Raw genomic sequence first — 60,948 nt, forward strand, 5'->3', positions numbered from 1 at the left:
ATTACTTGTTGATTGGCGTTATCTTTCAAGCAGATCAAATTAAAAGCTTAAAATACGATCACAAATTATGCTTCCTGTGCATGTATTGTCCAGTGGATGGCACACTAGAGCAAATGAAAGGCCACCAAACTTTGGCTTCGGAGTGAACCAGTTGTATGGAAAGTTTTGGTGTTTTATGAATCTTCATCTAGTTTATGCCTTCCCCCAGCCATTACTGATGCCACTTCAGAAGACGTCTTTTTATACCTCCAAAATTTGAATTTGAAACAACCAAAACCACAAAAGTAGTCATACAGGGTGAAATGACCAGCATCAAAACCACCCTGGTTCATAACCCCAGTTTGAACCCATGCACTCCTCTTTTTACATCCTTGTAAATACAGTTTATAATTTTAAAGTATGAAAAAAAGTCCTCTTGTAGGGGAACTAGTTGATGCTCATTTACTGAATGGTGCATCGTTTATCTTTGTTTTTTTGTTTTGTTTTTTTAGGAAACCAAACCACAAAAGAAACTCAGATTTCAGGAAAATCCTCACACGTTAGAACAAAGCCAGTTGTCAGACCAAGGCCGTTATTTCTGAGAGTTTTTAGACCATTTTGTATGAGATCGTTTTTTCTGACGCTTTTATTTCTCAGATCTTTTCGTCTAAAGACGTTTTTATCGTGAGCTTTTATTCTAACACCGTGTTTTCTGGGACATTTTCCGCTGAGGCCGCACCAACAAGGGACAAAAAGCTGCGCAAGACGCATCTGAACTGACCTACCCGAAATTAAATCAGCGAAGAAGTATGCAAGCAGTAGAGGGTTATGGGTAATGCTGTTCTTCTACCCGAACGCTCCATTCTTGATTCTTGCAAAGAACTACACATCCCATGTTGCCTTTCAGGATAGAAGACTGTTTTAATTTTCTGTCTTTAAAAGCCGATTGTGAGATGTTGTAGGTGAAATTAAGCATCAACGTAAGTTTGAAACAATTGATATTTTGTGTCCGTTGCAGAAGACTTTGGATCTCAGATACGTTTAGTTTAGCGGTAATAAAATCTGTTAAGTGAAGCGACAATGTTTTTGCTTGGAGTTTTTTCAGCTTTGTTTACTCCACAACGAGTATGAACTGCGGCTAATGTTAGCCTAACCAGCTTTTATTTCAGCATGGCAGAGCGCGTTTGTTGTTGTTTCCTTGCACTTTACATTGTTTCTATTGATCATAAGAGAGACCTGAACTCATTTCTGATATGAATTATAACGCACGAGTCTCTGTAACCAGTAATGTTTAAAAAAACAACAAAAAAAGCACACAATCATTGAGCTAAGAGAGTGAAACCGGCAAAAGTGTCACTTTAGTAAAAAAAATAATAATAATAAAGTGCTAACTATCTATGTCGTACTGGGTGTTTTCAACACTTCTCAAAATGCTAGCTTTTTAATAATAGTTGTTCTGCTGTAAACTATGGAGCTCATTTTAATTTGCCATGCGATTAATTGATGTATTCCTTATTGTGACAGGCATACCATTACCTCCAGTTAATGCACTTGTTGACCGTAGAGGTTTGACAAATTTACAAACCAGGAAGATCATATAGTAATCTTTAAACTCTGAAACTTAAAAAAAAAAAAAAACAGTTGATATGCAACAACCGTATGTTATACACAATTATGGGAACAAAAATACGTAAATAATGTGTTGCCTTTAAATTCCAGGACATACTGAGCCGTCCATCAATCCATTTTCTAACTCCATAGTGGGGTCGGGAGGGTTGCTGGTGCCCATCTCCAGCTAACGTTTCGGGTGAGAGGCAGGGGAAAACCCTGGACAGGCCGCCAGTCTGTGGCAGACACTGAGTAATCAGGTCCTTAAAAGGTATTAAAGTTGTGTATGCTTGCTTAGAGGAGTTAGACTGGAGGCTTCACACTGTTTAGATATTCATTCTAAAGAAATACGCTAAAATGGTAAATAAAAGGTCCATAGACTTAACTTTACTTTTTATGTTGCTTTTGGAGCAATGGCTTCTTCTCTGCTGTTTGACTTTTCTCCCTTCACTGCTACAGAAGTTGTTTCACTGTGGGTTATGACTTTCTCTAAAGCTTCAGGCAGCAAGGTCTTTTGTTCTGGGTTTGATAAATACATCTTTAACCTAAACATTCCTCTCTACGGCACAGAACACATCTCCCTCCTGGACAGTAAAGTTTCAGGCAGACTGACTTCTTCAGAGGAAGATTTATCATTAGTTCAGTACCATTGTTTATGTAATATTTGCACAGTTGTTTGACTCAAGATTTTCCTTCAGTTTCTCAAGTTATTCTGACTTCATTTCTTTTAGCGTCTCAGGCTCTTTAACAAACTCGGTGTGGAATGGAGTTTCCAGATGATTTCAACCAGCTTGAGCTGCTCGACACCCACGGACACCTGATCCCCAGAGGGCCCACGAGTTCCTGGACCGCGAGCAAGGACGAAGAGGAGGAGGTGGACGAGGAGACGCACAGCGAGGAGTGGTATCAGGAAAAGGAGGACGCACTCAAAGAAAACCCAAAGGAGCTCATTCTCTGGGCAGCAGAGAACAACCGCGTAAGTACCATCAAGCAAGGCTTACATTTGACAACGGCTTGAAATAATTGCTTGAAGGTCAGTCCATGCAGGTCATTATTTTTGTTTGTATAGTGTCGCATTTCTGGTCTTGTTATCCACATCATCATGAACTCTCCTGAACAGTTCTGTGGATGACTTTTAACAGGCTTCTCTGTTTATTTTATATTTAAAAAAAAAAAAAGATTGGGGGAAAAAAAATGGACACTCCACAGTCTGTGTTGAGGCAAAAATAATAAATACCCACACATGCATATCCCCATTTAATTTCCATCAAATATGTTTTATTTGGTATTTTGGGTCATAAACCAGCCGGAAGGGAAACCGCATAATACTTACTTATTTTTCCAAATATTATTTGCCATAGTATAACTAAGAAGTTTTCAGCTACAGCTGAAAGTTTTCGGGAGAATGTTCCTACCACCTCCACACATCTAAAGACTGAGATGTTTTCTTTCAAAAATGGAAAAACAAAAACTCTTTGGAGGAAAAAAAAAAAAGAGTGATCATTTGTTCCTACGAGGTTGTTTCTGGGAAACTCCTTTAGTTTGTTCAAGTTGTTGCTGCTTTTCATTTGAGCAAACTGTTGTCAGTTAGTGAGTTTTCTTTAATGAGATGTTTTCCTCAAGTCTGCAGCTCGAGTTTGAAAATCATGTTGGTGACTGAAATATGTGAGAAAAATGCCCTCAATTTGTTTTGCTGAGAAAACCGTTATCTAATCTGCAAACAAATTTCACTCAAACTTTTACATCAGCCGAAACATTATTTGCAAGAAACGTAGAATTCAGTTCTCTAAGCTTGCTGCTTTATCCATTTGCTATTTAATTTTGCTGAATATTTTGTGCGTCTTAAGTTAGTTAGTGATGACTGCTATCTTTCTTTAAAACAAAACTGTTAAAATGTTTTGCATTTGCATCCAACTGCTTCCTAATTAGGACCAGATGCATTATGATGTAATAAAATAATTTTAACAAGATGTGAACTATTTAAATTTAATCTCTAATTTACAAAAGGTCTTATAGGATCCCATGGTAACATTGCTTAATGAAGAAAAACAAAGCGGAGATGGGAAAAGATAAGTGCAAAATTGCTGCTTCTTATTGAAGGAAGGAAAAGTAGCAGAGGATTTGTACTGGAATGGCGGTCGAACCGCCACCTGCAGGAAAGGCGGAGAAGGTGACTCCCTCTTCCCAAAAATCAAACCCAAACATTGTATACATCTCCCCCATCAGACTGACTGATAATTCAGCTCTCATGCCTTCACTCTGGTTCTTTTTTGCAACCATCCGTTTGTATTTTGGTCAGTTTCATTTTGTCTGCGCCGTGAAAAAGGAACTTGTTAAGATTCAAATAACTTTTTGAGATGATACAAGACGTCGCTTTACTACAGTCATTGCCAAACCCTAGAAATCCGTTTGTTCTAGAAACTTGTGATCTGAAAATAGTTCTAAAAGCTGTTCTTTGACAGACGATATCACATTTTGAGGTAAAGTGATTTTATTTCGCTCAAGAAAAAAAACAAAACAGATTTGACCAGTTTTTCAGCTTCTTCTCTAAATCCATCAAAGTGCTGAGATACATTTGATTTAGTCTTGCTGCTTCATTGGCTTAATGTTTCATGCAGTTTAAATGCTGCTGCAATTTTCTCAGTGGTGTCTTCGTGGTGAGACGAACAATTTTCTGTTCTCCTCGGCTCTCTCTTTTTCTCTCTCTTTAATAGCGGCATTCAGAGCTCTTCTCTTTTAGCCACCCAGCTTATTCGTCACAAACAACTCGTTCCTCTTTTCCTCCTCCCCTTCCTGCTTTTAGAGTAATCAGACAAGTACAGCGACTGTCACAAGACAGGTATTTTTATGGGACTTTCTAGTCTTCCATCAGTCTAAGCATTCTGTTTTGAAGGTGCTGAAAACTGTGAAAAAAAAAAAAAATGGAAAAGATTCTGCACCACATACAGTTGAGAGGGTAATCACAGCCATGCAGAGTCAGTGTCCGGGACATGCACAGACTTAAGATTCACATAGATGAAGCACAAATTGGCCTGATGGGGCCAAATTGTGCACTGTTAGGTTCACAAATTGCACCTGACGGCATTGTGAACGCTACAATGCATTCACGGCATTGTATGGGGAAGAAATATGTACAAGAAATATGGGGAGAGGGAAGTAATGGTTTGGCCTGTCAATATAACAAATTTTGCTGAACTATTAATTGTCTCGAAACTTATTTTATAATATTGTTTGAAGACCTTTTTACACTGATTTAATGGAAATGATGTAATAATGCATGCGATTTCCTGCCAAAGACAGATACACTTTATTTTCAAATGAATGCTTAACACTGGAACTGATGAACAAAATAAACAAAACAACCAAAAACAAAAATAAAATGGATTCTCAGTCTCCATTAACAAAAAATGTTAATGGATAAAAATTTAATAAAAACTAAACAACATAAAGCAAAAGTGGAAATAATTACTGCAGATTATGAAGTAGTCATTAGATTTAAATGAGAAAATGGGCACAGCTGACTACCTGATGAAATAGTTCACACTACACAATTTTTTGCCCCGATTTTCCCCTGAAGATAATCTTAGAACATTGGTTGTTCTAAGATTGTCGCTTGCGATTTTGCAACCGACCATCCTGTAGTCGTGTTTGGTGTGTTACGGTAGATCGTTGTGGCCGCTCTGATGTAAATCAGGGGTTTATAGAAATCTGGGAGCGTTAACGCAGCCTGTTGAATGTTACAGGTAGCCAATCAGCGGATTCTCCTCCGGTCTTTATGAGAGGAAATTACAGAGGGGAATCCCAAACAGCTGACACGGTGCAAACCGAAGTCCAGCGGACATTGGAGATGACATGAGGAAACAACATTAATGTTTATAAAACATTTCGTGCAAAGAATATAGAAATGACGAGGGGAGGAGTTGGAGAGAAATTGCTACCACAGTTGATAAACATGGTAACTTTTCAGCTGTTCTTTGTTAACGTGACATAAATAGGTTATAATGATTTTCATTCAGTCAGGACTGACACTAGAGCCACATGCATTGCAGGTAGACTGTAGTAAAGCATTGATTAATGCCTGGTTTTAAAATTAGTTAACTAGACTTGTAGCCATTATTTTGTGCCCATTGTTGGACACCACATGGCAGGATCGAACCCGATTGAACCGTTATACGTAGGATTTCTGTCGGCTCATCTGTGGTCTCAGGTTTTGAAAATGGGCCGACAATCGGCCGACAACTCTAAGATGGTGTAGTGTGCGCTGGACATTACACTAAGGAAATGAGGAAGGAAGGGTCAGTGGAGAGCACCGGCTTTAATTTATCATGCGATTAAGTGATTTATTGTTTATTGCGCGGGCCTAGTAATGGTTATTAATTTAAATCTTGTCCTTTTATCTTGATAACATCCAGTTCTGCCTGATGAATGTAGGCAGAGAAATGTTGTTTAATAAGGAAAAATTGTTTTCAGTTTTGTAAGTTAAACCTTCATCCTGTAAAATTTTATGTGATGTTCAGAATTTGTAAACTTTGATCCACGTTTCCTCTCTGAATTGTTCCACATTTTGACCTTTATTTTTTTTCATGATAATAGTAATTGTGGACAGCAATGGCTTTAAAGTGGCATACATACTTTGTTTCGCTATCACATGATGTTTATTATCAGATCATTGCCATCGAATTGTCTGTCATTGACTTTCCATAAATTGTCTTTTAAGCCAAATAACTACAAAATTGAGCCATTGATCAGCAGAAGATTGTACCTAATTAAAAGTAATGTAATATGTATTGATAATGTCATATTTATTTATTTATTGTTTTACAATTGATGACTGATATTTTATGATGAAAAGCACTTTAACTGCCCTGGTGCTGAAATGTGCTATGCAGAAAATTTGACTTGATAAATTCACACAATGACCTGTCCAGCCCACTAAAAATGAGTCTGTACTGAGTGTCTTCAAAGCACATTAAGCGTAATTCAACTGTTATGTAACAATTTCTGCTGAGCACAGCTGTTGGTGGCCACAGTGCATGGATTAGGACAGTAATTATTATCCTTGAATATTTAAAAATGGCCATGTATCAATATGAATGACCCATTTTCTTTTGGGTCAGTTCTATTAGCGGAGTCTCTCTTTTTGTGTGAGTAGTGGACAGTCTGCTCTGCACTATAATTATGTTAGTCTGTGCTTTGACTATTTTTATTTTTTTCCCACACTGTGTCTTGGTACAGCGGAGGTTTAGTATCCAGTGGTGTCTAGATAGAAATCTATTACAGATTCTATCACACTGTGTCACCAGAACAGAAATGCTTGCAACACAGTTTGATATTTGTTCGCAATTCTTGAGAAGGTGGAAAAACCTTCATCCTTAAACCCCATTTTAACTGAACAAACATTAATCTATGATGATTTCTACTTGGATTCTCTGTCAAAGTTTAACATAGTGTGTAAAATATCACAGGTTTTGCTGCTATTGGGAGAGTGATTAGTCTAACCCAGCATTTACATGTGCAATAAAGCTGCAGTATGTAACTTATTTTTTAAAAAGTTTTTACATATTTGTAAAAACTGCCACCATGTTGTGACAATATAATACGAGAGGTAATCTGTGTACAAATTTAGTTTTTCTGCTGTTTTCCTACCGACTTGCTGACATGCACAAATACATTGTTCAGTCAAACAACCAAAGACGGCCTTCCATCACCTGAAGAACATTTCCAGGATTAAAGGACTAATGTCTCAGCCAGATCTAGAGAAACTCATCCATGCATTTATCTTCAGTCGTATTGATTATTGTTTTTATTGTTGATTCTATGTTGCATTGTGTTTTTGTGTTTGATTTGATGTAAAGCACTTTGAAATGCCTTGCTGCTGAAATGTGCTATACATATAAAATTTGATTGATTGATTTGAACCAATGAGAGCCAGGAGAAAGGTCTTTGTGCTGTCAATCACCCTCATGTATGTGCTGCTCTCATCATTTGTTCTCCTTCCTCTTTGCTGCACTGTAGCTGGATCACCACAACAGAGCCTGCCATGAATGCTCAGGCTAGTTAGCACGATGAATAAGCTGTTTTCCTGGAGCAATGTTGTTTCTTTACCATTAGCACATTTAGCAGCATTTATGCAAGCATGATGGACGACTTTCCTCCTGGCTCTGATTGGTTGTTTTTGACCAGGGACATTTCTGCAAATGGCAATTTTACTATTCGAACACAAAGACTTACTCTTTTCAAAGCCTGTTGTTTGGGTTGGGTAAGCGTGGCTGATGACTCACACCGCGAGCAATTTTCAAGAAGACAATTTTTAATTACATAAGGTCAAAAATAAGTAGAGGCAATGGAGTGAATTTACTCTGTTTATTGATGGTATTCATGTTTTTTAGGGAATTCTGAACTGCATGGCATTTTTTATTTATTTATTTTCGATTAATGGAGATTAAGACGATCTTATTTGCAACATTGAATCACTTCTCTTTGAATGTGGGTGGTTGCTGTGAAGTGATACAGCAGCAGCTTGGTTTACTGCCGGTGGTGGAGGGTCATTAGTCGGATATTGCGGCTGTAGCCTTGGTGACAGAGTTCTCCTCCTGCCTGAATCCCTCAGGTTGAGCCATTAGACTTTTCAAAGGAAAAAGCGACTCTATATTTGATCCATTATAATTAAATTAATGATGAGTTCATTATTACTTAAAGATTTGAATGTTTTATTCACTACAGCAAAGGAGAGTTTCTTTGATATGAATGTTATTGAATAAGACTTTCATTCTTCCGTCCATCATCTACACTCGCTTGTGTATTCAGCGTAGCAGGGGGCGCTGCTGCCCATCTCCAGCTGTCGTTGGGTAACAGGCGGGATACACTCCAGACAGGTCACCTGTCCATCAGAGACACACAGAAACACGACGCACACGCACTCATCCCGAACCTTAGAGACCAATTACCTTAATGGTCATGCTTTGGACTGACAGGAGAAGAAAAAAAGGAAAGTAAAAAGAACTCTCGTAATGATTAATCAGATTTATCAAGATGAATCAGTTATTGAAAAAAATCAATTCATTTAGTGATCAATTAATCGTTAACTCAAGTATGCTGACTCTCAAAAACCTGTCTATAAATCTGTTCTACTCAAAACTCAAGTCGCACAGCTTTAGCTTCACCTGATTCAAATTCTGTAAAAAAAATAATAATAATAATAATAATTGTCAATTAAGCACCTTTTGCTTATTTCAATAGATTAGCCCTTTGATGTTAAGTCCTGCAGATGGCACAGATCTACAGCCTCCGCACTGAACCCTATTGAAAACCTGATGGTAAAACATTAGTATTGTTGTTTCTACATGAATATGAATTTGTTTTCTTTGAATTATTTGAGGTCTGAAAGCGCTGCGTCTTTTTTACGATTTTGACCATTTCTTATTTTCTGCAAATAAATACAAAATTTTTGCTCAGAATTTTGGAGATACGTTGTCAGTAGTTCATAGAATAAAATCCTAATTTATTTTTTCCAGAGCTGTATGTTAATTAGCTACAGATTCAACCTTTTCTGCAAATGATAAAGCATTCACCAAAAGGAATGCTGTGGTTTTGCATTTTAGGCAATAAAATGTTTGTATTTTAAAAATGTAATCTATCTTAACTGTCACATCAGACTGTGACAGTTAATTTTTTTTCCCCTGTTAATCATCAGAATATTGTTAAAAATCGTTTTGTCGCAGCCCTCATGAAGATGTTTTCTGTCCTGTATTGTCTCCAGCTCACCACCGTCCTCCGTTTGTTGGCTGCTGATCCTCTGCTGGTTCACTGCTGCGATGAGGACGGCTACACCCCGCTGCACCGTGCGGCGTACAGCGGCCATATTGAAGTCGTGAAGGCTCTCCTGGCCGCCGGCTCCGTGGTAAATCACCGTACGGTCGACGGCTGGACGCCCCTGCACAGCGCCTGCCGATGGAGCCACGTCGCCGTGGCGAGTTGTCTCCTGCAACACGGCGCCCAGCTGAACGCCCAGACCAACGGTGGCCTCACACCGCTGCACCTGGCCGCCTCCCACTCCAACTCCTCCAAACCGAACATGGCACACATTTTAGAGTTCCTTCTCTCCAAAAGGAATCTGAAACCGGCGCTCCGCAGCAGCAGCGGGGAGACGGCTGGCGATGTAGCCCGACGTAGTGGCCCGTATTACTTTTTGTTTGAGATGGTAGAGGACTGCGTTAACGCGGTCCCAGCTGGTACAGCATCTTAATCTGACTTGTTTTTATGGATTATTCTAACTAGCTTTTATGTTTCTTTGAGATAAAGAATCGCCGCAGCATGATGCGTTACCTGGGGATGGTATGTTTAGGGTGAGATTCAGTGTTTTCTGCCTCAGCTGAAACTCTTCATGTGGCACAAAAGTGAAATTTTGTCACACTTTCAACACTTTTACTGAATGTCTACAGGACTAAACTTTAGATTTCTTTGTTTTACCGATGGAGTTTTCTTTTTCCACTCTTTCTATAAAGAGCAGGTTGGTGGAGAGCACAGCAGAGCTGTATCCTTGCCATCTATAGTAAGCACTACTTTTGTTAGTGTCATGTAAAATCTAAGAAAATTCATTTTGTTTCGAATACAAACTGTGAAATGAATAAGGGGCACGAACCCTTCTGTAAGGCACTGTAAGATATGTGATTCAGTCAAAGTTGGGTCAATCTGTGAATGACCCAACAACTTTGTTGTTGCAGCTGCATGAAGGGTTAAATGTGGTTAAATGAAGCTACAAATAAAGAATTGAAATTGAACTTTGTGTTTCTTTTCTTTATTTAAATTTTTTTATTTGTGAGATTCACCAAGGAGACATTTTTATTATTTTTTATCTGCTCTACCATCTGCTCCAAGAACCCAATTCTTCTGTTGGGTTTTTAAAGCTGCATCAAAAAGAAGTGTTTAAAAATGTTTCAACTTACAGGTGACTATTTAGCCTATTTATGTAATTAATTTCTATTATATATAATATACATTTAATGAGATTAATTATCAACCAGACATACTGGGAAGCTGCTGATGTGACTCAATAGAAAGGACTAAATACAGTTATACATGGCATTACCATGACAACCAATTATTTCCTTCAATTAAGGTTAGTCGGATTAGATTACAAACATAATTTACTCAATTTATTAATTATGTTTACAAGTTGTTAAAATTGATTTCACAACTTTTTTTTTCTTTTACTTTTTTGATTTTGTTTTTGAACTTAAATGCTTCTGAGATGAAAATGCACATTTCCATTACCTTTCTGTTGCTGATTTATGTGTTTTCACACACATAAATCCTCCCACGTCAGAGATTTTGAACCTTGCTGAGTTTGTTCTCTGATGCCCTCCAGGCTTCAAAAATCCAGCCGTAGAGGAAAAAGTCAATTTATCCTGAAAAAAGTAATATTCTTAGTTTTTCTTTCTAGTCTTTCTTTTGACTTTCACTGAACTTTATCGAACCCTCTATACTTTTCACCTACATCTACATCTTCATTGTGCCGCTTGTGCTCTCCGCAGCTTCGCTTTGTGATCTGCTCTACCATCTGCTCCACTCAGTCTGCTGCGCTTTTACAAAAATCTGTGGTTACCATAACAACTATAACGTTAAAATCAGGTTTAATATCAAATCAATTAAGAACATAAAAATACCTCGACATTGAATCTAAGCTAGAAGAAGGCCTCAGATTTGTCACTTCAAAAACATTCCCCCCCCACCTGGTGATTCATGCTACACTTACTTCAAATTGTAATGTAATGTGTGCATGATGAGGAATTTAATTACTTACTTTAGGAAAAAAAAAAAAAACTAGTCGAGTGGTTTAACATTTAATCAGTGAGGCAGCTGGTGACATTATGTTAGAACATTTTGCAGTCATTTATAAACTTAATTTCACAGTAAATGTGAAAGGTAACACAAGATCAGTGTTGTAACAATTTTAGTTTAGAATTTGAGATAATTTTGTTTCCTGAGCCATCATAATAATATTCATCACAAATGTCAACTCTTCTACGTACTGGATATGTTTTCAGCAGAAAACAACCAAAGAGGCTGAGAGAAAAACAAGGAACACAGAATAAACATACATACAAACAAACAAATGTATGTACAAAATTGAAATGTAAAACTAAACAAGGGCTGTTATTAGTGGGATGTTTCATAATTTTAATTGGTGCCTCTGACATCCTCACAGAGGCTTTTGAGCAGCACATCTTCAAAAATCACCCAGCATGTTATGTGTTTTATCTAACAAAACCTTTTACAATAACTGGAGGTGACTGTAATGGCTGCTGCAGCTTCCGGGCTGAAACTTTGCAAACTCTTCCAAAGATATTGTAACGACTACAGATACGGTACCATATAGTATTGGTATGCTATATGACATCATTTCATAAGACGTTTCCTGCCTTCTGGAGATCAGCACACATTTTGAGCACGGAAACTGTCAAGAAAACTGTCTGCAGACTAATCAAAATCAAATCAAAGTGAGAACTTCCCTCGACCACTCTTGTCATCAGGAGCCTTTTCACACTTTACAGATGTCTTCAATGATATGAAAGGAGCTTTAAGATCAGTGACTTCAATGGAAATCTACTGCAAATGAGACTGAAATTAGATTTCTTGATGTTTTTGTTAGAGGAGAACAGTGACAACAACTCAAGTGGCAGCAAGCCACGAGGCAACAGATAAAAGATGATTTTAGGTGATGTTTGAAGAGGACATCTGGATTTTGTAAGCAGGAGAATTTCCTGAAATCACTCTGGAGTCAGTACCTCCAGAGTGATTTGTCTGACTGTGAGAAAGATGAAAAGATATAAATACCTCGGGATTGTATTCAATTTCTTGCTATTGTAGCACAGCCAGTACACTAAACGATGGGCCTTTTATCATCACCATGCTGCTTTACAAAACAATTGTGAAATTTCAATGCAGAGCACCTAATGGAAATTGTACTTGAAAAGGATATGCTGTGATATCGCTTAGCAACAGCAACAAATGTCCTGATGCAAAGACTGATACCTCTAACACAGAGGTTTGTCATTAGCCCAGAAAAAAATAGCAAATCAGAGTGGTCCTTAATTCAAGCAAGCGCTATTTGCACTTGTTCGTTGTGCAAATAGCATAACGAACAAGCAGTTTGCCCAAAGGTTCAATTTAATCAGCGCCCTCCCTGGTGTTATTACTGGGATCAGGCAGGAAGGAGAGATTCTAATGGCAGATTTGGAAGAAATGTTCTATCAAGTAACCGTCCCAGAGGAGGACTTTTATGTCTTTTATGGAGAAATTATGATGCGGCCCGTATCATAATTTCTCCAACAGCATTCGCCACTTTCAGCTTTGATCTCATCTGACCACAGCATGTTCTCTCAGTGTTTCACTGGCTTGTCCAAATGTTCAGCAGCAAACTTTAAGCAAGCAACTTGCTTTTTCAGCAGTGGAGTCTTGAGCAGTGGATGTTCGTAGAGGCCATTATGGTTGATGAGTCTTTTAATTGGAAAACCTGCACCTGCTATTTACAAGTCTGTCTGAAGATTTCTACAAGAGCTCCTTGAACAACTCTGGTTATTATTTATCATGGCTGGTTTATAGCTTAATGATTTTCTGTCCACTTCTTGATTATGGCTTCAATGATCCCTAATGGACAAATTAAATTTAATCACAAAAAAAAAAGAAAAAGAAAATGTTGATGTGTTCAGCACATCAACATTTATGTATGCAATGGCCAGGCCTGAGAATAAATTAACTTCTCAAATCCCATCGTGGAGGCAAAGACATTTTCCCCCAAATGTGCAGCATCACTTAAGAAGTCTGACTTCCTAAAGACAGAGCCAACTACATCAAATCTAAAAATGAACTTAGCTTTAATTTGATTTAGCTGATATAATTCTGAAATAACATCTGAGCAGAGCATTAGAGGGTGATAATGAATTAGCTTTAAAACATTTCTCTGAACTTGATGAGCTGCAGCATGAAGAAAGGAGTCAAAAATGCATTCTCACAAGCAATCTGTCAGAGCCAAGACTAATGAGTTTTCACAAGCTAAAAAAACAAATGCATGAAATAAATGAATTTTCTATTCGGCGACATAATTAGCTGATGGTTAATTAAGCAATACAGAGAGAATGTTGTGCTGCATGCCAATTTGCAAAATAAAGATAACCCATTTAATGTTGTCGTCATGAAGACTCCAAGTCACAAACAAAAAGGACCTTTAACCCTTCATCAGAAAGTCTCACCAGATGATTGATCCTCACACACAACCCATTTCGTTCCCCTTCAATAAACCTTTAAGCTGAAATCTTCATGAAGCTTCCTCAATGGAAGGCTGCTCAGAGCTGAGGGCTGAGACAGAAGAAACAAAAACAAAATTGCTTTCTGGTCCTTGTCAGCATCATTGAAGCTGACTTCTGAAGTATGTGTAATGAATCCATTGTTCTTTTAGGACAGCCAAAAAAGCTGAACATTACAATAATCTATTCTGCAAGTCAGAAAAGCGTCTAACAAAGCCTCTGAACTCCTCCACAGGAGAAACGGCTACGCTCAGTATTGTTCAGATGATTTTTGTTGTTTTTTTGCGACAGGGTTTTTGAAACATAAGTTTTAAACAAATGAAGCGACGCAGAGTTTCTTGATCTAATCTGAAAGGTTCATCGGCTGCGTCCAACGCTGCACTGGTAACGGGGAAAAGTGAGAAATGATTTGATAAGCAAACAAATGGAGGTTCATTTCTGTTTGCTCATGCTTTTATGTGTCAAAAATCCTGAGCTGCTTTGTAGTGAACAAAATCGTGTTTCACCTTGTGGATCTGATCACCTTTTCACATGAAGCAGAAAAAGGCCAACACAAAATGGTCACTTAATCAAGCAAGATGGAAGCAGACACAGACAGAAGTAACCTTCCCAAACTTTTATCTCCTCTGTATCTGTCTGAGCTGAACCTCAAACACAGCTCTGTATTTGCCACTCCGGATGAAATATGTATTCGGCATCAGTTATTTCTCAGAACTGTATCGTGGCCACTCACTGCATTCAATCTGCATTCGGTTCTCTGGCACACAGCTTACTTTGCTGAAAACCTGTTCTGAATGCCAACAGATAAACCTTCATGATAATAAAGAGCCTCTGGGACTTCAGTCTTTCAGCTCTGCTGCTGTTCAATAATTAATCCTGTATTTTGTGTTGGTGTTATAAGCTACAGTGCCAATAAAAATGTCATAACCTTGGATGTTTTACTGCCACTTTTTGCTGTTAAAAATTGATTATGATTAACAAAATGTCTTTTTTTTTCTTGGACAAAAAAATTTACAAAAAACTGATTTAGACAAAATAGAGATAATTAAATAAAAATAAAACTAGTGATTGGTTAAATATTGATCTGTTTTGGAACCTTGAGCTCCTTAAGTAAGTTTCTTATTGCCATGCTCCCATGAAGCTTTGACTAGAAAAGAAACAGTCGGTGTCTGCAGAGTCTAGTTACTACTTAACTCAGCAGAGTTAAGTAGTAACTAGTAACATTTACTCAATTACATTTACTTGAGTGACTCCTTTGTACTAAGGAGTATTTTTACTTTCACTTGAGTCATTTTACTGTGGAGTATCACTACTCTTACTTGAGTAATATTTCTGGATTCCCCATCCACTGAATGAAAACCAAACATGTTTTAACCAAAAATTCACCAGACAAATCCTGCAGTTTTTTGTTAAAGTTTCATAAGTTGTTTTTATTGAAAGAAACGGATTTGGAAAAAACCCAGATTTTGCCTGATTTTGTAATTATTGTCATTTTTATACTAAAAATTCCAAAATTTAAACTTAACTTTATATTTTGGTCCAATCACTTATTTTAAGTTAGTCTTGTTATACTTTTTATTTATTAGTCTTTTTTTTATTATTAATCAAAAATAAATTTAAACTTTGACATGAAAGGGTTTTTAAGTAGATTATTTTTTTTTTGTCTAAAAATTGAACTTTTAAAACATCCAAGGGAATGAACGTCTTTTACAGGCACTGCGTTACACTCTTCTCATTTTTGCTTGTCGTGCTCGATTTGTCCTTGACATGTTTCTTTTTTCTTTTTTTTTTCACAGGACTATATTAAGAAGTGAATTTCATCCCTCAATGTTTATATTCTTACTTTCAGCGCACAGAACCCTGTTTCAAATGATGAGAAATAACATTTAGGTTTTCTGCTTTGCAACTAAGAAAGTAATCGACTTTAAAGCACCTAAATGAAAAAAAGTTTAAAAAAAGAAGAAAAAAAGGTCTTTAGATGATGAAACAACAATATATATATAGAGAAAGATTTTCATGCACAGTATGTGCACTGACAAAATTATTTAACAATAAGGTCATAAGCCTGATGCTGAGAGAAATGGTAAACCAGGCTTTCTGGAGTTTTTTCTGCTTGCAAAGAGAATTTAGCCTTCTGTTTCACTCCAGTGATCCCAGAGCAGACATTAACGACGCAGGTCAGGTCGTTCTGGCCCTGCAGTGGGAACATGAGACCAGCGGATTAGAGAAACAGGAAGGTGATGCTTGTCAAAGCCTGATAAAAAATGACAGGAGGTGATGAGATTCACCAAGGAGACATTGGGCTTAGGGAGCACATGACTTATCATTTGTTGTCACTGATAATAAGTATTCATTTTATTCTGGATATGAAAATACATTTTCGGGCTTTTATTTTCACAAAACGCACCCAGAGACACATCTAGCAGGACAAGTGTTGAGCACAACAATATAGCAACACAGATTCAACTTAAATCAATGATCTCAATACTATACCAGCTGCCCAACAATGAAAACATAGTCCAAATGATGAGTGCTTCAGCTCCTATACGTCTCATACACTGATATATTAAACTTCTTGTTCTTTTCAGTGACACACAAAATTAATTTACATCTACCGGTAATTGGGTAAGAAATGTGTCTCTGGCTACACAAAGGAAAAAGACCGCTGTTTTTATTAATAGTATTTATTCCAAAACACTAATAAACCTTCAGAATATAAAGCAACAGTGACTGAGTCCAACCTGATACATAAAACATGTAACATTGAAGAAATGCCATTTTATCTTTATCTTGATCGTTTCATTGCTAAATGATAAATTGCCTCATCTTATCTCTTTATCCTCATTTGCAACATCTAACAAGAGCTCAGAAATGTACTTTTATGTCTGATAAGAACTTTTTGCTCCAGTAACACTGTCTGGTTATCACTGTGTTTGAGCGACAGAATGATAATAAGACAGGAAGTTAGTTGAAGTACTAATACAAACCCTTTCCATCATCTCTTTGAGTCCATCCTTGCTGCTCAGAGTAAAAGTAAATGTGATTGATCAGAATTACAGATCAGCTGTATTTGCAAGATTTTCCTGACATTTGGATCTTACAGTTAAAGCCAGAGGTTACGAAGTATCTAATTAGTCTCATGGAGTACATACCAAGCATCTTCCATTCTGAGACCTCCGAATCATTAATTTTACCAGTGCATCTCTTATTTGCTTTTCTGACAGTAAGGTGCTTTACTTTATCTCAGTTCTGAGATTTTTTTCCCCGTCTTCCCAAATGTCAGTTTCAACCATCCTATGAATAAAAACATCTTTTCTGATTATTCCTAACCATCTGTGGTGAAGGCTGGTGTTGACATTTTAAAGAAAGCTATGGCTTTTTATATGAATTTCTACGTACATCATGCTGAAGGCCTTTTGTGACTTTGGAAATAAATATCTGGCATTTCTAAGCATTCATTAAAGAGATCGGTAGGACACATAAAATTCTTCAGGTTATACTAAACAATTAAATGGGCTCAGGTCTAGTGACACTCTGGAAGCAGCTTGTTTTCAGGAAAACAGGAAGACATTTACTAATTGATAGTTTCCATTTGAGTTGTTTTCAGTGAGGTTTATTTGTGTTAAATAGGAAAGATTTCTCCCCACGGCAGCATCATGCTGTGGGGATGACTTTCTTCCATAGAACGTCGGTCAGACGATCGGACTGAAGTCTTACATGTTTCAGTTAGCTGTATTATAATTTCTGTTGACTGTTATTGAGTTTGAGTCGTCGGATTGTATTAAAAATTGCTTTGAACCTGGTCTGATTTGGATTAGATTCAGGCCTTATATTTCCTGAAGTATGTTGACGTCAATCTCAAGCTTTATTCCGTTCAGGATCTTTTCAGCGTTGGCTGAAAGCGTTCTCAGCTGTCCCTACAGATGAGAGGCGCAGTCCAGCATGAAAAGCAATTTAATACCACTTCCATGTATATTTTATGTCTGTGCAGAAAGTTGGAGAAAACTCATCTGAGCAGCTACGAGTGTTCATTAGATGCATTTGAGAAAAGTATAACATAGAGATGTGTTTACACACACAGCCCACCACTCCAGACTCTGACTCACACAGCTGTGACTCATTTCATTATAAAACTTCTTGACAAAGTTCAAATACTATTGAAAGTGGCATTGGAAACCAAATTCTCTTAAGTTTCTAAGTTTCTGTCACAATCTCGGCTTTGTCTTCAAGATTTTTGCTTTTCTTACCGTTGCATGTTTATCACACATGCTTCCATCAAGCAGTTTTCCTGTTTTATATTAGGGATTTTCATGTTTTGCTGAGCTCTAAATGTTTCTTTAAAAAAAAAAAAAAGTATTAAAATATTTCCTCTTTCCTTGTGGATATCAGTGTAAGGAGTGAGAAGCACATCGTGGGGAAGGACTGACAAATTCAGACAATCCATCAGCAATAACTAAGCTACAGAGCAGAGGAGTCAAACTCATTTTCATTTAGGGTCAAATCAAAATTAGAAATATTCAAATTCAAAGACAATTTATTAATCCCAAAGGGAAATAATATTCTCAAGGGGCCATTTATAACAGAATGTACTGATAAAACAACGTCTGAAAATTAAATAATTAGAAACGTCTTTCATGCTGATCTAATTTGAAAGAAAGGAAAACTGCTTTGATTTGTAAAATAATATTTCAGTACACAGCTGTTATTTTTAAGTTGCCATTTTTGTGGCCCTCCAGGCTCCAGAGGGCCACTTAAAAACTTATGGCGGGCCGGATTTGGCCACTGGGCCTCGAGTTTGACTCTAGCCGGGAACTAAAAAGCCGAAATCAGGACATTCCTGCACTTCCAAAAATCCCCTCCACGAGCTTTCATTGGGTCCATTCACTGCAAAGTGAATATTTTATATTAGTTGTTAATTAATGATGTTCCTCAGTGTAAATATAACATATAAACATTTCTGTAAAATTCTGAAAACAAAACATTTTGACAAAATTACTGCAGACATTCAATCGGGGAATGCACAGGATTACATTTTTATTTTGCATTTGTTGTTTATATTAAAGGATTAAAACCAGTGGCTTAAACCAATTTCTATCTCTGCAAGTCTTTCCCCAAGGACTGTACATCAGGATTTAAAATCTGTGTTGTTTAATTAAGTGACGACATTCTCTCAGAAGCTGCTGGCAACACTGCACAAATAATTATAACCAAAAACAAAAATCCAATTAACCCATCTCCCAAGCTTTTTAGTCAAGCATGACCCTGCTTTCATGCTAAATGGAGGGCTGGGGGGTATTAAGGTTTCGTCCTCTCACCATCTGAACCACAACGCAGCGACCTCTAATCACTCATCAGCACAAACATATTACACTTATTTAATAGTTTTTGTTCCAGCTGGATGTGCTGGAACACAGGCTTCTGCTGCGTTTAAGGCGTAATAATTAAAAACGCAGCTACGTCACAGTTTTGGAGTACGTTTCATGTTCAACATCCTGCTGCGACAGGGACCGTCTGTCACTCGGGGCGTATAGACAGAACAGAATGTGAGCAGAAAGAGCAGAGAACCTGCAGGAGGAGCGGCTGACTGAAGCAGAGCCGCCCTGAGGCTCCAAAGATCAGGAGCCACGCAGTGAAACTCGCTGAGGGATCGCCACGGTGGTTTCATTCTAAACACTCGTGACGAATGAGGGAATTATTGTGACGGTCCCCGAAGCGAGCTGAACGTTTCCTGCAGGACCAAAACAAATGTACACGTCATGTTGCTGCCGCCAGATTCATTCATCAGCACGGATTAAGATAACATGAACATGTTTGTTACTGCGAGTGCAGTGCAGAGTAAGACATCCTGTGGGGGCATGAGAGGATTTGGAAGATGTACACTAATTAAATGTGAGGTGAGAATCATGAAAATGTGAAATGCATATAAATATTAAAGTTACAAACCAGAGGGAGAGGAGGAAGTCAATTTCCTCCAGGCGAAGGGTTCATATGCCAGCTGGAGAACTGGTCAGCAGGAAATGTGAAGATATGAGAAATAGGGAACATAAAAAAGCCTGTGGGCAAAGCAAGGCGTGCAGATAAATAAGAGATATTGTTCAAATAAAATCCTGGCTGATTGCTTTGATGCATTCTGTAAATGAAAGGATTTCTTTTCCCTTTTTGGTAAATGAAACAGGAGAAGGTATGCTTTAGCCAAACACTAAACCAAAAATCAAACAAGTGAAGCAAAATTTTGGTACGTCATATATTTCACACATTTGTGCAATAACAACTAAACTTCTTATTTCTTCACAGAAATAGTGCTGTTTGTGTTAGCCTGAAATAGCCAGATATGAAATTTCTGCAGGTATTCAAATGCAAATTAGGACCAACTCTGTACTGTTTTCTTTTTTTACCACAGAACCACATAATTAAACACATATGGACATATACAAATCTGCTCCTTCACTCAAAGAATATCCACCCACAATGAAATACAACAGTGGGTGGAACTGGGTTAGAACTACAAATATGTGTATAAATGTGTTAAAAAAAATATTGTTCCAGCAAAATACTGAGACTGGGACTGTGCCACACACAACTTCTGCAGGTGGACTCAAATGCAGGCAGGATGCAGGCAAACTCATATTGAAAGTTTACCTTTAGGGAAAGACAGAAGAAAACAAGAAACAGAACCGGCAGAGGATGAGGTGGAACCAGAAGAGTCTGAGAGAACAGAAAAGAAAGAAAAGACAAAATTAGTAAGAGGAGAAACAGGGGGGGTTAAGACAATAATATCTATAGATAAGCCCTAAAGTATTCAGCAGTCACTCACTGAGGAAGAACAGGAGGAGAAATTAGCACAGCACATTCTGTGCATCCTCATCCGCTCAGCTGGCCGCCACCTTGGCAGCTCTTCATGCAGCTCCTCCTCTGTTAAAGAAAACTATAAAATCCTTTATTATCATCTGAAACATGTATGGTGACTCGAGTGTGCTCAGAATACTGCAGCAGAATGAAGGTTTTAAACTTGCTAACTTTATTTCCTCCTAACTTTTATGAAATGTCTGAGCCGGATCAACAGACACACATTTACCTTTTTCCGCTTGAAGAGATGAGCTCAGCATCCACGCTACCCCACCACAGATTCTTTTCACACCTCAGAAAAAAAACTAATCTACTCTCCTCTATACCTTATAAGTTGGCCAGTAGGTTAATTATAAAGCTTTATATTTTAAATGCGCTTTAGTTGATCTAAGGAAGCCAAAAGTGACCTTTGACACTAATTAGAGAGTTAAGATTTTGGTGTGTGTATAAATGCCTATATCTCCACCTGGAACATTGTGGTCTAGTCGAAGCCCTGACATGTTTTCTAAGCAGAATGAGGAGCTTTAAATACGCCTCACATTCACCCCTCCACCTATTCACATATTCTGTAAGTAGGAAGAGAGGACAACAAATTCAACTCCAGCTGTTTGGGACTCATGTTTTCTTCAAGATGCTCTCTGAAGAAGCTGAGAATCAAAGCCAGTGACCAGTCCACCTTTGCTAGCAGGTATCCATCCACACTGAGACTTCATGAGACTCGGTGTGAATCATGAACAGCCTGGTAGATGTCAATATTCAAGGATAATCTGCTGGGTTTCTAAAGAGAAGGCTACATTTTCTAGGTCTTGTATCAACTCAACAGGCTTTATTGATACATTGATGAGTTTTTTTTTGTTCCTTTACTACAACCTTTTGGAAAATAATAATGTAAAAAAAAAAAAAAAAGGAATTTGTTTTGGCCAATATAACATGAAGTTGATATTCCATGGATCTGCATTTACACCAACTTCCTGGTACATTTTCATGAAATCTTTACTTGATTCAGAAAAAAGCAGAATAAAAGAAACATTCAGCTTCTTCTATAATCAAATTCCTAAAATTTTTCAAATTATTTATAATTTCAAGGGAAATTTGCAAATCAAGCTTTTACAAAGACCTGTCTCAACCTTTTTAGCTTTCAGAAGAAATTTGAATTTGAAAAAAATTCTGTGAAGAAAAATCTCTGCAGGCAATAAACCGTTCCACATTTTACTTTGATTTCAAGGCTTGACATCTGCTGATGAGTTGAAAAGTTTCAAGGAAAAGTAGAGAAAATCACTTATTCTGAATTTGGATGTCAATATTTTGACAGTGGAAAATTTCCTGTGAAAAGGTCCCTGTAAAACTGAAGTTTATATATATATACATATACATATATATATATGTATATATATATATATATATATATATATATATATACATATATATATATATATATATATATATATATATATATATATATATATATATATATATATATATATAATAACGATATAAGTAACTAACTGCTTAGACAAAATGCATCTCAATGATTTTTGTTATTTTATAGTTCAATGCCTCCCTCTAGTGTTTACAGTGATAACTGCATCTGGGTTCAGCAGGCAGATGCTTTTGGAGGTCTTAATATGGACCAGTACGTTTTAACAGAATACATTACCACATCTAAACTTTTTTAGCATTGTTTTAAATGTGCCAAACAGTGGAACAGAAGGCTGAAGATGTCAGCTAATTTACTTTTGATTTAAGGTCATATTGCGCATATAAGTTTGTGTTTTCAGGCAACCATTTGATTGTTTGATGTGAATTATTTTTTCTTGATAAAATTACTGATGGATTTGGTTGCCAATCTTGAGAATTTCTCTGCATGTCTTACTTCACCCTTTTTCTAGCTCTACTAATTTGGTGCCTTTTTGATAAAATGGGCCATCAAGAGTAACTTACCTTGCTCATATTTACAGCTGGAACAATAAATAGAAAGCTTCAAACTTGACTGAAAATGCAGATTTTTCTGCCACTTCAAATAGCAAGAAGGATGTAGGTGGAGTTTTAAAAAAATCCAAAACTATTTCTTAAAAAGAAGAAATAGAAACCTTTCAGCAGCGTCCAAAGAGTGGGACATAATTTAGGGATGGTGCAAACTCAACTCGGCAGCAAAGTGGTTGATGCATTCAGTGACTTATTAAAACCAGACCTCAGCATAGTAAGTCATGAAGATCTGCTAAACAAACATGCCTTTTCAAAGTATGTTTTTCAAAGTACAACTGAACGCATGTTCTTGTTCATGTTGCTGAAGAACAAAACCAAGAAAACAGAAAGAAATCGGCCGAAACATTTTAGGAAACTGTGTGGCTTTAGTAGGGCCAAACAGTGAAACCCTGTTTGATTCTGACCTACAAATAGTTATTGATCCCTTTTCTACACAGCTATTTTGTTCATTTCATTAAAATGTTGTAAATTTAGTTTAGTGAGCAAAAGAAGGAAAGACATAAATACTATATTAAAAATGCTTTTAACTTAATTCTGGCTCATATGGCAGAAGACTTGAGGTTTGTGATGGTAGGACACATTACATGTGGTTCTCGCTGTGGTCTTCTTTCTTCACCAAAAACACTGGAAACTTTGACAAGCGTGATGAATTCTTAGAAATACCAAGTGATTTTAGCAATATATCTGAGCAATATGTTGAATCATGACCAACATCAGTCGATAACGATACCTCAGATATTGTGCAACCCCAATATAGACACAAAGAAATAAATTCCAGTGAAATAAATACCCACAACACAAATGAAGCTTTAACTTTTTATAAGATTTATATAAAAGAAAAAACATAACACAATAACCAGGTAATGTCTTACATTGTGTTTTTCCTTTGATTCTCTGAGGAGTATTTACAAAACAGGCTTATTTACACACAGCATGAACTCAGAAGTGGACAGGAAAAACTACGCAACAGTAACTCGAGCAACCAGTTAGCGTATTGGTAATATATTTATTATGTACAAGTGTAACTGGCCAGTCTAGAGCATTACAGGAGGAAAGATATTCTGAGAAAGACTGAAATAACTTCAAGTATCTGATGTGAGGTTTTAGTGGAGGGTTTAGTCTGACAGACAGATTTGGAGCAAAAGCAAAAATCTGGTGGAGCAAAATGACAGGAGGAGCTCTAGAGAGGACTGCAGACAATACAATGTTTTCATTTCTCCAATAAATGCCCTAAAACTAACATTAACACAACCAAAGAAAAACCTCTTTACACGTATAATGATAGCTTGTTGGACTGTAGCACCTTCTTGAGGCTTAAAAAAACAATTCTGCAACAAGCAGAAAAATAAAGCAAATAAAGTTGCTCAGGGCAGCAACACAACTTCAGACAGATTGAAAAGCAGACAAAAGACAACAGGCTTTCACAGCAGTTTGAAACTTTTTGGACTTTATGAAGTGGTTCACTCTATAAGAACCAAACTCTTAGCTCCATGGTGATGAAATGTTATGTTCTTTGGAGTGGCGGGCTAACTTCAGAAATGTAGTACCTTGTGTGTCATTTAAGGTCCAAATATCACTTAAACCATCGCAAGAATTGCACAGTCAATTGTCTGAAAAGAAGAACTAGCTTATCTTAGGAGAAATCTTAGTTGAAAACGATGAGCACAGGCCATTTCCTACAAACGTCTCCCATTGTTCTGAAGACTAATGCTACTTCACAAAGTCTGTTCAACACTGTAGGGATCAGCTGCCCTTCTTTTTAACACATCTCTATAGTGTATGTATTCTGGATAGAGGATATTACATCCTTCTACACGAACTCAGCCAGGAAGTGGCAGATGCTGCGATCCAAATCCACTGTTCTTCATCCAACCAGCACTGCGCTTTCAGAGTAGGACCATCATCCTCACTGTAGTGTTAATTTAAGACCTAAAACTGAGCAAAAGACTTTTTTTCTCTCTTTTGTAAAACAAAAAGGTCCACTCTCAGAGTGCTAGTGAAATAAGGACTCTCCAAATGTATTTGTTTTAAGGAAAGCAGGCCAGCATGTGATAAGATTGGCTGCTCTGAATGTAAAATAAAAATTTTAAAAAAGCACCCCGGCTCTCCAGCTCTCTCAGCAGACGGTGAGCGGCTGTGGTTGGCTTTCACGCCGCTGGTTTTTCTTCAGCAGCTGAATCCGGTTGTGACAGTAGAACTTGACCGCTCGCCAGTCACGGTGGTTGTTGACCAACAGGGGGCACTGCTGCAGGCAGCGCTCGCAGTCGGCCTTCGCGGGGACACGGAGCTCGTTGATGTTTTTGGTTAGATGCTCTTCAACTGCTGCACGCTCCGCCTCTGACCAGGGACGCTTCAGGACCCCTCGCTTCCCTGCAATGCAAGAGAGAGAGGAAATACTGTAGATTAAAAGCAATGTCTTTGTTGTTGAGCTCATGTCTTCATTTATTCAATAACTTAGCTGCAAAAATAACATTGAAAATGTTATTTATTTTGTCTCCATCTTTGGATTTTATACAAACGTTGCTGAGTATAAGAGCAGTAACGGGGCTAACCTGAGCCTCTCCTGCGGTTTGCAGGTGGGAGAGGTGGAGGAGGGGGCGGCGGCAGGAGGCCAGACTGGACATTCTTGATCTTCTTGGGCCGCCCCACCCGGCCGTTGTTTTTGCCTTTCCTGACGTAAAGCAGGGTGGGTGGAGGGCTCAGAGCTGGGGCTGGGGGGGTCACCACGGGTTTCTCCTTCACATGTTCCCCATCCGAGTCTCCCTCCGAGAAAGAGTCCGCAGAGTTTCCTGATAAAACTGGAAATCAAATTTTGAATCAGAACCAGACGCCGTACGGACTTAAAATCATTAAAATATAATTTCACACAAAAATCATCTCCTAGGAAGGAACAATAAAACACTAATCTGGGAACTGACTCATCATGTTTGTGTTCATTCGTCTCACCATCCAGCTCCAGGCAGATGTGGTTCAGGCTCATTCCTCTGAACAGAACGCCGTCTCTCTCCCCACACAGCACCACTCGGCCCACTCTGCCCATCAAACCCGGGTCTTGGCCGATTCCGGTGCAGATCTGCGTCACGTGATACTCCCTCTCCAGGAAGTGCTCCAGCCGCTCCACAGCGCCGCCTCCTGGCTGCCCCGGCTCCTCTCCCTCCCCCAGCAGCAGCAGCTGGGTCAGGATGGCCACCTGCCGGCGGACCCTAGCTTGCGTCAAAGCCCTGGGGTTGCGGGTGCCGCTGGAGCGGGCCAGGCTACGAAGGAGGTCGGTGCCGCGCAGAGGGGTGGCAGGAGAGTGGTAGGGGCGGGCAAAGATGTACGGGTTGACAGGATCTACCCCGGCGTCATGACGGGTCTGCAGGAGCAGCTCCAGACAGGGCTCGCAGTGGGGGGGGAGGATGAGCGGCTGGACGCGCCCGCGCTTCCCCTGGACCCCGACTCTAGGCAGGTGAGAAAGAACGAGTCGCTCAAATGGGGAGAGGGAAGCCTCCAGCGGCGTGAGAGCCGGGGGGGCGCCAGGAGGGACAGGGACAGGGCACTGAGGGGTGACGCGAACGCGATACTCGGCGATGGTCAACTTGGAGACCTCGCACTCGCGTCTTCGGTTGTACAGGATGAGGAGCGCCAGGCTGGAGTGGCAGAGCAGGCGCCAGGCCTCGGAGGACTGCAGCTGCCGGGACAGAGACAGGAACGCGGAGTGCTGGAGCCGACGGAGGTACAGGACCAGAGAGGACAGAGAGGACAGGAGGGGCAGCATGTGGTGACGGCCTGAACCACTGCAAGACACAAAGGACACTTTTCATCCCCAAAGTTTCAGTAACAGTGGCAGTCATGAGTTTATGTTCGTACAGTTATAACGGACATGAATGTCGTTCATTTGGGACTTTTAATGTCTTATTTAAGTTAGGCTAGGTTCACACTGCTGGTAAATGCAACCCAAGTCCCATTGCTTCTTCTTTTATTTTTAGTCCTTGTTACGTTTTCAAAAACTTCTGATTTTTTGCAACCAGAAAAAAAACATCTGATTTATTCCACTTCCATATGTGGTGTTGAATCTGATGCGCATTAGTGAGGATGAACATATTTATTTGTAAATATAATTGTGAAGCCATGTGGACTGGAGAAAATAGATGCTAACAGATGAAGAAACTGCTTGGTAACAAACGTTATTCAACTTGCATAAAGAGGAAACAAATTACCTCAGCAACTCCTTTTCTTTTTCCTCTGTCCCACTGTCATCCTCAATTTCCATGATTCCATTAACATCATTCTCTTCCTCCTCTTCATCCTCCTCTTTTTTTGGTGCTATTTTTTCAGCTGTTATGCTGTTGAAGGACTGAGGGCACACCAGCTCCAATTCCTCTTCCTCTTTTGTCTTCTTCATGTCCACTACATCCAAATCTACATCTTCCATGTCCTCCTCTTCCTCCATCCTTTTTTCTTTCTTTAATCTCCTCACCCCTCCTTTCCTGGACTGTGTCACCGCCACAGGTGGGGGGCTCCTCTTTAGGACTGACACTGCCACTGCGTTCTGCCCGCGTAGGGGAGTCAGGACAGGACTGGTGGAGCTTCTCCCAGAGGAGTCGTGGGATTGGTCCGCTGAGGTGAGAGAGGGCGGAGTCATGGACAGGTCCTGGACACTGCTCTGTCCTCTGACCTGGGAGAACTTGGAGTGGTTCTCTGTGTGAGCGTGCAGTGAAGCAGAGTTTGTGCTGTGCGCTTGCAGATGCGGCATCTGTGTGTAGCGCTCGACAAGGGCGGAGCACACGTCGGGCTGGTGGGCGTGGTGTTTGTCCAGGTGGCGGCCCAGCGAGCGGAAGTGGCGTCCGCAGTGTTCACAGGTTTGGCGTGTGGAGTCAGTGGACACTCCTTCTCTTGGGACATTTGTGGTGAGATTTGCCCCGTTCTCAGAATCGAAACAGGTCGGAGTTTTGAATTCAGGTTTGGTCGAACTTGAGGAGGGGAAGGAAGATGAGGAGGCAGGAGACGGGGACGAAGGTAGGGTACAGTTATGATGTGGGACGCTGGAGGGAGAGACAGGCGAAGGGCGTCGGGGTGGGGTCCGATGGGGCATCTTTTTCTTGGAAGGAGTGCCGCGACGCTTCTTCCGTCGGCGAAGTGCACGACCACGGGGGCTGGAGTTGTCTTCATCTGCAGCGTCCAAGTCGCTGGCATCAGAGTGAGAGACGGGGGAGGATGACGGGGAGAGGGACCAGGACGGGGTGACAAACTCCTGCTGCTGCTGCCGATGCTGCTGGGCGGTCAGAGGAAGGGGCTCGTCTTCCTGGAGTGAAAAGATGCAAATGTCAACGTAATGTTACAATAGCAATGATAAAAATGGAACTGGGGTTAGGATGAGGTTTGTTTTCTGCTGTGTTTCCGTCTGTCACCGCCTTCACAGATCCTCCCACACTAGTCACACTTAGGACTTTTTCACAGACTTTAGTTGTTTTTTATTTTGGAGGGGCGCGGGGGGAAGGGGGGGTTATGTTATAGATTATGTTTATGCACCCAGGAGTCAGAACAGCACCAGCAACGAGGGATTATTAACTAATCAATCGATTTCTGAAGGCAACTAGTTGAACTGGTTTTGTATTTAAAGGTAACCGAGTACCTAACATGAAGTCCTTACAAGTTCATAAGAGAAATACCCATTTGTTATGCATTGCCAAAATTATTTTAGATAAAAAGATATGCTTATGTACTACAGCCTACATTTCAGACAAATTAAAAACAGACAAAACAAAATACGGTGAAAAATAAATAAAATAAAAACAAACATATCATTTATATTTGCTTACTTTGTGGAATAAGTTGTTTAATGTAAATCTTCAACATCATTGAATTGTGTTAAGTTACTTTATTCGTACATCAATGCCTTACGGCTTGTGGTCTTTATCAGTCAAAAACTGTGAAAGGTGTGCAAAATCCAGTAAGACAGATATTAGAAATGTCTGAATGTGTAAACAGGAGACATTGTTTTACCTTTTTCACGTTGTTGCTATTTTCAGAGTCTGAGTTACACTCCGGTTGCGCTGGAGACACAGTTGCACGGAAACCCTGAGGAACGCATAAAACTCAGATTAAACCAGCAGCAGGCACAACACTCATTAATATTTAGCGTCACAATCAGCCTCAGCTGTCACTCAGAGAGCAGGAAAACACATTAGTAAAGTAGACTAAAAAACAGAAAAAGAAAGAGATATTTATTGTTTGAAACAAGCTTTAAATACGAGACGGTTGAGAAACAAAGCCAGATTAAACTAAGGGGCCTGCATGCAGTAAAAGAATGTGTTTGAGTTCATCGACCATCCTGAAGCTTTTTTGCTGTTTGACAACTTCTTAAACAGTTTCTGGTGTCATTTGGTTGAAAATATTCATCAAATTTAATGGGTCCATCACAGCAACAAATGTCATGTTATAACCATGGTAACTGTTGCTACAGCATTATAGGTAGAAGGAGAGCTGGAGCTCTGTCATCACCATGGCAACCATATGCCTTGTTTAGCTTGTGCATGCAGAAGAAGGGTGATTGTGAGTGTGTGTGAGTGTTATCAGCAGTGTCAGAACAAACATATGTCTGTCTGATGTCAGATATTTCATGCGTCTGTTTTTACAGAAATGAAGACGACATATTGAAACAGCAAAGGGGAAAAGAGGGATAACTCCACACAAGGACTAATCAAAAATATATTTGTCTCACTAGATTCTCTCCCCACTCGGTCAGGCTGTAGTCAACGGTGATCTCCTCTCCCTTGGTGATGTCTCGAATGGCAATAACGACCAGGCGCACCTGGCTGCCACAGTGGACCTCCCTGATGCGGCAGTTGGGGGATGGAGGGAAGGACATGGCTGTCGGAGCCGGAGCCGAGGCAGTGGGAGCAGCTGGAGCTGTGGAAGCTGGGGTCAGAGTTGGGCCCTGAGCTGAAGCTGTGGTGGCTGGGGCCGGAGCGGGCACAGGGGTCAACGTCGGGGCTGAGGAAGCAGTGGGAGGCGGAGCCGGGGTGGACGCTGAGCTGACCTTGGATCCACGGGAGACCTTATCTCGAGTCTGCTCTGGTGGACCGCTGGGAAGACAAAGGATTAATTGATGAAAGGGGGAAAAAAGCAACATGCACCCCTCAGTAATATCCTGCCAAATGTAAAGTTAATCCTGTTCAATAAATTAGATTATGCATTCAGATTAAAAGTACCTTTAGAAAAAAAACATTTGAGTAGTATTAAACATACTTTTATGCTTTTATGCATGTGATGTAATATTTTAATTTTATACGTCATGTTTTCTGGACATTTAAAAATATTTAAAACTTAAATTTATTTAGGAATATTAGACTAAAGGAGACTGATTTTTCAACCAAACACACACTTCAGCTTCAACTCAGCTTGTTTATGTGGATGAAATCAAGACCTGAAGGGTTGGTGGCAGCCAAGGAGAGTGACTCAAATGAGCAGAGCTTAAATTAAGCAGTACTCAAGTAAAAATCAGCAACAGTTGATCATTTTCTAAAACTTTGAGTTTTATAAGATGCCAGTTAAAACAACCAACAGGAGCCTGGATGTGAACTCACCAGCTGTGATGAGCAGGGTGTGTGATGTAGGAAGGTGCGTCCAGTGATGGACGTTTACTCTCTCCTCCCTCCTTTCGATCACCTGAGAGTACAGCAGTATGTGGATGAGGATTACACACCAGGGACACACACACAGATACACACACATGAACACAAGGGTCACAACCTCATCTCTTGCAGTGCACACAGGCACAGATGCACATATGTAGTCAGATACACACATTCAAACATGACCAGAAGTAGGTCACTCACATACTCACAGTCCGCCCCCACGCAGACAGATGCACATGCAGACAGTGCTCAAACATACACACAATTCCAGCTAATGGCTAGAAGAACATGACATGCAGAATATATCCGAAAGACACACATACATACACACACACATACATACAAACCTGGGTTGATGCTTTGCTCAGGCACGCCCTCTTCCTCAGTGTGTGTTACAAAGACCTTCACAGGTGTCCCTTTTCTTTTCCTTCCACAGCCACGCCTGCCGAACACATGATAGAAAACTCCCAATTATCATTTAATCAGTGTGTCTAGCAGCCAGGCTTCACGTCGGTCAGAGAGGACCACCAGTTTTTACCTTAGTTTGAATATACTTCCATTTACTTTCTGTTGATATACCTGAATCCCCCCAATGTCAATACATTCTGGAACATTAAAAGGTTTTCTACCTGAGCGTCGCGCTAAGACGGCAGGAGAGTTAAATAAAATTCAGCGACACACATGCAAAGTGCCTTAAACGTCTTGATGAATCAGTCAATACTGAGCACACTGTTCTATATTTTTTTTCCTTTTATTAAAAGAACTACAAGTTTGTTTTTGTAATAACTGAGTGCATCCAGATCTTTAAAACTTATAAATAAATAAAAAAGACTCTGCTCCAACTTTCACCACTTTCTACATCAGAAATTACCTCCTCCTCAGTGCAGTTGTCCTGAATTTGATTCCTGGTCTCAGGCCCTTTGCTGCATATCTTCGCCTTCTCACTTCATCCTTTTTACGCTCAAATTACTGTTCAATAAAAGGCCAATAGTACCAAAAAATATTTTTAAAAACCCCATAATATGCTATGATTTACTCCATATCGTTAGCCAAGTATGATGACTTCCGAGCACAGAACGCTGCCTCTTGTGTGCACCCAGAGCCGACAGTCAGATTATATCTTTCAGAATAAGTCCATGTCAAAACAGCCACACTTAGAAGAGCCAAACTGATCCTGCCTCTGAAGAATCTGAGCTAGTTCTGCGAGCACAAATCTCAGCTTTGTTTTCCCCATCAATCTGTTTTCCCTCACATGACACTGGAGTCTTTTGAAAGTAGGCCATGGGAAGATCATGCTTTGGATCTAATCAGTACTGCCCATGTTGATATGTGAATCGATGCGCCTTTCGCTGGTGGTAAAAAAGAAGCTAAATAGTTTCAATAGAAAACTTAATCAATGGAATAACAGACTGAAAATAGAGGGCAAAAATTAATAAAGAGATGCATAGTGAACAGACATCAACATTTTGATTGAGCCAGTCCACTTCCATCTACATTTGTGACACTGTATGCAAACTTCAGTGTTTAAGAGGGTACAACTTCATATGGGTTCATAGTTTTTCTTTGAAAATGTTTCATCTGCAGCAAACACACAAATGTCAATTTTGAGGGGAAAAAGGATAATTAACAAGAGCTGATTGAAGATTCAAAAACTTAGCTTAGATTTCCCAATACTGTCAATTCTGATTTCTTTTTACAAACTGTAATTTAACAGCATTCACAATGCTCCTTTCTAGCCTTGTGTCAACAATAATTATGCATATTAGTAGTAAAAGTCACTTAGGGTAAATTCACTTCACCAATTTATCAAAACACCTCTAATGAGGAAAAGAAAAGATCATAACTGATAAAGTACAAAACAAGAGGACAAAATGACTAGCACCTACTAAAGTATAGCTCTGTTGTAGTAGTGAACAACAGGCTAATTATAGGAAATCACTTTTACATCTCTGAATGAGATGATACAAACTGGTGTGCAAAAAACATTGCAATTATTTAAATGAAATAACCAAAATTCCATAAGTACAAAAAAGAAAGTCAAATCACTGGTCAGGAGTTGTAGTTAGGGCCGTCAGCGGCGTACTGGCATAACGCTACAGTTAGCGCTACATGTGTAGTTAAAACAGCTTGCCCGTCTGAAAATTGCTCTAAGTAGTCAGTTAACAGAGCAGACATTACTGCTTTACACTCAGAACCCTGAAGAGTAGTAGCGAAAATGTAGTACAAGTTCACAGATCTCAACATCAAAAGGAATTTCAGTGTCTTGACTTGCACGCTTCAACTGATGGATCATGTCACAAAGTTGTAGTTAGGGCTGGTAAAAACAGAAATCTGTCTTTGTTGATTACTTGTAATGATTAATGACTCAAATTTAATCTTCTAATTTTATCCCAATATTTGTTGTAGAACTTGTTGTAGAACTTAATTGTAATAATTGTCTTTTAAATCCTTAAACAATTCTTTATTAAACACCCAATTATTACATATTAGTCTCAAGCTTAATAAATAATAACAATTATTACTAAAACCATTTTTCAAGAAACCAGAACATGAAATAAATAAAGCATATGGTCTGTCACAATGAACAATAAATAAATTAATCGCATGATAAACTAAAACAAATAATTTTCATTTGCTTGGTTTATCATTTTTCTTTTTTCTCTTTTTGTCGCTTTGGTCTCAACTATCCCTTTTTTGCAAGACAATTTTGTCAACAGACTTCAAATTCACTAAATTTGTTGTTTCTGTTGTTTTGTTTATTTATTTTGGACATTTAAAATGTCTTTCAGTTTCAATGTTTAAATGTTCATCAGAATTTAAAGTTTATTGATTTTTGAGAATTTGTTATTGCATTGTTCTTCCTTTATTACTATTATATTAATTAAAAATATGATTATTATATATTACATAATAAAACAACATTATCGTTTATCGCAAGAAGTTCTTATGGTCTATCAAAATTTGTTATTGTGACAGGCCTGTAGATGCATAAGTCTATACCTTAGATCTGATTCTGCCAATTTTCTCTTAACTGAAAACTTTTTTTCTTCTTGTATAAAAAGAAACACACAGCACAGGAAAACCCGGATTGGTGCATCTCTATATGCAGGATACAGAAATATTGCCAAATCAAATCAGATACTTACACTTCAAATATTTTCAGTACAATAATGTTTACACTATTACTCACACTGCGTTTATGTAAGCAGTTTTCTTCTTAGAAAAACACACAAAGTTTATGTTTGTTTGAATATTTTGGGTCTGTTCAGTTCAATAAGTTTTCTCAAACTTTCTTGCTGACCAAATCTGTCTCACCACCCCTTCCTGACTGAGCTGACCCCTTAACATCTCCCTCCATATATCTCTCGTTCTGTCTCACCCTCTCCATCGATTCTCTCCATCTTCCCTCCCTGAACAGTTCTCTCCCTTCTAAACAACACACACACACACACACACACACAGCTCCCCTCCCACCAGCCAACATGCACGCACAAATACGCAAACAAAAAAAGTGCATACTCTAGACCCACATAGAGACACGCAGAGCTCACACAGGCCACATGTGCACACGTAACAAACATCTCTCTCACTCCCCCTCCCTCCCTCCAGGAACACGCACATACACTGAGGCACACAAACAAGCGCTAACTAACTCTCTCTAACACACACACACTCCCCCTCCCTCTCCCTCTCAGGCTAACAGGCAGGCAAACACACTGACTTACACACGCCCACACACACACAAACTTACAGTACACACAAATATCCTCTCTGTAGCCAAGCTCACATGCATGCGCACACACACACACACACACAGTCCTCCCCCTGCCTCTAAAGCTCCCTCACACACACTCAAATAACCAGACCCACAGTCTCATGTTCCATCTCTCTTTTTCACTCATTCACACACAGAAACACACGCACTCTCTCACAGTCATGCATGTCTGCCACAACATATTCTCTTCTCCACTTTCTGACACACACACACACACACCCGCACACACGCAATCCACCAAACAAGTTATTCCTCCTTTAGCCACCAACAAGCAAACTGAATGTGCTGCTGTATAAAAAGATACACACGCAACCTCTTGTCATGAAACTGTTCCTACTGCTTGCTCCACACACATTTGAACTGCACACAAAAACTCAGTAAGCCTCATGTATACTCCGTCCTTCACACACACACACACACACACACACACACACACACACGCACACAGCTCTCAATAATAACACACATACAAACAGCCCCCCATCTCACATATACCATACCACCCACACAAAGATACTTTTCCTTTGAGCATGCATACACACACACTGTCCTTTCCTCTTTCATAAACAAAGTAGATGCATAAACATTTTCCTTCCCTCCGTACAACACTCACACTCACACACACACATTGCCCTTGTCTAGGAGCTACACACACATTCGCCCATGCACACGCAAACACACACACACACACAAACCTTGTGTCTGTCTCCCCCATGACACACACCCCTCCCATTCTTACTGACTGCAGAACAAACACACACATACACACACGCACAACTCTTCTTCCAGAGCAAATACACACACACAGAAACAGACAGCATATGCACGAGCTACACACACACACACACACACACAATCTTTCTGCTTTAAAAGCTTGCATGTATACATGCTAGTTATTGGACGCTTGCACACACACGCACATCCTCATGTCCTCACCCCCGTCCCTCCTCTTTCCCTCCTTCTCACTCTCGCACGCACACACACCCACACACACACAACGATCTCTCTCTGCAACACACACCCCCGTCTTCTCTTGCTCTGTGGTAACACACATGCTCAACCTGCTTTCCCCAGCTCATCATACACACCTCTCAGTTTCTTAAAGACAGACACCAGGTTTCCTCTCAGGACAATCTAACCCAAAACACCAAACACACACATTCCCTGCTTTTTTTAATCTATTCATTGCATTAGGTTACACAAACACACAACACCTCACGCACATACACTTCACTTACTCTTTCTAAAACACACACAAACAAACACACACACACACAGTCCCTCCCCCCACTCTCTGATCACACACACACACAGACACACACTCCCCTCCCTTTCTCTGTGCCTCTAACACACTTCCCCTCTATCTGCCTCTCTCTCACAGTTACACACTTTTTATATGCTTCTTGTCACACATACACACGTCCTTCACAGCCTCACAGTAAACACACCTTCATTTCCAACTCTCTTCATTCTAACTTTCTGTCTCTTCTCACAGGAATACACAGAGGCGATCTAAAAACACATTTATCTGCTCTTTTCAACATACACACTCTCACCCATTTTTCCTAAACACACACACACACGCACACACCATACTACACACACTCCTGTTCTCTTTGTCACACACTCCTTGCACACTGAGCTCCCCCTCCCTCTCCTCATCTCTGTCTCACTCTCACACACACTCTGTCACGCACACACTACTCACTCTCTCCCCCTCCCATATCCAACACACACACCAACACACACACACTCCCTCCTCTTTCCCTTGCTCTAACACACACACACACACACACACACACACACACACACACACACACCCACGCACACAGGGAGAGGTGCTCCTTTCTCTCTCACGCTCTCCTCTCCCCGTGTGTGAGACTCTCAAATCACACGTGAGCGCGCGCACTACATACAAGAGCGCGCACTTGCAGACACACACACACACACACACACGCACATGCTATCATTGCCTGTACAATTTATAAAACTTCAATGTCTAATAAACTTTCTGACAGTAAACATTTGAATATCATGACTGGAAACTTTAGTTATCAGGAGTTCAGCGCGCGAAGTACTGTTTAAAAACACCTCTATTGGGCTACGTGAAAGAGTAACAAGTGTTAATTTCTTGCACTGGTGCCTTTTTCCAGCAAAAGACGCATATATTCGCCATTATTTAGCTTAACCCAGCTACTAGCAAGCACACAGTTTTCTGTAAAAGCGGTGAATTCAGTCTGAGACTCAGCAGATGAAACCAACGCATACATACCCCTCTGGAGCCGCACAGCAAGGTGGATTTAACGGTCAGAAACAAGCTAGCGAGGAAGAAACAAGCTAGTTTCAGTGTATCCGAGGTTTAAATAGTTATAAACAGCAAAACAAACGCGTGACAATAACTTTAGTGGCACCGAAAACACCCTCACACATACCGCGCGCACACCCACCCGTGTGCGTTTTTCTCCATAGGCAGGAAAAACACTTGCACTATGAGTCTAATACGTCCTCTTTTTTTCCCCTGCTGGACTCACCCGCGAGTTGGTGGTGCCGCTTTGACGCCTTCTCCGTCGCCGTGTGGATCCCGGTATTCGAAGAGCGAGCGCACGGTCTCCGCCATGTTCACGCCAGCACTACGCTGATACTCCACCGCCTCACCATTCAGCCTCTCGCGCTGCTCTCCAGCCTCAACCAGCCGCCTCACACCAAGGTTATCCTGGCCACTCCCACTGCCGCTGCTCTGAGGGGTCCGCAGCGCCCATCGAGCCACAAAATAAATCCGGTAGAGATTTAAAAGATGTTATCAGTCGATTTAAAAAGGTAGATTTAAAAGTACTCACATTTTGTCATTTCATATGTGTGGAAATACGGTGGCTCGCTGCTGTTACTAATTCCGGGAATTTCCACCAACCCCCACAGAGGAATGGACCCGCTCAGCGAGCTGATGAAAAAAGTAGATCGTTTCTAAGAAGAGTGATTAACTCGCCTAAAGAGAATGAACTGAGTAAAACTGATGAATGGAATGTTAAGGTTTAGTTTGTCCTCTAAACACACAGACACTTTATGCTGAGGTTTTGAGAATTCACTACAGACCTTTTTTATTTAATCAACAGTTGAACAAAAATCCCATACGAATGAATCTACACAGAAATTTGGCAAAATGCTGCTCAGAATGACGTGACCAAAGTGACTTCAAACCACTTGTTAGCTTGGTTATGAAGATTTGTTTTATTATGTCCTGAACATGCAAGCAATTATTGTAATTAAATATTTACACAGACTGTTTACTGAAATCTTCCCTACTTTAAGTCCAATACCATTTTTTTTACTAAATGGTTTACACACACACACACGCACACGCACACACACACACACACACACACACACACACACACACACATACGCTCGCACACACACATATGTATATATATTTTACAGTATGATTATGGTTATTGTCTGCAAGGAAGGCCCATTTGCACCACAGCTTTACTTTACACACAATGTTCTTTTCTCAAGAGGCCAATTACTTCATTAAATTGCCGTAGTTCCTAATACTGCAAAACAACCACAATATGATACTGCCACCCTCGTGCTTCATAACTGAAATTGTGTTTTTGAGGTTTGCAAGCTTCCCCCTTTTCTCTCATAACGCAGCAATGGCCATCAAGTATTGAATTTTATGTTTACAATCTACAGAACATGATTTCTCCAATCGAGGTCTCTTTGAATGCATCTGGAAATTATGTCTTTATGTTTCTTTTAAAGCGATGCTTCTTCCTTCCTGAGTGACCTTTGTGAATGATGGCACTTAACCAGCTTCAGGAAGCATTTTCACCTTTAAAACTACTGCCCTTTACTTGTAATTAAGAAAACATCTTATTGGCTTTATAGAAATTCCTCCCCAGCTATCTGAAAGACTGCTTGCTAGTTGTTGCAGATGTTTGATGACTGTTGTTTCTGCCGCCGGTGAATTGTTAGCTTTAAGGGACAATTGCTTTTTCACAAAAACCCAAGTTTCTTTAGACAGAAATTTCCCTTAACAAATGAAACCATCATTTAAAAACTATTTTATATTTAGTCCAAAAACAGATTATTTTTCCATTGGTTCCCTACAGATGAGAAATCATTAGTAATTTGGCAGAAGAATTTAAATTTAATTGACTACTGAACCCCTGCAGATGTACTCTTTCCTCTTTTGAACTGAATCCCACAGAGAAGCAAAATCCTTACCTCACTTATGATTGAGCTACCACTAACCAACAGAGAATGTCTGCTTCTGAAAATGATTAGGAGCCCTGCTTTGAGATGATCATGTTTAATTTTAGGTTTGATAAATAAAAAAGTGATATGGTACACTGTTTTATGATTGTGCATGACATTATAGTTTTTATATCTCTGAACACATTCTTAACATAAAACAGAAAACTACCTTTAAAAATGGCTAAATACACAGCTAATGAGTCCTCTGTGACTTAAGAGCAAAGAAAATACCAATAGCAGTAGATCTGCAGTAGATAGAGCACAAGTAAAGTTCAATTCTCTAAATCATCCTCTTAACCAATGAAACATAGTGTGGTTTCTTTGATTATTTTGTCACATTAAAGACATTAAGGTTGATTCTCCAACATTTTACCCATATTAGTAGCCTGTAAATTAGCAGCAGAATTCATGCAATGGATCACTGTACTGAGAAAACTCATGGGCATGAATGGCGAGAAATTTAGACATTGTAGGAACTTTAACTTTATCCTAAGACAAGTCAGGATGATTCAATTGGAAAGTTAATAGAACTGTTTATTCAAACTTATTTGCTGGCAGATAAAGTGTGTTAGTTAAAGATACCTGGAATTTGCCTGTGATACAAACCTTTTAATATTAAAAATTAAGTACTTGATTTCCCTGTGGATGAGCTTTTTCTTGATACTCCTAATTGCTATGTCGAGATAATTTGTGACTAAATTGTGTGCACTATCTTTACTTAAGCAGAGACAGAAACAGCCAAGTTGTCCATGTCTCACCTGTTAGATGCAGCATTTCAGAAAAGAACATCCAAGAGAGGTTTATGTTTAAACTCAAACTTACAACATAAAAGTCGACCTGCAGTTTCAATTCGAAGCAGTCATTCAAAAGTTGTTGTTTTTTTATCTACCCAACATGTTGTGCTCTTTGCTAATGCTACAAATGTTAAACTGAGTTGCATTCACAGGCTCTCTCTCAGGAGTCTTGCACATAAAATTCGATGATGTAGGATCTTCCAGCTAATGTGTCGGCATCTTTATTTGTTCATTAAAACATAACTTACTGCTGCTGCCTGTTCCTTAATTTAACTACATTAATTTCATTTTAACATACATTCACTTCACTTCCCACTGGCTTGAGGGTCTTGCCTGTCTTTGAAATAGAGCTTCACAGTTGTTGTACGTAAGCATTTCTGGCTGCTAAAGGTTTGGTTTTTCTGAAAAAGTTGAAAGATATTAAACAGATGATTTTCTTCGACGGATGACGAAATTAATGACGACCTATTGTAAACATTGATAATAGCTGGACTAACTTGAGGAAAAAATTAGTATTTCTTTTAATAAATCTGATAATTGCTTGGCTATATACTGTAGCTTTAATATTGCTACTTTTTTAAATATTGTAATTTTTCCATTCAATTTCTGTATATTTATTCTAGTCATGACCTGAATCCTTCTTATATTTAACCCTTATGTCTTTATTAGGGGAAACTTGAATCATTATTCAAATGATTTAAGTACAAATGAAGAACTAATGCAGATTTTTCCTTTATTTACCATAATTCTGTCTGTTTCCTATACGACCTTATGCTTATAGGGTTTCAAAGGGTTTGGGCTCTATCTTCAGTAGTGATTGGACAAAACTTGCAGCCTACACAGGTCACCAGTCCATCACAGGGAGATAGAGCAAATTAAAAAGTGAACCACACACAGTTGTTTTGGGCATGCTCAGTGCGCTGCAGTACCTGGAGAACCCTGACATGCATTTGAATATTGGATCTCGGTTTGCAAGGTACCAGCCTTCTGCCTGTCATGTTGGTTTTGTTTATGGCAAAACAACTACATTTCCTGGAGTTCTCAAAAAGTCTATTCAGTGCCATGACAACATATTTGCCTTTACAATTTTCCTCTGTGTGTACATATTTCCCCTTTTTGAATCATGACAAAACTATGAATAATCACATATTTGTCACAATTTTACCAGCTACACCCCAGTCTGATTACTGTCAGTTCTGTAGAATCAAGAAAATGCTTAAAAGGTTCCTGTCTGACAGCATGCAGTAGGCCAAAAGAGAACAAAAGGCAATGCATCTGTCAGTCTAGAAAGGCTTACAAAATCCTTTATAAGTCTATGGGATTCCAAAGATGTCAAAATCATGACACCAGTCAAACATGGTGCTGGCAGTTTTATGGTTTGGTAAACTTTGCTACTTTACTACACAGAAAACCTGCAGTAATTGATGGGATAATGTATTCTTCTCTGTGAAATATAACCTGAAGGTTTGTCCAATCATTTGTCTGTGACCTGGGTTATGCAGTAGGTCAATGATCCAAAAGACACCAACGCTTCTACCTCTAACACTAGAATTACCAGGGATTTCAACCTCTCCCCTGAAGTCCCGAAAGAGGGTCAAAAGACCCTGAGTCCAAACTGACGACTCTGATGGCTCAAATTAGCATCCCCTCTTCAAATGTAAATATGGCCATTGCCTGAGGAATCAGGAGGGGGGGGGAGAGCCATCAGGCCAGAAGGTAGGAGTGTGAATAGTCCATGTTGGGGGTGGGTGCGATCTATGATGGAGGCAGCTCTACAGTAGACTTTCCTGTAAGTAATGCTCGTCAGAGAGGGTTGGGTAGTTTTGAAGCATACATGAAGTGTTTTTGGAGAGATGTGACCTTTTGCAGCTGATCCATGATGTTGTGCTGCATTATCCAGGTCATTTTGCCAAATGTACATATAGTTTGCAAAACATACAATCTGTTTCAAGAAATAAGGTTTTTCTAAAAGAAATTAGTAATGTTTTTCTTTTAAATAAAGCTAAGTGGGTTTAAAATAAAAGTTTAGAAATAAACTAACCAAATTAATTGTGTTGATCCACCTCAAAAAGTCATGCAAAAAGTGTAAGCAAAAGAGATCTGGGAGACTTTGCACATGCAAATTTGCATGCAGCCTTTTGTGCCGTGGAGTATAAATGGGTGACTGCTTCACCTATTTAGTTCACAAGAAACAAAATGCAGAAGAGGTTCGCCACTGAGAAGGCATTGGAACTGATTCTGAGCAGTGCCAGCCCTTGTGATTCAGATGGAGAAGACATAGACCTTCAACCGGATTCGGACTCTGAGCCATCTTCAGGTTAGATTTCTCAACCTACCTATTTTATTTTCCTGACTATTTTTTATTTAGAACCAAACAAAAAGTTAATTTGAAATTGTTTATCTTGCAGATGAGGAGACTCTCTCTACCAAAAAAGAGAGCTTGTTTGGGGAGTGAGCCGTCAGAGACCGCAAAAGATGGCACAGTGTGGCGGGAAGAACAAGTGGGGACACATTTCCATTTCACTCCAATAGAACCGTACGCCACAGATGGAGAGCCAAGCGCTAAGGCCAGAAGAAGTATCCGGAGTCGCCTTCAGAGCTTCCTCTGTTTTATCACTCTTGACATGCTTCGTAGTATTCACGAATGGACTACTCAACATGCACGTCACACGGAGCAGCTGGATTGGTTCATGGATCTCCCAGAACTAATGGCATTTATTTCAGTCATGATCTTGCGGGGGGTGACCAAGGTTCCATCACTATGTGACAGCTGGTCAGCAAACCTGGCAAACCCAAGGATCATTGCAACTATGGCCCGAAACCGCTTCCAAGACATCATGCGACACCTACGCTTTGATGACCTGTTTACACGCAGTGAGCGAGCGGGGACCGATAAGTTTGCTGCAATCTCCGATGTTTGGGGATCGTTTGTCACTAACTGCATCGCATCCTTCAACCCTGGTCGACACATCACTATTGATGAACAGCTTTTTTCATCAAAGACTCGCTGATGTTTCCTGCAATACATTGCCACAAAACCGGACAAGTTTGGCATCAAGTTTTGGGTGGCTTGCGACTTGAAATCAAAGTACATCTGTAATGTCTTCCCATATCTTGACAAGGACCCCAGTCATCCCAGCAGGGAGAGACTGTCCGAGACTGTAGTGATGAGGCTGATGGAACCGTTCATGGACAAGGGCAGAACTGTAACCACGGACAATTTCTTTACATCACTGTCACTTGCACAACAACTGCTTAGCCGGAAAACCACTATCCTTGGCACAGTCAACAAGAGACGCTGGGAAATTCCTCAATCCGCTAGACAGATGGATCGCACTGAATTCACCACTCAGGTGTTTTCAACCACTGGTGCCACGCTGACAGTGTATGCGCCCAAACGGAAGAAGGCTGTTTACGTTCTCAGCAGCATGCACAGCGTGGTGGAGACTGAGGATACCACCAAAAGGAAGCCAAACACGGTCACACAATACAACAAAACAAAGTGCGGTGTGGATGTGATGGACCAAATGGTGCAGGAGTACAGCGTGCGTGCAGGAACATGGAGATAGCCAGTTGCCGTGTTCTACAACATGATTGACATGGCAGCACTGAATGCACATGTGCTTTACCAGGCATGCATTGGGGTGCAGGAGAGACGGGTGGACTTCCTGGTTGAGCTTGCAAAAAAGTTGGGTAACTCTCATGTGAGTGGGAAGAAGGCACAAAAGGAGAAACTGCTTGGCAACAACCTTCCACACCCAGCTCAGGCAAAAGAGCGAAGTGTCAGGTCAACCATCGATGTAGGAACAATTGTACAACTGTGAGATGCGTTGACTGCTACAAATACACATGTGGCAAATGCACCAGGGTCATACCCTGGCAGTGCCAGGTATGTTCCGACAGTGCAGACTGACTGCTGAGTGAGTGCTGAAATGCCAGTCACACAAGGACATGCCACACACGCAGCCCCGCACTGTGCCTAGTGTAAATATATGTGGAATTGTTTTATTTCTTGTATTCTTTGTATCATTTTTAATGACAAAAATAAAAAGCATTTAAACAAATAACAGTTGTTCTTTTGTATATTTCTCATGCTGGAATTTCAGTCCTCTTGACTTAGACACAAATACTTCTGGTCATTGCTCACAGCTGTACCTGGCTGTAAAATTTCTAATCCTCCATTTAAAATATTAAAATTAATTCATTGTGCTTTTTTGCTAAAATAAAACTAAGCTAAATATAATATATATAATCTTTATATTATAAAATACAATATACTGAATAGAACTAACTAGACAGTTAGTTGGGAGTTAAGCTTTCCCCCTTCCTTGGGTGCGCCAGTAATGGCCTTATTTACAGAACAAAAGCGCCTGTTCACACCTCCTTTTAGGATGCTAATTAGAATCCATCAGGTCATTTGACCCCTCTCTGGGTTCCAAAGGTAGAAATGTCAAATTACCCTTCTCTGGTAATTCTAGTGCTAAATGGCAAAGAATTGAAGCTCAATTCTCAAAAAAAATCTCTAAAATCTCTAATATATTTTAAAATTTTATTCAAAAATATTCAAAAAACAAAACAAATTAGTCAGGGTGTAAGTAAGTAAACGTTTTCCTCTGCATGGTCCAATTTGGAGCCCTTTTAATTTACGACATATTTATTAAGTCATTGTGGCTTTTATGATATAGCCTGTCGAAAAACAAAAAGAAATGACAACAGTTACATAACACAGACACACCAGTGGGAGGAGCATAAACCTGCCCTGGCATTGCTCTTTATTTAGATATCAAATCATACTGGCAAACTGTTGCTGCTCAGCTCAACAGGTAACACCATTCATTTGGTCAGGCTCCTCTACATTCATTCATTGATGTTGAAGCAGTTAATCCTGGACTAGATAAATGTTTATTCTTAAAGATTGTTTCAGCTTCAGCTTAAATTGTGCAAGCACCTGATCAAAGCCTTGGTGCTTGTTTAATATGTGATAGTGTGCCAAGGGGATGAAAAGTCCTGGATTTGCCAAGCTTATTATTTTTTAGAGAAAGCTAGTTCTCTTTTGTGATCTGACGCAACAAAGACCCGTCACATCTTCATAATCAAGCTCTCTATGTGTGAAGCTTTGTTCACCGCGTTATAGCACGTACCATTCCTACAAAAAGCATCACATCGATTTTCAAATCCCAGAAATTGTTGTTTGGTTTTGAGAGTTCCTTGCTTGTTGATGATGCAAGAGCACTTAATTTCTAATAACCTGGAACCCAAGCAGTCTGGTCTCCGTGGTTTATATTAAACCTCCAGAGTGAAGAGATTCTGATCAAATACCTAAAACTACTCAACAGGCTTTTTTCAGTGGGGAAAAGCAGCAACATACTCCAAACCGACCCCTATGACAAAGCTTCCCTCTCAATTTCTATGATAAAGCCCTGCCATTCACCAAGGCATGATAATTTTTGTGTTTATATTTGGGATGTAGTTCTTTTGGTCGTTCTCCATTTTTCATAAACAAAGGTGAGGCTCAGAATGTACATAGGCCAGAAAATAAAAAGCTTTGGTATTTTGGCTCAGCTCTTTGTTCACCACTGCAGCACAGTTTCCATCTGTAAACTGTACCAAAAGTAATAATCCCTCTTCAAAAGAAATTTTAATGAGACACCTTATTTAAGTGCAGTGATAAAAATGTTGTACTTGTGGAACATAGAGCCACTTGAAAAATAGTTATGCAGCGGTGCTCAAACACACAGTAGGTTGCACCAGTCATCAAGAAGCTCCAAATGGACACAGAAGAGATCAGTCAGAGCAAGGAAAATGTGAGGGGGAAAATGTCTGGAGATGTTGAAGCTGCAAAATGAGTTGGGTTTAATTGTAATTCGGCTCCATTTGTGTGGGTATACTATCATGAGGGCTTCATCACCCGCACCAATACACCCAATAAGTATCTGTGTGTGTCTGTTAAAAGTGCACACAAATATACAACTGCACGCATACACACACACACACACACCCGCACACACACACACACACCAACACACACACAGGCAGTCACACACTGCAACACAATCCTTGCTGAGGACAAACATCCACATGCATGAGCAAAGTGTGCATGTACACACCAACACACTGCTGTGCAGAACACACTGCTGCACACACGCAAACATAGTTTGAATAAAGAACACACACACCCTCTTCCACCGCACGAACACACCCACATACACACACACGCACGCACACAGTACATTCATTTCCCTTTCATTCAGCCCAGGCACATATTGTGCTGCAGTAACACACACACACACACACCCGCCCACACCCCCACACACACACAGTCTCTCTTTCTCTCTCTCTCTCTCTGCTTCTCTCTCTGACACGCACACACGCACACACCATTTGCAGAGCTTGCTCCTAGCTCTCTCTCCACACACACACACACACACACACACACACACACACACACACACGCGCACACGCGAACACCCCTCCCCCTCTATCACTGTCAGACACACACAAATACACACAACTACACACCCATTCCCTCCTACGCAGGCGCAAACACACGCACACACACACAGTCACACACATTCCCTCTTTCCTTTCTCACAAACACACACACACATCTCCCCTATCCCCCTCCCCCTCTGTCACACACATAAACTCAGGCGAACACACACACATACATGTCCTCTCTCTCCTTCTTGCTCACTCATATAAACACACACTCATTCCCTCTCTTGCTCTGGTTTTTCCCTCTCTCACACACACACACACACACACACACACGCATGCACACCACACAGACACACACACACCCACACACAGCTGCACACACTTTCACAGGCACATGTACACCAACACACACTCATACACACACGCACACACTTCTGTCTCCTGCTTGCTGTCTCTCCCCTCCCTCTGTCTGTCTCTCTCTGTCTGTCTCTTTCTCTCTCACACACACGCACACACACTTCCCTGCCCTCTCTCCCCTTCTTTTTTTCATGTCTCTCTCAGACACACACACGCACACCCCCACACACATGCATCCATTTTCTCTGTCCATAACACACACATTTCCTTCCTGCTTGCTGCACACTCATACATATATATATGTATGTCTATCCGTGTATGTTTGTATAAATATATATACGCACACACACCCGCACACACACCTCATCTCTCCTCCACACACATTGTGGCTGCCACTCCTTCTCTGACAACCAGACACACACCAACGAAGAGATGTACACACAAACAGGCACGTACTCATAAACAAACACACACACACCCTTTTAAACACACTCACACCTCATCTGCTCTCACGCACATGCTCCCGTCTCCTGCAGTTCAACACACACACACACCCACACACGCAATCTCTCTCACTACATCCAAAATCATGACACGTATCAACGTATCAGAGCTTACAGTATATGAAATATTTTCCCAGCCTGCATCATAAACTACTTACCTCTAGATTTTCTGAGATGTTCTGCCATTAATTAGCAAAACTCAACTCCAAGACTGTTTGAAATATGTTTACTTCACTGGAAAAATTTAACAACTAGGCATTAAGGAAAATGTTTTTACAGCGAAGAAACAGAAAATTTGAAAGAAAGTTTCTTGGCAGAGAACTGTACTGATATTTAATAGAAGGTAACTTATCGTTCTAATCAAAATGTAGCACATGTGCAAAATGTTAACCCCCAGTTTCTGTACTTTGGGGGAGATTTTTCTTTCCAACCAGGAGACAATTTGTTCCATGCAGGGGGGACATTTCACACCCACTTTGATAACTGACAATTTAAAGTACATTTTTTATGTACTCATAGTTTACTCATAGGTAAATGTGGTTGACTCCAGTGAATATCCACCGACATGAGGGATTATTTTGGTGTAATCTGGAATGAACAGTGCATTCAGGAAGTATTTACATTTTGTTATGTTCCTACTTTATTACAAATTGAAACATCCTTTTTATTCAAAATGTGTGAAAAAATTTTTGAGATTTTTGCAAATGTATTAAAAGTATAAAACTAAGGAATCAGACTTAAATAAGTATTCACAGCCTTTTCTTAAAACTTTGTTGATCCACATTTGGCAACCTCAAGCTTAGCTCACTTATCTTCAGACAGTTTTGACCATTCTTCTTTGTTCTTCTCAAGCTCTATTAGGTTGGGTGGGAGATGTCAGTGCAGCCATTTTCAGATCTCTCCAGAGATATTCAATACAATTCAAGTCTGGACCATGACTTGGCCAGTCCAGGACGTTCGCTGAGTGGTTCTGTAGTCACTCCTTTGAGATCTTGCTCATGTGCTTTTGGTTTTTGCCCCAGCCTGAGGTCAACAGCACTCTGGAGCAGGTCTTCATCCAGGATGTCTCTGTCTGTTGCTTCATTCTTCTTTCCCTCTGTCCTGACTTCCTGACTAGTTTGCCAGCTCCTGCTGCGGTAAAACATCCCCTTAATATGATGGTGCCACCACTGTGCTTTACTGTAAGAATGATATTAGCCACATGGCAAGCTGTGGCTGGATTTAGCCAAACATGATGCCTGATATTCATTAGACCAGATAATTTTGTTTTTCATTATCTGAGAGTCTTTTGTGACTTTCATCTGGCCACACTACCATACAGGTCTGATTGGTGGATTGCTGCAGAGATAGTTGTCCTTCTGAAAGCCTCTCCTCTCTCCACAGAGGAACAGTGGGGCTCTGATAGAGGGACCATTGGGTTCTTGGTCATCTCTCTAACTATTCTTAGTTAGAGAATAGTTAGATGCTCAATTCAGATGGCCAGCCAGCTCTAGGGAGGGTCCTGATGGTTTCAAACATTTATGAAGGGTTAAGACCAGTGGGCTCACTGGGATATAAGCAGCAGAAAATCTTTTGTATCCTTTCCCAGATTTATGCCTCTAGACAATCCTTCTTAGAAATCTACATATAATTCTTTTGATTTCATGCTTGGGGTTTGACGTCTGACCAGCACCATCAACTGTGGGTGTGTCAACAGACAGGTGTGTGCCATTTCAATCCAAGTTCAATCAACTGAAATTACCACAGCTGGACTCCATTTAATTCTTCTTTTCCATCAAATTTAAATCCATGACATTCCAGGATATTTTTTCTACAAAGCTTTGGTTCACACACTAACATGTTTGACTTTGGCTAAATCCAGTGATCACTGATGTTTTTTCATTTGATCACAGAAGGAACACACTTTGTTTAAAAGTCATGGACATGAACATTGCAAAGCTAAAACAGCTAGCTAAAAAATTTAAAACCCAACAACTACATGCTAAATTGTTAGTTCGAATCACTCATAAACTCTGACATTTGATGATTGATTTGTCAGTTCTGGATGTCAACATTTTGTTGTGCAGAGAGTTGTTGAAGTTTGACTTCAGAAGACAGATATTAAGCAGTAAAGCAAAGGAACAAGGAATAAAGTCTGCGTTATTGCCACAAGAAGGATCAATAATAAACATTTGTTGTTAAGAATGGTCCCCACTATTCTTATGAATGTTAGTTTGATATGTAGCATCCACTAAGCATTGTTTTAATATGTCTCACTAAGATAAGGTATGTTTCAAGGTATGAAAGTTAGTACCTGTGATAGTACTTACCTCAGACAGACCTCATAAATTAACATTTGTTCTGGTTGCTAATATCACTTTCTTTCATGTAAGCCATTCTGGAAAGACCTGTGGGTTAAGGTTGCAAACTATTTTCAAATTGTGAAAAAGCCAAACTGGTTTTCAGCAGACTGACATTTGTAACGTTTGAAACCGAGTTGGTTTCACACCATGTTTGATCTAAAGCTGATTCAGATCAAACAAAAAACAAAGTCAGGCCTAAATCTGGTACACCAAGGAGAATTTTTGACAATAGACGAAAATGCTCTACATTTGCTGATTTGTGTTGCACCTTGAACAAAGGGGTTTAATTTCAGTGTGTCACAGTGAAGAGTAAAAATATTGGTCTATGTTTAAACTCATTTGTGGTTATGAGAGACGTCTCATCAGTTAAGACTGAGATCTCAGATGACATTAGTTTCTATTGTAGAAATCATAAATAAGACGTTTGATCCTGGTGTAGGAGCTCAGAGTTGAGCTGCTGCTGCTCTGCATTGAAAGGATTCATCTATTCCAATCAAATCCCTCAAGGAAGAGTTCCCAACTTAGCAAGTTTGTCTCTATATTTAGTGAGCATACAGTGACTCTGAAAGTCAGCTAGCAAAAAAATCTGTGCTATTATTGGATACTGACTTAAAAACCTATATCATTTACTCTTCTCCACAATTGTGACTCTGGGGTAGCACTAGGGGGTGCTATAGCTCCCTCTGGATCAGACATAGCGTCCCCAAGAAAATATAAATTAAAACAAATCTTTTATGCGAGAAAATATTTTACAAAATCTCACTGTACTTACATTTTCCCTAGATAAAAAAAATAATACATAATAAACAATCAATAATAAATATAGTTATAAATTAACAACAAAACATGATGAGCCTTTAGACCTCATTTCCCACCCTGTATCCGAGTGGATGGGTGGTGGAGCTGGACTACTTGATGATTGCAAAAATATCTATCATATCTGTTTGAAGCTCAACAGAGAAGCTTCAGAAAAAGTTATTTTAAAAAAAACTTCTACTTATGTTGCATCACTATGTAGTCAGCTAGGAGAAGTGGAGCTCCACCAGGTTAGCAAGAAGCTGCAAATCAAATAAGAGCACAGATGTAGCATTAACAACACTCTGGAGTTTTCGTATATTATGCAGCATTATGAAGACACATTTTTAGACTTCTGTAAACTGATATCTGTGTCTTTGGAGTTTTCAGTTCATCGGTGAGCTGTGAACAGTTCATCTAATTTGTTTTGTTAGTAAAAACTACTAAGGAACAGATTCACATAAAGTGTTCCCCCAAAGAAAGGAAAAAGAAGGAAGGAAAGAAGGAATATGGTGGCTTATCTTTGCGTTGCTGAGGCTTTTTTGACAGCCACCAAAACAAGTGTTACGCAGGTATTTTAGCATTTTTGGGGAAGCCAATGCTATTCCTCAGCCGTAGCAATCGACAACTCTTTTTCTACACTCCATGAATAAAGAAACGGCACATCGTGAAATGTTCAACTACATTTAGTTTATTAGATAAAATTGTCTAAACGTGAAAATTAATAAACAAGAACATTATCAGTTAAAGAAAAAACAAACAACTGTTGTGTTATGAGTACGTTTGTGAAACAATTTATGACATAATCAGCAAGATTGTGATCCAAATATTCAGCTTTTGAGGATGCCCCAGAAAAGCTTTATTGGAAATGAATGGTGGTGACTCAGAACACTTTAGTAAGTGAACGAAAGCCTACAGAACCAACAGTTCCTCGTCTCACCCTAACAATCATACTTCCAGTGCCTCTACCATCAGGTGAAAAACATATCTCAAGAACATCCGTTTGAAGAACTTCAGACATAATTGGTCCCCTTGTCTCGATTTTGCTGACTTTGCAGACAGAAACCTTTTAATTCTCAGGATCTTCTGTCAGCGCACTGTGTCATTCCTTTTTTCAAATGTGTGCGCTCATCAGGTGTTTGCTTTAAAGGTTTCCGTCCTTTTCTCACCATCTTCTCTTACGTCAAACCTTCATGCATATTTAAATACAATCGGAGTCTTTGGCTGAGGCTAATTTAATTAGAACTGCAGCCCAGATAAGATTGCTGGGTTACAGCAGCATGGCGGAGTCATTTCCCATTCAAGTCAGTTGCAGCATTTCCATGTATCATATTGCTTAGTTGATTATTTCACCTAGCCAGATGTGCAATAGATTAAAACATGGATTTTGACCACTGCTATAAAATTGGCAGATACATTTTTGTACAAATTTATCGAGCTACGTAGTCAACATAAAACAAACATTTTATTTAGTTTTCAGACATTTCTGCTTTTCTCCAAATTTTCATTCACTTAATTTTATTTCACTCTCCTGCTGTTTCCATTTTCCCTTCTTGTGAATTTCCTAATGGGGTAATGTTATTCTCATTAAAATATTACAAAACATAAAGTCATAAGACAAGATACACTGAGATAAGGAGAAACATTGAGGCCAATTAAGAAATTGGAGAAGGAAACAAAGTGAAAGCATCAAGTAAACACTAGAGGGTGCTGCAGCATAGTTTTCCTTCAAAATATCCTCAGTTATATACAACTGCAGTGCACATTGTACACTTTTCATAGTGTCACCCAAGTGTATTCCCATCCCTTAAACCATTTAATATTTTCTACCATAATGACCACAATCTTTTTGTGTTGTTTTCTAAGACACACCAACAAAAGGAAAGAGAAGTGCCCCGGTCACCAAAACTAAATTTTTCAAGCCTGCATGCAAAATTCTATGTGCAGAGATAGTGAGTGTCTTTGAACATCAATTGAAGTTTGCCACAGATACCCCATGTTATTTATGTCTGGACTTTGACCTGGCCATCAGAACCCACATATCTGAGCTAATACAACATCAAAATATCTTGCCGACTCACTCTAAGCTCCAGTGTCTCCCAGCAGTGTTTCCCAAATATCAAAATACAGGAGTATAGAACAGAAGGATACAAGTTCAAAAGAGAAAAGTAGAAAGTTATTACATCACTTACATTTTGTGAAAAGAAAGAAAGAAAAACTGCCTTTCAGTTCTGGATACTTGTTATTGTTGTCTGATCAACAATAACTAAATAGATGTATTTAACTCACATGTCTACTTTTTCCACTTGAGGTATTAAGTTTTTATATTACTTTTAGGTATGAAGAAATCAAAAAACCAGCTAATATTTTTTCTCTCCTTTCACCATTGATCCATGTCTCTTCTAGTTGATCCTTACCCTTTTCCTGCTCATATAAGCCTGTTTCTCTCCATAGCTATGCTCTAATGAATAATCTTTAGTGCATAGAATATTCCTCGTTCCCCGTCTCATTGCAGAGTTCTTCTTGTACTTCTTTTACCCCTCTTCAGTGGCTCCTTTGCAGACTGCAGCTCCTTCATTACGGTGAAGGCTGTCTTGCTCCAGAGCTTCACCTCAATGTAGACGCTGTATACCCACAGCTTCAGGTGGAACACGTTGTTGGGATGATACGGCTGCCAGTGAGAAGACAAGAGTGGCTCTGTTTCGGTTTCGAACCCAAAACATCTCTGCTGACGTCGACACCTACCTCCAAGTCGTCCTGGTTCCGGACGGGTTTACCACCAGCTGCTTTGAGAAGCTCTTCGGTGCTTTTCAAAAGGTTCAACAGTTCTTCCTTCAGCCTCCTCCTCCCATTCTTGTACTCACTCATCTGATCTCTGTCCAGCTCCATCTTCTCCAAGGCGATGGCTCTCTCCAGCAGGCTGTAGCACTTATCCAAACCAGAATGGAGGCTCTGTAGTTTGCTCCTGATGTCCAGCTGGGAGGAAGGAGGAGAGACGAACACCAGACGGTCACTCCCCATGTCGTTTGGGAGATTTTCTTGATTCCTCTTGAGGATGTAGGAAATTAAAAAGAAAGAAACAAAGAGATATCAGAGAATAGGAGAGAGAGAGAGAGATGTGAGAGGACGGTTCGAGATAAATGTTTTTTATTAATTGTAAAGACTGACACCAGCTGGTTTTGGTTTTGCGATAGCCAAAGATGAGAACAAAATGTAACTCTGGTCTCATGTGATAGGAATTCGCTTTAGCTCATTCCCAGTACTCAGCCCAGCTTCAGCAGGTCCCTGGGTGATTTAAATCAGTGGTCCCCAACCTTTTTAGTAGAGCGGACCGGTCAACCCTTCGTAAATTTTCTGCGGACTGGGGTGGGGGGTTGGGAATTATGCCGTAAGGATCGAGGTGCCTTTGTTTATTACTTATTCTGCTGCATGTTGGCGCGTAAGACGTAACCGACAGCTTCCGGTTTAGTATTTTCAAAATAAAAGCTCCTCCAGACTCAATACATAGAACGGACATACTTAATTATTTCTAGCGGTACCAATTGGTCCACGGACCGGTAACGGTCCGCGGCCCAGTGGTTGGGGACCACTGATTTAAATTATTAACTTCACAGGGATAAGTCTGCATTTAAACCAGCTAGCATGGTACCATCTCAAACATGATGCATCGTCAAGAAATACATCACGCATCTCAGGTCTTGAACTTTTACTAAAACATTGATTTAATAAAAGCTTAAATTGCTTCTTGTATTTAACTGAGACTGCAGCGTTTTAATCTTGTTTTGTTTTGTATTTGAGGAATTGTTAACTGTTTTATTGTTACAAAGTTCAATCTAAGACTCAAAAGAGAAAGAGAACATACCATGCCGAGTGCAATTTACACAGACGCATTCAAACTCTGCCTGAGGAGGGAAAACGTAGTGCATGTCTGGGAGGAAGTGAAGTGAGCAATAATCTTGGCCCGTTTGAAACAGCAGTCAGTCGTTACCTGGACCCGAGAGTCTTGGTAAAAACCAAGACGAGTCTTGATTAATTTGTATTTACGTTCGCTGATGACAAAAGTAAATTTTGTCATAAACATATAGTTCATGGTTGTTAAAATTTTAGCCAGAAATACATTTTCTACAATGCATTTCAGAAAAATCCTGCCCCACATTTTGAATTGACAGTTTTTTCCACCAAAAACAAGTCGGAGCAAAATATTAAAACATGGTTTCTTGCTCTCAATGTTTTGTGAATGCTGTAACTGTTAACCTTTACGGAAGTTGTTATTTTACTGTTTGAATTAAGGAATAAGAATGCTTTGTTTGTTTTTGAGGAACTGTTAACTGTTTTATTGTTTAAACTATACGATCACATCTAAAACAAACAAAAAAAAAAACAACAGAAAAACAAAGAATTCTGAGGAATGCTTGTGATGCTGTTCAGTCACATTGTGAGAGTTTCATTCCATATCGTACTAGGTGGGTCCAAGTTTAAATTTGTGAATATATATATTTAAAAAAGGGTTTTGTGAATGTAGTAACTGTTAACTGATATGGCAGTTGTCTGTTATTTTACTGTTTGAATTAAGGAATACGAATGTTTTGTTTTTGAGGAATTGTTAGCCGTTTCATTGTTTAAACTATATGATCACATCTAAAAGGCAAAAAACCCCACAAAGAAATCAGAGGAATGCTAGTGATGCTGTTGGGCCACTTACGTTCAGTGAGAGAGTTTCATTCCATATTGTACTAAGTGGGTCCAAGTAAAAAAAAAAAAATATATATATATATATATATATATATATATATAAAAAAAATAAAGAAATTCACATAAATTTGTTTTGTGAATGTTTTAACTGTTAACTGATATGGCAGTTGTCTGTTATTTTACGGTTTGATTTATGGAATAAGAATGTTTTGTGTTTGAGGAACTGTTAACTGTTTTATTGATTAAACTATGCGATCACATCTAAAAGGCAAAAAACCCCCAAAGAAAAACAAAGAAATCAGAGGAATGCTAGTGATGCTGTTGGGCCACTTACGTTCAGTCAAAGTCGCATTGTGAAGGAGTTTCATTCCATATCGTACTAAGTGGTCCAAGTGTGTGTGTGTGTGTGTATATATATATATATATATATATATATATATATATATATATATATATATATATATAAAGGGTTTTGTGAATGTTGTAACTGTTAACTGATATGGCAGTTGTCTGTTATTTTACTGTTTGAAGTAAGGAATACGAATGTTTTGTTTTGTATTTGAGGAATTGTTAACTGTTTTATTGTTTAAACTATATGATCACATCTAAAACAAAAAATAAAAAAACAAAGAAATCAGAGGAATGCTAGGAATACGAATGTTTTGCTTTTGAGGAATTGTTAGCCGTTTCATTGTTTAAACTATATGATCACATCTAAAAGGCAAAAAAACCCACAAAGAAATCAGAAGAATGCTAGTGATGCTGTTGGGCCACTTACGTTCAGTCAAAGTCTCATTGTGAGAGAGTTTCATTCCATATTGTACTAAGTGGGTCCAAGTAAAAAAAAAAAAATATATATATATATATATATATATATATATATATATATATATAAAATAAAGAAATTCACATAAATTTGTTTTGTGAATGTTTTAACTGTTAACTGATATGGCAGTTGTCTGTTATTTTACGGTTTGATTTATGGAATAAGAATGTTTTGTGATTGAGGAACTGTTAACTGTTTTATTGATTAAACTATGCGATCACATCTAAAAGGCAAAAAAACCCCAAAGAAAAACAAAGAATTCTGAGGAATGCTAGTGATGCTGTTGGGCCACTTACGTTCAGTCAAAGTCGCATTGTGAAGAAGTTTCATTCCATATAATACTAGGTGGGTCCAAGTATAAATTTGTGAATATATATATATATATATATATATATATATATATATATATACACATACATACATATTAAAAAAAAAGGTTTTGTGAATGTTTTAACTGTTAACTGATATGGCAGTTGTCTGTTATTTTACTGTTTGATTTATGGAATAAGAATGTTTTGTTTTGTGTTTGAGGAACTGTTAACTGTTTTATTGTTTAAACTATACATCTAAGACAAAAAATAAAAAAAAACAAAGAAATCAGAGGAATGCTAGTGATGCTGTTGGGCCACTTACGTTCAGTCAAAGTCACATTGTGTGAGAGTTTCATTCCATATCGTACTATACTATATATATATATATATATATATATATATATATATATATATATATATATATATATATATATATATATATATATATATATATATATATATATATATATATATATATATATATAAAGGGTTTTGTGAATGTTGTAACTGTTAACTGATATGGCAGTTGTCTGTTATTTTACTGTTTGAAGTAAGGAATACGAATGTTTTGTTTTGTATTTGAGGAATTGTTAACTGTTTTATTGTTTAAACTATATGATCACATCTAAAACAAAAAAATAAAAAAAACAAAGAAATCAGAAGAATGCTAGGAATACGAATGTTTTGTTTTTGAGGAATTGTTAGCCGTTTCATTGTTTAAACTATATGATCACATCTAAAAGGCAAAAAAACCCACAAAGAAATCAGAAGAATGCTAGTGATGCTGTTGGGCCACTTACGTTCAGTTAAAGTCTCATTGTGAAAGAGTTTCGTTCCATATAATACTAGGTGGGTCCAAGTATACATTTGTGAATATATATATATATATATATATATATATATACATACATACATATTAAAAAAAAGGTTTTGTGAATGTTTTAACTGTTAACTGATACGGCAGTTGTCTGTTATTTTACTGTTTGATTTATGGAATAAGAATGTTTTGTTTTGTGTTTGAGGAACTGTTAACTGTTTTATTGTTTAAACTATACATCTAAGACAAAAAATAAAAAAAAAAAACAAAGAAATCAGAGGAATGCTAGTGATGCTGTTGGGCCACTTACGTTCAGTCAAAGTCACATTGTGTGAGAGTTTCATTCCATATCGTACTATACTATATATATATATATATATATATATATATATATATATATATATATATCTATATTATATATATATATATATATATATATATAAAGGTTTTGTGAATGTTGTAACTGTTAACTGATATAGCTGTTGTCTGTTATTTTACTGTTTGAAGTAAGGAATATGAATATTTTGTTTTGTATTTGAGGAATTGTTAACTGTTTTATTGTTTAAACTATATGATCACATTTAAAACAAAAAAACACAGTAAAACAAAGAAATCAGAGGAATGCTAGTGATGCTGTTGGGCCACTTACGTTCAGTCAAAGTCGCATTGTGAGAGAGTTTCATTCCATATCATAGGCTACACTGGTGCCTTGACAAGAGGTAAGGTTTAAACACACCCTTAAATGCCTAGAAAACTTATGTCCATAAACATCCAGCTTTAAATTCTAAGATGATTTCCTATCTATTCTCTTGCCGACAAAATGATACCAATGACACAAAGAGTGTCGTTTTTAAGTTTATCTATTTCTGTTTTTCATTAAAACTATAATTCATGCCTTTTCCACAATAAATTTTATGAAATATATTAATTCTCTCTGTCAAAGTCTGATCCTATTGGTTTAAAAAGATTGTGTGGAAGTATCTTTTCATATATCTTTTCTGAAAAGAGTGGTGTTTATATATTCAGTACCCCAGAAGTGGTTCTTTAATAATGCATCAAACAAATGTAATATCCCAGGAATGTATATCTTGCGAACTTTACAAACTGTGTCATATGCTGGAGGTGTTTTGGATTTTTTGTGGTTATATTTTTTGCATTATTGTTTATCTGATTAGCCTTAATTTCTGTTTGTTCTTTAGACTGATCTAATACAGTTTGAATGCATATTTAGGGTTGTTGTCCTGCTGGCTTTCTGCTGCTTCTAACAGCTTTCATTTCAGATTTGCTCTGCATTAAGCTTCATCCATTTTTCACTCAACTCTGATCAATTTCTCTTACTCTGATGTGGAAAGAGCCCTCCGCAGCATGCTGCTGCCACCACCACCATGTTTGACAATTTTCACGGATTTGTCCAGGGTGACGTGCAGATTTAGCAATGTCACAGTAAAGTATACGGCCGATACTTTATTGTGTGCTGGTCTATACTGTAAAAGTCTGGTAAAATACAAGTTTGTGTAGTAAACTTCTGTAGATGTGATGCTACATGTCAGACCACTCCCTGAGTCCCAGCAAGAAACAAAGCTGGATGAAGGAATGAACTGGCTTCAGACAAAGGGGAAAAAAAAACAGTAGGCAGGCAAAAGTTCATGGAGCAGAGATGAAAAGGCCAGCCCATAAACTGGTGACTGTTCATTCTGACCTGCTGCACTCAACACATTTTCTGTCCCTGCAACACAAAAACATAACTTTCCTCCCTCTTACATTACTTCTGCACTTAAAGTCTGTCATCATTCTTTTGTTCCCTCTCACTAAAACACGCTTTATCCTCAAACACAGACAGATGCAGACATGCATCCACAATCACACACCCACAGTGACTTATTTTTACTGTGACGTGCTGGAAAGTTACCGCCAGAGGAAAGTAGCTATGTAAATAGTATTTACTCACATATTGGATCAGTACGTCGGTGCACTCGTGCTGCACCAGCGCGGCGAGATCAGCCACTTTGGCCACCGTGCTCCGTTTTACAGTCATAACACCTCCCATGTCTTTATCCTCAGTAGGGGGAGTCCCAATACAAAGTACGCCAGCAACAGGTCTGCCTTTATTATATAGCCGCGCACGCCTCTCTCATCGCAGTGACATCACATTCCTCCCTCTGTTCCCACTCAGTCCCTCCTCTCGTCTTCCGGTTAGACGCCGTGATTTGGACAAGCAGCTGCTCCTGTTTCCGAGCTGGTTGTCCACCCTCCGCCTCTCCCCCGAGAACTTGATGCCAAACTACAAGAATTCAACGCGACGCGCTGGTATGGCAAGCTAAATACACATCTAATAGAGGGTGACCCTCCACCACAGATGTTTCTGGAAATAAAATAATGTACAAAGTAAGAGCAAAAATTGAGGTTTATCCGAGACAAAAGGATTTTTAATGAACCTTTGTTTAAACAAGTTATTTATTAAGAGAACATCATTATTTACAATAACGACCTGGCAGGGAGCGATTGGCATCAAGCAGCACAGAATTACAATAAACAACAAACTTGCAACCCTGTTGAGGTCATGAAAACAATTATTATGACATAAACATTGGATAAAATTTAACACTAAATATGTTAGCTGAAAGATGCAGGACTCAGACAGCATCTTCATTAAAATATCTATAAAATCATTTATTGAGACAAAGGTGCTGAGCTTCAGTGTCCTAGGTCTGTTAGCTCATTTTAAAACTGTGATTTTTAATTTTCTCTTTCTTGATAAGAGTGCTTTTTTAAATAATAGAGTTAAACAATTCATAGAATTTAACCCAAGCTTCATTTACTGTGGAGATTAGGCTTACTCTAGAGTCCACACAAGTCAAGATTTTCCAGATCACAAAGAAAGACTTATTTTTATTTTTTTTTATTAATCTTTTCTATGCAAGTTGGTTGTTTCAAAATGAAGATTTTTGGGTCATATCTTTCTGGCTGAGCAAATATTTGGCTAATATCTAAAGTGTCAAATTGTAACAGTACTTTCTCATTTATCATGAACCAGTTTAATTCACTTAATAAGACTAGCTAAGATCTAATAAATGGAGCCAAGATAGAGCTCAAAGTTTGGAGAGCTGGGACTGATGGTGGACAGTAACATCCAGCCATAAGGAGTTGCTGTTTGGCAAGGTGATTTTTAGAATTAACAAATGAAATGTTGGATTTATTGTTCCCATACACAGTTGACATTTTCTATATCTGCAGGGCCTTTGCCAACTATTTGGGTGCCCTATGGACAAATGCTCTGCGGTGGTTACTGAAATCTTATTTAGGAACTGGTGTTTTTTTTTAGTTTTTTTTTATTAAATGTTAAAATAGTTTGCCTTCAAAGTCAGAGAAGCACTATTGTAGGAGGGGCTCATCAACTAATTAATTAGCAGCTTATCTATCTTACTGGTACTGACAAAGTCAGGGAGAATTATCTGAATTTGAGTGTAATCCTGTGTGGGCTGTTCCATACTGCTTCCGTTGTATTCCTGCTCCTTTATGATAAACAGGACCGAGTGCTTATCTTAGAAAATGTTTCCGGCTACAGCAGGGAAACTGCTGCTGTTCTTCACTCATGACGCAACACAACATTACTTCCAAATTTTCACTGTCCTTAATGATATGTGACTACACTGCAGGCCAGTGTCCAAGACAAGTGCTTATTTTAGTTCCTGTTAGCAGCACTTCATTCCTGGTGGCAGCTCCTGTTATTTAAGATAAACTCTGAGAGGCCCTTTTTTAAGCAGAACATGTGTGCAGACAGATCAGTTCAGCAGACAAATGCATGTCTTGAAAAAGTAATAATACACCTTGAACTTTTAACATTTGACACTCACAATAAAACTAGTTTTATGTGTTTTAGTAGTGAAAACAAAAAAAATAATTTTCCTCTGGTGACTCATCACGACAGTACAGGATGTGATCTGTCAGCAAATAGATAGTAAAACACAGTTTTGAAAAGAATGTAGGATTTTCTAAGTAGATTTTATGTGGCTTGTCTTGTCTGGGCTCACAGAGCTGATCAAATATTCACACCTGTAGCTACTAATTTGTGTAAATGCCCACTCTTGCATATTAGGTAGACTGGCACTATTGCTGTGTTAAAGTTTCACCTAAAACACAATTGTTAGGACAACTGTATTTATTAGTGATTAGAACAAGAAGGGGTGGAGTTGAGGAAAACAGTGACCTCTGGTGGACAGAACATCTAGACTGCTAAAAAGGCCAAATTTGATTTCTGGTTGTTACCAAAAGAAAAAAATACCTGCCAACTGACGCTTTCGTTGGCTGCTGCTAGTAAACAAGACACAGAAGACATTAGTAATAAAATATTACATTAGTAATAAAACATGTCACTAATAACCTGCTGATAGCCGTCCTACATCATCTACCATAAATAAACTGGAAATACAGAAAGCATATACATTTCAATGGGATGAAATGTATTGTTAGCTGGATGAAAAGATATTTTGTCAAGAAAAATATGATATTTGAATAATTTAAGGTTGTGTTGTTTGTTTGTTTTTTTTATTAAAGCTGATTTTTTTTTTCTTTCCTTTATAGTGCTCTGTAGTAAAATATGTTATGATGTGAATTATCTCTTTATAAATTAATTGAATTATAAACTATCTTAACTTTAGGAAAAGGTAAATATGTTTATCACTGATAATTTATCAGTAA

The 60,948-nt window shown here is 38.9% G+C and overlaps 3 protein-coding genes across 5 annotated transcripts; 1 reads left to right on the forward strand and 2 right to left on the reverse strand.

Moving 5' to 3' along the window:
• Positions 1-885: 885 nt before the first annotated feature.
• Positions 886-10,367, forward strand: ankrd49 (ankyrin repeat domain 49). 3 transcript variants are annotated; one of them, XM_044115531.1, is made up of 5 exons: positions 890-959; positions 1,699-1,858; positions 2,158-2,225; positions 2,319-2,563; positions 9,347-10,367. In XM_044115531.1, the coding sequence occupies exons 4-5, from the start codon at positions 2,351-2,353 to the stop codon at positions 9,830-9,832; spliced, it is 699 nt and encodes a 232-aa protein (XP_043971466.1). In that variant the 5' UTR covers positions 890-959; positions 1,699-1,858; positions 2,158-2,225; positions 2,319-2,350; the 3' UTR covers positions 9,833-10,367. The 3 variants fall into 3 exon arrangements, with proteins under 3 accessions (XP_043971465.1, XP_043971466.1, XP_043971467.1); XM_044115530.1 differs by lacking the exon at positions 2,158-2,225 and having other exon boundaries at positions 886-959; XM_044115532.1 differs by lacking the exons at positions 1,699-1,858; positions 2,158-2,225.
• Positions 10,368-23,526: 13,159 nt separating this feature from the next.
• Positions 23,527-36,837, reverse strand: si:dkey-117m1.4. The gene is made up of 9 exons (XM_044115533.1): positions 36,650-36,837; positions 30,691-30,785; positions 30,293-30,374; positions 29,428-29,791; positions 28,710-28,784; positions 26,924-28,008; positions 25,671-26,500; positions 25,277-25,522; positions 23,527-25,094 (listed from the first exon to the last, which is right to left on the reverse strand). Exons 1-9 carry the CDS (start codon positions 36,733-36,735, stop codon positions 24,841-24,843), a joined length of 3,117 nt encoding a protein of 1,038 aa, XP_043971468.1. The 5' UTR covers positions 36,736-36,837; the 3' UTR covers positions 23,527-24,840.
• Positions 36,838-50,275: 13,438 nt separating this feature from the next.
• Positions 50,276-58,418, reverse strand: cntf (ciliary neurotrophic factor). The gene is made up of 3 exons (XM_044114768.1): positions 58,199-58,418; positions 52,350-52,652; positions 50,276-52,275 (listed from the first exon to the last, which is right to left on the reverse strand). The coding sequence occupies exons 1-3, from the start codon at positions 58,295-58,297 to the stop codon at positions 52,111-52,113; spliced, it is 567 nt and encodes a 188-aa protein (XP_043970703.1). The 5' UTR covers positions 58,298-58,418; the 3' UTR covers positions 50,276-52,110.
• Between the last annotated feature and the right edge of the window lie 2,530 nt (positions 58,419-60,948).

The sequence above is a fragment of the Gambusia affinis genome, linkage group LG04 (assembly GCF_019740435.1).
Source record: "Gambusia affinis linkage group LG04, SWU_Gaff_1.0, whole genome shotgun sequence".
Lineage (NCBI taxonomy): Eukaryota > Metazoa > Chordata > Actinopteri > Cyprinodontiformes > Poeciliidae > Gambusia > Gambusia affinis.

Coding starts and splice junctions, on each gene's coding strand:
- si:dkey-117m1.4 (XM_044115533.1), bottom strand. CDS start 36,735: ATGGCGGAGACCGTGCGCTCGCTCTTCGAATACCGGGATCCACACGGC. Junction 25,523..25,670: donor CATCTGCCTGGAGCTGGATG/GTGAGACGAATG, acceptor TTTGATTTCCAG/TTTTATCAGGAAACTCTGCG. Junction 25,095..25,276: donor AAACCGCAGGAGAGGCTCAG/GTTAGCCCCGTT, acceptor CTTGCATTGCAG/GGAAGCGAGGGGTCCTGAAG.
- cntf (XM_044114768.1), bottom strand. CDS start 58,297: ATGGGAGGTGTTATGACTGTAAAACGGAGCACGGTGGCCAAAGTGGCT. Junction 52,653..58,198: donor CCGACGTACTGATCCAATAT/GTGAGTAAATAC, acceptor TACATCCTCAAG/AGGAATCAAGAAAATCTCCC. Junction 52,276..52,349: donor GGAACCAGGACGACTTGGAG/GTAGGTGTCGAC, acceptor TCTCACTGGCAG/CCGTATCATCCCAACAACGT.
- ankrd49 (XM_044115530.1), top strand. CDS start 2,351: ATGGAGTTTCCAGATGATTTCAACCAGCTTGAGCTGCTCGACACCCAC. Junction 2,564..9,346: donor GGGCAGCAGAGAACAACCGC/GTAAGTACCATC, acceptor TATTGTCTCCAG/CTCACCACCGTCCTCCGTTT.